We start from the raw sequence: 72089 nt of genomic DNA, 5'->3' as shown, positions 1-72089 counted from the left end.
GTCCTCATGGTCATCTGAGTGGTGCAAATGGAGCCTTCTTGGAACTGCTGAAAGGACTGTGTTGTAGACTGGAGATAGATGATGTCGTATCCCTCCCCCTCTATTGAGAAACGGCTGTTAATTTTTGACATAGATGGCCTCTTTCAAACCAGTGGTCCTCTCTGCCCCAAATGTGGACTTTGCTGTCTTCAAAAGAGTGGCCTTTGTCTTTCTTAGAAGGGAAGGGATATGATATCATCTATCTCCAGTCTACAACACAGTCCTTTCAGAAGTTCCAAGAAGGCTCCACAATCATTTGCACCACTCAGGTGACCTTGAGGACACAGATAAACTTCCAAGTGGTCTCAACAATTCCCTAAAAGAATGCAAATGACCAGCGGTCTGCAAGGAATATAAATCCTTCCATTTCCCACCATCCAGTCAGAGTTGAAGAAGCTTCTTGGATGAGAAGTGAAACATCTTCAAAGAAAAACAAGAAAGTCCAGTTGCCTCTTGAAAAAGCACCTTTGGGACAACCATGACCTGGGTGACTGAGAATCTCCATAGACACTAGGGGTGATATGATAGCAGTCTTCCAATATTTGAGGGATTGTCACAGAGAGGAGGGGGTCAACCTAGTCCCTTTGGTGACAATGGTTCAACACTGCCCAGTATAGGGAAAAGAAGGAAGTGGGGAGCCAAGGAGAACTATCAGGATGTGCGTGGATGCAAACTTCAGTGCACTGCACTGGACACAAGAACTGAAAGCTTGAAGGTGTTTAAGAGGAAGGGACAATCTTGACCACAAAGACAAAGGAGATCTGAGGACTTCAGACCTGGAAGAAACTCAGAGTCATTTCAGTCCCACAAAGAATAACCTTCTGGCTTATATCTACTAATGAATGGTCCTCATGCAACCTTTTTCTTCCTTCTTGTTCCTGGGCTCAGCATCTCAGAATCCAACAGCACAAGGACTAGGTGAAGCTAGGAGAAATGAAGTGCAACTTAAAACATTTAAGCTAACGAGAAGGCATCAAACAATTCAGCGATCCCACCTCTGGGACCCATTGCATCGGTTCTTCTTTATCAGTCCTGCTTCTACTTTGCCATACGTGAACAGCAACGTTCATCCTATTCGAGATCATTTTTGCATTCCACGTTCTTTGATGAGAACAAAGTGAAGGTTCTGCTATCTCACAGCTTACCTACCTTCCAGCCCCATCCTCTGCTAAAGCCAGCTGGCCTATGAATAAAGATGTAAGTCATGGGAAAAAGGTATAGTCCTGAAAGCATTTGCGATGGAGAGGGTGAACCTGAAACAGTTTAGTTTGGTGCTAAAGTGCTGGGCTAGTCATTAGAAGTCTGTGAGTTCTAATCCTTCCATAAGCATGAAAGCCAGCTGAGTGACTTTAGGCCAGTCATTCTTTCTCAGACTAACCCACTCTCAGGGTTGTTGTTGGAAAAACAGGAGGTAGGAGTATTAGATATTGTATGCTGCCTTGAGTTTACAAAAAAGCAAGAACAAGCTAAAAGTCAAATGAAATAAATAAACCTGGAGGGGTGAGGGGGTAAGAAAGACATGTGAGGTTGCCCACAGTAACTCCAGCCATATTTCCCTGTTTCAGGTTAGCAGTATGACCAAAAGCATGCAAATGAAGTGTTTCTTGAGGGATCCCTCACTTGTTGTCTTCTATGTATTGATTCATACAGTACATTAAGCTACTATGTTTCATTTCACTTAGAGTACTGTGCAAACACAGAAAATGGATGTTTTTAATGCCTTTTTTTACATGTCCAATGAATCCAGCTAATCGTGGTTTATTCAACCAACTATTGCTAAACATACCATGGGCATGATTCCTTCCATTTTGGCTGCAAAGCTCTAATAAACCATTTGAAAGAAATAGATTAGCAATGACACCCAAGGGCATCTATCACCATCCTGCTCGCTTTGCTCGTCAGGGCCAGGCCTCCCTTGTGGGCAGGATACGGGATGGGTTTGGCAGCTGTGAGAGCGTGGCTGAGGGGAAAGAAAGACGCAGGCAACAGACTGCAGCAGCTGCCACATGTGGCCTCTCAACCTGATGCAAGTACATTGGTGAGGGAATGTGGGAGGAAGAGGAGCGGTACTTCCTGAGTGCAGAGCCAGTACTCCACTTAGCCCTCCTTGGGTAGGCTACAGCCCATCTGGCTTATCCTCTAGGGAAACTGCAGGGGAACGGTGTGGTGGGGAGAGCATGCTTGCTCTCTGCACCTGATGCTGTGGTCCTGAGCAAAAGCATTCATGCATATTTGGCCAATGGTGGCAGCAGTCAGAGCAAAGGATCTGATCTCTGCTTATCTGTCTGTAGGATTCAACCCAGGAAAGTGCTGGTTTCAACTGGAAATTTCAGCAAGTTATTAAATCTTTTCCACTGAAATTGGAAGTGACCAACATCAGCAGGGATTGTCCCCTGCCCACCTTTTTTTTGTTTTTTGCCTTTTTTTCACACATCTTTTCTCCTGCACTCCCTACATTTTTGAACAAAGGAAAGTTTTATTCAAATCTGCAGAAACCACAGAGTCAGGGGTGGCTGCATCTTTTGGGGTCTTTGATGGGAACACATGTGAACTGTGGATCCGGCAGGTGCTCTTCCTGTTACTGTGGCAGCGGAGGAGGCGGCAGCTGGCTGCAAAGCTGGCAGCTCCCTGGCTTCTGGTTCTCTATTTCTTTTGTTTATTTTTTTTTCAAGTGAGATTCAGCGAGCAATCTGTAACAAGGAAAAAAAAACTCCCTTGTGCAAATCTAATGAAGGAAACAAACGGATTCTGTGCAAGAGATCAGTTTCAAAAACTGAAAAGTCTACGCAGCGTAATTAGAGAATATTATTATGTTACTGCGGTAAATTTCAGTTCATGGGAAACAAGCAATAGACTTTTCTATTCATCATTTTTTTTGACAGAATGAAAAAGAGAGAGAGGGAAAAAGAGAGAGAGGGAAAAAAACAGAGAGAGAAAGAGAGATGCTTAATTCTCTTTTGCACCAAAGAAGTCATCTGGGATGGGTTGAAATAGCCTCAGCATTTCTAGACAATATTCTCCAATTTCTCCTTTCAGTCTTGAATCTTAAATAACACAAAATATAGTCAGATCAGGGACTCTTAAAAAGCAGGACAGAAACAGTATTGATGCCTTCGAACTTTGATGTTGGAAAATACTGTGGATAGCCATGAAAACATCAAATGAATCACAGATTAAATTCAGAGTTCTCACTCAAGGCATATTTTGGATACATTATGCAAGACAAACTCCCTAGTCCATAATACTAGAAATAGTGGGAAAGAAAGAGAAGAAGAACTAGCAGCAAGGTGGATGGTCTCAATTACAGCAGTGATTGGAAGATCTGAAGGACCAGGCTGGTCAGCAGATCATGGAGAAGATCTACCTATATGGCTGCTAAGAGTGGACATTGTGATAATGTCATGGCACATTATCAATATTTTTTTCAAACTAAGCAAAAAATACTGGGTTAGAAAAATTTCCTGTACATGTTTAATTGGGATGGGAAAATACCTTGGCCTAATGTTTAAGGCACCATACTAGAAACCAAAAGTCCAAAAGTTTTAGTCCCACCTTCTTTTAAATATATTCTAAGATACTAAGAATGCAGATGCAGTTTTAATGTCTAGGTGGGGAGATAGTACAATGGTAGGGAGATGAAATTTTTCTATTAAATTTAAAATTGCTCATTTCCCATTAAACATTGCAGTCTCAGCCTGGAATGTCTTAGATGTATATGAGAGTACAATTCCCACCATCTCCAGCCAATCTATCCATGGGGATTATATTAGTATGATGATAATTGGTCATCCTGTCAGCAGATATTTAGCCTGGATTTGGCATTTTTGTTCACTTACTCACATCCTTCCCAACCACCAGCAATAGACAATGATGTACAGATGTTGTTTGATGGTGTGAAAGATCTTGTTGCAGATCATAAGTTGTTCCAATTATTATTATGACTGACCACACAGTCAGCTAGATGTTTATACTGGATTGATATTTTTATCTATCCATTGAATCCTTCCAAAGACCTGAGACAGGCAGATATTATTATGTTACGATTATTATTATTAACTTTCAAAATATTATGCAACACAAAACAATATACAATAGTTAAAACATATAACTAATGACCATGAGCAGGTTTTAAGAAAGATAAAATGCCAAATGAATCAAAGTATTTTCAGCATAGTGAAAACTATATCAGATAAGAGACAACTGCCATATGCTGATTAGGATTTCTTCCTCACAACTAACTCAAACGATTCTGTTCCTCTTTGTGACAAAAAAAAATACACCCTATATCAGTAAGATTTTGCTATCTCCATTGCCATCCCAATTTCCACTAAGCCTCACCTACAGGCAAATAATGGTATCCTCACATTCTAACAGTTGTCCCTATACCTTTTATCAGTGGGGGAACCTTCCACCAATCATAATGCAAGTTTTGACAGATACAGGACAGATAGCCTTCAACTTATAGTGGCAATTGGAACCAGAATTTATGTTGCTAAGCAAGGTAATTGTGAGACACCAAGTTTTAAAATCTTTTTCGCTAGGGTTGTTAAGCAAATCTGGCTTTCTCCATTGACTTTGGTTGTTGGAAGCCTGCTGGGAAGGCCAGAAATGTCAATCACATAACCCCAGGACACTACAACAGTTGTTACTTGCCAGTTGCCAAAGACAAATTTTGACCATGGACTGCAACAGTCATAAATACAAAGAGCAGTTGTAAGTCCCTTTTTTCAGTGTTATTGTGACTTCAATGGTCACTAAACAAGTGGTTATAAATCAAGGACTATTTGTAATTAAGCCTCTGAGTTTAGTAATTGATTGCAACTTGCCTCCAACCTCTCGGGAGACTCTCCCTACTTCAGGATCAGCTTCTCAAACTGAGGGAGACAGCAGGCAAAGAAAGACGAGGTGCTTTATTTTCTGAGGTAATCCCTGATTTGGACACCTGGACAGCTCAAATAGCTGAAATTCATATGAAGGCTGACAGGAAGAGGGCGCGTGAACCCACTCCCTCTTTCTGTTTCACTATGTACTCCAACTGGGCCTGTCAACTGTTATTCTGGCTGCTTTTGACATGGGTTTAGATCTCTTCCAGAAGCTCAAAGATTACTGACAGTAACTGACAGGCTTGGAGTGCTTATGATTATGTATATAAAGCTGTGAAATAGCAGAAAGAAAAAGTCAATTCTGTCTTTTCTCATTCTGCTTCACCATATAGCTCTGAGACTGCAGCTACAAGCAAGCAGTTCTTAGAGCTAATCAAGATCTGAATTCAGAGACTTAAATGGAAGACAACTCAGTTCAAAAGAACTAGTCTCTCTTCCTATGTAAACCAGAATGACCTTGGAGGGGAAGGAAGGGGTTGAGCTCACACTGTTTAAAGAGGCCAATATGTGTTGAGTTTTCCCAAACCAAGTCACCTAAAGTGCATCAATAAAATAACTAGGGAAGCAAACTAAGTTGTTTACCAGCAAACTCTAAGAAAACTTCTTTTGTTTGGTGGCTATGTAAGGGGAAAAAACATTGTTTTAACAACAGAACAATAAGCTATGTCTATAAATTGCCCCAGATATAAGTAGAAGACCAATTAAAGGTATTATCATGGGGACAAGAAGGGAAAAAAGTCGCTATGGCATATCTGCATCATAATTGAATGGCAAAACAGAAAGGGTCTTGGAGAATTCTCAATATAACAATTTTTCTCCAGATTTTTAAATACAGGAGATTTCCCTCACACACACACATACCCATTAAGTATCTGCAGAAACATAGACCTTCCGGTTAAAATGTCATTTCGTTTGTTGTTAAGTGAGACTTGTTGAGGCTTCAGCTGCTATTGGAAAGCAAAGAATTTGTTACACCAAACCACTGAATCATTTCTCTTCCTCACTCACACCTCCTAATAATTAGAAAATGTTTTGTAAGGGTTGTGAAAACCTCTTGAAAGAGGTAGAAGATAAAAATCAATCTTAAAGTTCTCACCTTTGCAGTGGTTGTTCACTAATTTGAGGTGGGAAAGTATATGTGGGTGGTGGGAAGCCTTGTTTGGGTCAAGGGGGGCTTAAGATAGGGGAGAGAAAAAAAGAATGTAAGACAAGTTCTCATGGATAACATGGTAACATGGGAGAAATAGAGTGCCACAAAAGTTTGCTAATCCGCATAAGTGTCGAATAGTAGTATCTTTCAGTCTTTCAATGAAGTCAGTTGTCACTGTTAGAGCAGCCAAGAATCTGGTGAAAAAAACAAAAACAATCCTTGCCCAACAATTTAAAAGAAAAAAATTGTTTTGGTTTCTTTTTTTTTCTTTATTAGTTTATAATATATTAGTACAAAAATACAAAAGAAAATAGTAGTAAAATAAGGGAGGAAAAAGGGAAGGGAAAAGTGTGGGGCAAAGCGAAAAAAGAAAGAAAAGGTGTTGACTTCCAACTCCCTTTGGTGAAGTGGAATAAGATAATAACATCAAACCTCAACTTTTCACTTTTACATAATAATATAAATTAGCCATTTCTATAACAATGTTTGCTTTGTTTTTGTTTTTGTGCATTGTTGCATTCAAATAATATTTCAACAAGGATGAATGTTCTTCCCTAAATTTTACCCACCAGGCATATAAAGATTGTAGCTTATAAAGAATTCCCAGCCAAGCATGATTATCCCACAGAAGAAAAGCGGGGGGGGGGGATAGTGAAATATATGCATCACTCCATCTAAGCCTTATTTACACCCATCTTGATATGAGAATACATTTCATTTTTTATTTTTTGTTATTTTTGAAATTTAAAGTTCTTTATTATACATGGCACTCACTTTTTTGTCTTTCTGATCTCTAAACCGTCCCTTTTTCTGCCTGCTCTTTTCTTCTAGATTTGAAGTGTTATTCTTGTGTCCTTCCCTCTTTTTTTAGATATAAGCACACATTAATAAACCAACTTTTTTAAATATTAGAAAATATCACAGTTCCAAAGATTAAACAGATTGGCAAACGTAGAGCGAACCTCACCTAAATACTATACACACATATCGCACAATCTTGATAGTCTTCTAACAAAATCTACTGATTCTAGTTGTCCCTACAAGTTCCAGCTTGCTGTAGGATTTCCAGCTTTTTCCTCTGAGTTGCTGTTTGTGTCCCCCAGCAGGAACATCACCCTTCTGAGATGTAGCACTACTTCACTGCACTACAATTAAGCTAGAACCATTCTTAGATACTTGACATTTCTAATCAAAGCTCTACTATCTTGGGTGTTAATTAGTTCAGTGCTCTGAAGGATAGAACATTTTTATATGTTGGCTGAAATTTATATTTAGTAAAATGTTTCACTGTTTTGAGGAGACTTCAGCATGCTGCCAATGTAACCAATGATTTGAGTGGAATTTAGCAGACTATAGTACAACCCTATGGAAGAAGTCAGACTCAGAATAGGTTTAAAATATTTCATTTCAACTCTCCATGATAATTCTCAGCAGCATACCTATTTCAGCCTCTGAAATGTTCAAGAACCACAAATGCCGAAGTGGAATATTTTCTCACAAGTAGGACATTGGGGGAAGTGGCTGAGATCAGGAGTCCCCAACCCCAGGCTGTGGTCCACTACCAGAGCCTGAGCTATTGGAACTGGGGTGTGGAAGTGCCAGCCAGGCAGGTGCACCCACATCCCCACTTCCATGAGTGGTGGGCGCACGTGCATACATTTCTCTGGCTAATGGAGATGTGTGCATGTGTGCACTTGCCCGTTGCTCGTGTAGAACCATTCCCTCTCTCCCTCCCCACTGGTCCACAAAGCTGGAAAGGTTGGTGAAGTGTAATGGGTTAACACACACAAGACGACGCCAGGCAATGAATTCAGCTCTTTATTTGTAGAGAAGAACCAGCAACAGAATGGGCTGCCTGTGCCCTTTATATACTCTGGCTGCTGAGCTGACAGCCAATCAATTTAACCAGCTGAAAGCTGAGCCACGCCTTGCGGCAGTTATGTACAGTCCCTTCTAGCTGTCATCTGTTAAGCTATTGCTTAATACAATACACAGCACCCTTTCCCTCTTAAGAATGAACAATACAACAATATAATACAACTATATATACATTTTTCCAGACAATAAGTTGGTTCTTATGGTGGCACATAGTCTTTGAGATAAGCCGGTGGCCTGTGATTCCTAGCAGATCTTCTCAGAGGCTCGCCCCTGTCCTGAGCCGATGAGTCAGTGGGTGCCTTTGCTCTGTCCTCACCCAGTGTACCACCCCCAGTTCCCAGCTCATTGTGAGCTCCCTGTGCCTGTTGTTGCCCAGGTTGAACAGTTCTTTCTGGCCACAGATCCAGTTCCCCCCTTGCGTTTGGCTGGTGATCATACGGAATCGTGGGTGGTACTGACAAGTGTCCCTCATGTTGGTTGCTGGCTGGCAGTCTTTCAGAAACTCGTGACCTGATCTGATCAATGTGTCTTCTTATTTGTCGATCCCCCTCCACCCCTATAATGTAAGACAACGGCCTCATTCTGTCAACCACCACCCCCGGGATCCATACATGTCCAGGCCCATAATTCCTTGCCCATACCAAGTCGCCTGTGTGTAGTTCCCTAGGGGGGTTGGATCGATCCGACTCCGCAGCCACTCTGTCGGGGTGCAGTCTGTCTAGCTTGGTGATAAGCCTTCTGCCCCAACAAAGTTCCGCTGGGCTCTTTCCAGTAGCCGTGCATGGTCTGGTGTGTTGGTTAAGTAGGAATTGGGCTAACCTTTGGTGCCAGTCAAACCTTTGGCGCTGATAATTCATTTTAATGCGTCTTTGGTTGTGCACACCATGCGTTCTGCCAATCCGTTGGTGGCCGGGTGGAAGGGTGCTGATGTGACGTGTCTAATTGCGTAGCTCCTCGTGAAAGCCTGGAATTCAGAGGAGGTGAATTGAGAGCCATTATCCGATACTAACACATCCAGGAGGCCATGTGTGGCAAAAAGTCCTCTGAGCGCTTGGTTTGTCCTTGCTGTGGTCATGCTAGTTACTGGAACTACCTCCAACCACTTGGAATGGCTATCTACGACCACTAAAAACAACTGTCCCTGGAATGGCGCTGTGTAGTCAATGTGGACGCAGGACCATGGGGTGTGTGTGGCCTCCCACTTGTGAACAGGCGCATGTGGCATCTCAGGTCTGGACCTTTGACACGCATAGCACCATTTACTTGCTCCTCTATGGCCTTATCTCGGGCTGGCCACCTTCTTCCTTACTATTCCTGGATGCCCCTCATGTAGAGATTGGATGTCTCTGTCCCTTAGCTTTTCTGGAATTACCACTCAGCTGCCCCACAATAGGCAACCCTTGTGCATGGACATCTCATGCCTGCGAATAATATACGCCTGGAATTCTGGCCCCAGGCTTTTCTCCTGCCACCCAGTTGCTACCCATATTAAAACTCTGCTTAGGATCTTGTCTGCTGCTGTCTCAGCAGCGATATCTTTTGCCTTGAGTGGGCATTCTGGCAGGTCCTGAATGGTCAGTAGTTGAGCTGCCGGTGCCAGATCCGGATCCACTTGCGTTAGTGGCAACCCACTTAGTCCATCAGCGTGACCCATCTCCTTCCCTGGCCTGTACACCAGTTTACAGATATAGGCCGATAGGAAAATGGACCACCTGAGCATTCTTGGGGATAAGATCTGGGGAGTTTGCCTATCTGATGTGAACAACCCCAGTAGCGGCTTGTGATCTGTGAATATTGTGAATTCTCGGCTGTAGAGGTAATCATGAAACTTTTTAACCCCAGCCACTATTGCCAAGGCTTCTTTATCAATTTGAGCATAATTCCTTTCAGCCCCTGACAGTGTCCTGGAGTAGTAGGAAATGGGTCTTTGGACCCCATCCCCTTCCAAATGACTCAGAACTGCGCCCACTCCATATGGGGAAGCATCACATGCTATGCAAATGGGCTTAGATTCTATAAAGTGAGTCACAGTTGAATCGCTGGACAACAGTTTCTTTAAACTCCTGAAGCTATTTTCATGTATAGCGGTCCAGTTCCACACTGCCTGCTTATCCAGCAACCTGTGAAGGGGCTAAGCAATAGCTGCTTTATTTGAGAGGAATGAATGATAGAAATTTAGTAGCCCCAGGAATGCTTGCAGTTCTGTCTTATTCTTGGGGGTGGGGGCCATCTTGATGGCCCTTACCTTGGACTCTGCAGGATGGATTCCCCTGGCATCAATTCTGAAACCCAGGAATTCAGTGGCCTTTACGCCAATGCTGCATTTGTCTTTCTTTAACTTAAACCCTGCAGCACGAAATCTTCCTAACACTGTCTCCAATCGGTCAGCCAATACTTCTTCCGTGTTCCCTGTGATGAGTACATCGTCAAAGTATGGACATACTCCTGGAATCCCTTTCAGAGTCCTCTCCATCACCTCCTGAAAAATTCCTGGAGCCACAGTCACTCCGAACTGTAAACGGTTAGCTTTATACGCTCCACGGTGAGTTAAAATAGTTTGTGCGTCGGCCGTCTCCCTGGTAACCGGGAGCTGCTGGTACACCTGCGCAAGATCTAATTTAGCGAAAATGGTGCCGCCTTGTAGGGAAGCGAGGACATGGCTGACTGTTGGGACCAGGTAAGCATGCGGATTGAGTGCTTGATTGATTGTGCACTTGTAATCCGCGCAAATCCTAACCTCCCCATTTCATTTGAGGGGGGTGATTACTGGGGTTTCCCACTCACCCCCTTCTACAGCCTCTAACACCCCTTGTTCCACTAGTTTGTCCAGTTCGCTCTCAATTTTATGCTTGAGAGCGAAGGGAACGTCCCAGTGTATTTGCCCAGTTGATCATTGAACACGTCTGCAAACTTTTTGCAGATGGTTTCGATGCTCTTGGCCTGGGTGTTGTGGATCCCTCCAATCACAATACCCAAGGCCTTGAACCAATCTAACCACACTAAATTAGTCCTTTGGCCTTCAACTACATCCAAATGCCCCTGGAACCCCTTGAACCCCACATACAATGTGGCTTCCCCCTTAATTTTAATTGGAGTGTTTTAGAAATCTGCTAATTTGATATCGGAAGGCCTCAACTTGACCCACCGCTGACTCCGGTTGCACACGTGTTCAAAAGTCTCATTTAAAATTACTGAGACCGCTGAACCAGAGTCCAATTTGATTTTTGGGGTGAGTGGCCGGTGAACCCCGGTGTTATATATTTTGAAATTGCCAATGGATGACTGCTGGGGCCCCCAGGTACCTGATCTTCGTCCTCGGACTGGATCTCGTGCAGGCCGTCTCTGGGGCAATTTCGGCAGACTGTTGCAATGTGGCCTGTTTTTCCGCAGGCCCGACATTTGGCTGTAAGGAATTTGCAGGCCGCTCTGGTGTGATTTCCCCCGCAGCCTGCACACTTGGGGTGGGTCGTGCTGCATCCGCAGTAGGTGCATTTGTGTTGTGTCATTGGTGTTGTTGGTTTCTTCTGGGTCCTTTTGCTGTTGTTGTGCCCTTGCCGTTGTTGTGGCATCTGGTATTTGTGAACCACATCAATGTTGGTTGTCTCGTCCCAATGTCCACTCCCGTCATACATAGCGTTTGCTGGGTGCATGGCCCCTCTGGTAGTGCTGGGTCTAGGGTCGCTCTGATCTGCACCGTCGTCCAAGTTTCTGGCCAAAACCTCATCCTGGACCTCCTGGAAGGTCAGGTTCGGCTTGGCGCAAAGTTTCTGCCGCAACCGCTTGTCCCGGAGGCCAAAAATGACCTGGTCGTGAAGCCTCTCATCTAAATTCATGAATTTACAGAGGCGGGTGGCTTGTCGCACCCCCGCGATAAAATCTACCACTGATTCGCCCGGCCGCTGATCCCTTTTTTCAAAATGGAATCGCCAGGTCAGCTCAGACATTCTTCTGTTGAAATGCCTGTTCAGTTTTTCCACGAGGTCGTTGTATGTAACGGCTTCAATGGCTGTTGGCATGCACAGTCCAACAGCCAGATCGTGAACAGCTGGGCCGCTTGTGCACATTAGAGCTGCTACCTTCATACTGTCCTCCATGATTCTGTTCACCCGTAGGTAGAACTCAACCTGACTCAGGTGTGATTCCCATCGCTCGGGATACCTTGGGTCAAATGGCTGGATCTGGCTGAACTGTGCCATGTTGTGTCTGGTCCTGCAGATCCTGCTTCAGATAACCCTTAAACTTGGTAGCTGGGGAAGATGCCTCTTCCCCCAGTGAGTAATGTGGGCCCTTTGTTAAATTAGCTCTTTCTGAAGCAGGATCCCACCTTCGTCACCAGTGAAGTGTAGTGGGTTAACACACACAAGACAACGCCAGGCAGTGAATTCAGCTCTTTATTTGTAGAGAAGAACCAGCAACAGAATGGGCTGCCTGTGCCCTTTATATACTCTGGCTGTTGAGCTGACAGCCAATCAATTTAACCAGGCTTTCCCGCTGAAAGCTGAGCCACGCCTAGTGGCAGTTATGTACAGCCTCTTCTAGCTGTCATCTGTTAAGCTATTACTTAATACAGGAGTCTTCAAACTCGGCTCTTTTATGACTCGTAGACTTCAACTCCCAGAATTCCTCAGCCAGCATGCCTGGCTGAGGAATTCTGGGAGTTGAAGTCCATGAGTCATAAAAGGGCCGAGTTTGAAGACCCCTGGCTTAATACAATACACAGCAGTTGGGGAACTCTGGCCTAGCTTAATACCAAAAAGTTTTTAGCATTAATATGCCACTGTCATAAGACTAGAATTTGAGGGGTTTTTTTAAAAAAAAGTTTTGGCAATAAATTCAAGAACTTAATCCAGACCTTTAACTTTGTATTTTCCCTACCATAAGTTATGAAATGGTCATTGGTTTAGAGGAGTTTCAGCTTTAATCAGTTTGTCTCCACCAAACACTTTCTGAAAGTGCTAACTAGAATCCTCTCAAGTGAGGTTAGTGACATTCATGGAAACTTAGTATATCAGAACTTATTTGCAAGAGGAAACTCCATATATAAAAGAAGCACATTCACTCAAAGGAGACATTATTCTTGGTCCCTCACAGTGACAGATTATTTACACCCTTTCCTCTATGTCAGTGTTTCTCAACCTTGGCATTTTTAGGATATGTGAACTTCAACTTCCAGAATTCCGCAGCCAGTAAGACTGAAGTCCACCTATCTTGAAATTGCTAAGATTGAGGAACACTGGTCTATGGAAATCAAAAAAGGCTAGTGTTTATTTAAATAATAAAAAGGGATTCTAATTAGGGATTCTGGGAAAACAGCTTAGCATGATGGTGTTACCTCTAAATAGCTCCTGAAATTTACTAGAAGCTGAGGAAGTTCAAGAAAGAAAGCAGAGTACTTTTGCTTCAGAAATACGTCCTACTTTTATGGAAATAGTTAAACCTCTAGCTAGGAGATAGCAATTGGAATGGAATGGAATCTAAATCTAAGATTTTTTTATTTCTCTGTAAAATGTAAGAAAATACATGAAACTATATTTTTTAATTTTTATTTTAGATTTGTCATTCCACCTTTATTATTTTTTATAAATAACTCAAGGCAGCAAACAATACTCCTTTTTCCTCCAACTTTCCCCACAACAACAACCCTGTGAAGTGACCTGGGCTCAAGTCACCCAGCCAGTTTCATGCCTAAGGAAGGATTAGAATTTACAGTTTTCCTGGTTTTTAGGCTGCTGTCTTAACCAGTAGACCAAACTAGACCAAATGTTGTTAACCTTTTATTCAATTGTCAGGACTGTTTATGCAGCTATAATTTTTCTGTAAAATTGTTTAAAAATTCCTCCATTGTTTGAATAATGAAACCCTCCATTTCTAGAAAACCAGTGCCATCTTGTGGCTTGCCTGATATTTTATTATCTTTTTTCCTTTTTTAATTCCTCAAGAAGTGGCTGACCTGAGTTGGTCACTTTGTATCAGATTCTCTTCACCCTTAATGTTTGTATTTCAGTGTTTAAAGTTAATAAGAGATTGTTACATTTTATCTCTTTTCTTTTTATAAAAAGGTTAATTTTGTTCATTCTTTATGAGATTGGTCTATCACTCCCAATAGAAGGGCAGTATTTTTTCAATTTCTTTTTATCTCCTAATTAACATAAACGACCTAGTTCTGCTGCATGCTGCTTATCAAATGAGCAACAGATAAAATGACACCACCACCCCTCCCAGAAGATAGACTGTGGCAGCAGAAATGAAAAATCAGAATTCAGAACCAGAGGAGATCTGAGACCTTCAACTTCCCATTCCAAGCCAACCAAGCATTCCACTAAGGCAGGGGTAGGCTGCCAGCTGGCTCAGGAATTCTGGGAGTTGAAGTCCATGAGTCGTAAAAGAGCCAAGGTTGCCTACCCCTGCACTAAAGCTTGGTTGGAATTCCTCTATTGAGAAATTGTGTTGCTTAAGTATAATGTGTCCTATACCAAGGATAATATAGGAAAGACTTGTGAACTGGTTTTCTGAATTTGTTGCTTCTTTGTTCCCATATAGTGCTTTTCTCTTCTGCAAGATATCATTGAGACAGACTAAAAAATATTGCAGTGATTGATTACTAGCATAATACAACTGAAAGTAGTGAATCAGCACTTGTCAAATAAGGATAGAATTTTTTCCCCCGTGGAAAATGAATGTGGTAGTAGAAGATCTCCTAGAGAGAGAATTTGGCTTCCTATTTCCTTTGCAATTAAAACCTCTTATGCCTTTATTGTCCACATTGCTATTCATTCCTAAAAGGTCTGATGAGTGTAATGGGTAGAGAATGACTTGGCTGTAATAGAATGTGCATTTTAATCCCACTGTTATTAGGTTTCTTACTTCTCAATCTAGATGCCTTGTTTCAGGTATTAACTGACTGTTTTTTCCAGTTTACAAAGAAGGCTTATAATATCTAATCTAGACCAATATTAATAATAAAGTAAAATAGTCAGAGCCGTGTATATTGAAAATCATATTGTATTAAAATTATATCTACTCATTTACATTGAAGAAAAGACTTTAAAATAAGTGCTTTACAATATAAACTAAAAACAATAGAAATTTATGTTTAAAGCCAAAACATTCCACTGAGTTTTTCTAGAGAAGATTCTGAGCAGCCGTTAGTTGAAATAGCAGTGTTTATACACAATATTACCATATATTAGAATGACTTAGCTATTACGTGATAATATTAAATCTATTTGGATAATAGTTTGTTTCCTAGGTAAGAGAAAGGCTTGTTCTTTCGGAAGTATTAAAATGAAAGGAGATTAAGCAAACTTGAGTAAAAAATTACCAGCACAGTAATGCAAATCTTCCGACTGGCCTGAGTAATTTCTCTAGCCTTATAGAAACTTCTTTTTTTTTCTTAAGAATTCATTGAAGGAAAAAAAAAACTACATTTTGAAAGCTGATTCTGAACAAAGTTTCTTAGCATGTATTGGATTTTCCCCCTTTCCTGTTGAGAGATTTTTTTACTGTTCGTTGTATTTCAATATCCCTTCAATATTCCTCTACTTTTTTTGACCAGAAGAAACTCTGACATTTCATTGAAAATGTGACTCTCATTGAAATTTGGTGGGATGTCTTCATTTCCTCACACCCACCTTTCTATCTTCTTCATCAGTTCTGGGGTTTATCTTGAAGGACAGAAGATAATCAAATTGTCTTCTGCTTGGTGTGATTTTATAGCTAACAGTCTACTATTATCCCATATGAAGCAGCTTTTGGATTGGAACACTACTATTATAGAGGATAACTTCATTCCTAGAATAATAACAAATCAGTACTCAATATTCAACAAAAGCTGAAGGCATTCCCAGCAAATTTGACAAGTATCCTTGACACATGACTTCAAATATCTATTGAATACAAATAGCTATTACAGTGCATGTATCAAAGAATGTCACGTATAAGAAATTCTAAATTCTTCGTCTACAAATCTTTATCTAATGGTCATATAATGATATACCTTCATTTTTTTCATGAATGTCCAAAACATGATTATGCCAGCCCTACAACACTATCCCAAAGCTTATTTTTAATACTAAAGATGGCAATGAGTTACATGTTCAGCACTTTGGCTTCATAATGATTTAGATTTCAGTTCAGTCACAGGTTTCCACATTTTAAAAATTCCCTTATTGTTGGCATTCCTTGCATTTTAACCATATGAGTTCTAGATGTTTGCTAAATTGTAATTTCTTCTTGTAAGAAAATGAGGCCTGCCTTCAGTTTTGTCATTATACTTTTCTATATGTCATCATTATGTGCTTCTGGAGTGCTGCTGAAAGACATTGTGGAATGATTTGGGAGCTTTTTTTCTATATTGCAATTCTGAGACAAGAAGGTTAGAAATAGAATATGATGTCATTTGGAGATTTAGTAGAATTCTGAATAAGGCAGTTTGACAGCTTAATAGAAGTCTAGTATGGAAGAAATCTTTGTTTTCCTTAAAAAAACATGCGGCAAAATTATGCAGTAATGTTTGCTGGAGTTTAGGCAACACTACAGTATAATACAATAAACTCTTTGCCGCAAGACTTGTTTAACTAGACAAAAGATGACTAGACCAAATGTTAATACATTGCTATTAAAATGTTGAAAAGCAGAGAATCACTGAAAAATGAACCAGTTTTTCTAAAAGTTTATAATTTAAGGAGATCCTTATTTTTAAAAAGATCTTATTATGCTTCTATATAAGTAATTATAATCTGTTTAACCTTCCTAGTTCTGGTCAAAGAATGCTGAACACTTTAGTTCTATAAGTGAACTTCATAAAAATACCCATTCATACATCATGATCAGATGTGTTTTGTTTTTTGAGAAAACGCAGTATTTAACTATACTTCAAAATCTGGCTGATTTTGCAGTACAGATGCACATTGAGTCTCTCAGAAAATAACGGAGTAATTTTGCTTTCATATCAGCCCTATTCTGTGTTCACCCCGAATTATGTGAGAGGAGAACTCATATTTGTCATGGCTCCTGTGCCCACACATGTTACATTCGAAAGGGTCACGGAAACCATGACATCCCATATGGATAGTGAACATAACATAATCCAAGAAAAGAACACGACAATGATCACATCGATAGAATCCAACGGGTTCACCTTCTTTGTTGAAGACTTTCAAGACATCACAAGGACAAATGGTTGGTTGTCTGAACATGTCATATGCTCTAGGAATTTCCTTGAAAGTCAGGAGTCCATTCCTGGCCTGCAAAGGAGGAGGAACCATTTGACTTTGAAGGTAGGCATGATTCTGGTTCTCTTCTTGATTGTTATCTGAATCTGCAGAATGTTGACCACTATTGCTTGGAGAAAGGCCTTGTTCAGTAGGTATCTTGTCCCTCGGTTGGGTGTCACTTTTTTCCATTTTTTGTGGGTTATTATTAGGCATTTCAGTGTGAGTGAATGTAAGGGGGTACAGGCTGCTGATAACAGGCACCATCTCTGAAGTTGGAGCAGCTGAGGTCTGCACAAGTGGGCGCACTGGTTCTGCACCAAGATAGCCAATGGCATTGTTGAAGGCTTGCTCTGCCATGCATCCTGGCAGCATAGCCTCTCTCTCCTTTTCATATAAAAAGCCATGGCTGTAATTCATTTCAAAGTTGGGATGTTTTTCTCCTATGAAAGAAAATAATACTTGAGGAGTTAGAAAAAAGGTTTCAAAAACAGCAATATTTGCAATGGATGAAGGAGGCCACATCTTTGAATCTCAGATGTGCAGAATGTACATTTAATAAACAAACAAATACTTTCTCCATATTTTCTAGCTTGGTTCAAGTACTGGAAAATTACCTTTAAAGTAATACAAAAAAGGAAAAATTCTTCGGCAGGTAAATGCTGTACAATATAGAAACCTGTATTTCAGAAATAAAATCATGGAATCAGAGTTAACAGTTTCATCAAAACTGCTGACACAGCCAACTTTTTAACCTGCAGCAGACAATACTTTCATATTAAAACTTTGTAAGCTACACAATAGAAACTAGAAAAAAACCTTGAGATATTTATCACTGGCAGAACTATGAGTCAAGGACCTCCAGTATTTGGTGGATAGGAGTGAAACCATACGCTCACGTTTCTTTAATAATGTGCTTGAGAGTGCTGACAGCTTATTGCCAATCTCAAGACCCATCTGATAGTTCAAAGGAATTTTAAAAAATCCCCACAACATGACATTTCATTATGACTCATAATACCTATTCTAGAAAACATGAATCAAATAATATTCTTAAGCTAGGTTCTCAAGGGGCATCCTGAATATATGTCAATACATTTGCCATCCCTCCAAGTTGCTGAGATATGAGCAAAAGGATGCTGATATACTAAGTTGCTTGGAACTGAGTGATCATTTCTGTGGTAAAACTGAGAATTGTTTGCACTTGTTGAATATTGGCCAATATGTGCCTGAATGTACCATTCTTATCTTTACCATTAGAAGGAAATGCCCCAAATGGTACTAAGGCTGCTGCTATAGTCTATCGTGTCCTTATCAAAAATGTACTATGCAAAATCATTGAATGACCAAAGCCATGTTGGGCAGTGGAGGTCAATTTTTATGGGGCCATCTGTGATGAACATGGTATATGGAAAATTCCAAATGAAAATGAAATGAAAAATGAAAAATAAATTGTGTTTTTATGAAAATAAGACAAATGATATAATGTTTTATATATAATATAAAAGTAGTCTGAGTTGAATTGGTAAATACTTGCAGGGAAGTAAAGATATATATGTAATTATGAATAAAAAGGCTGCAGAAATGTCTGAACTAGAGTCATTTAAGTTGCTATGAGTATGTATGAGAACAGGAATTTATAGATTGGTGTTAATTGCATCTTATGCTCCACTGAATGGTAATAACCGAAAAACTACAGAGGAGTTTTAGGGAGAACTGTGCAACCTTTAAAATAAATGTGATTCAGAGGAAAATATTATTCTCTGAGGTGATATGATTGAATGGGTGAAAAGAAGATGATAAAAGAATACAGAAAAAGGATTGGGATGAATGAGAACAATGATTAAAATTTGCTTAGAAGTTCTGTTTGTTTCTAATACATAATTAAGCATAAATTTATTCATACATACTTATGTCAAAAAAATATTAGCCTAAAATCATAATTTATTTAATTCTATATAATGAGAAATTGAGAAAATTAGTGAAAGATACAAGAATAATGAAAGGCTCCAAATGAGTAACAGACCATTTTTTGTTAGTTCATAAATGGTTCTTTAAAAAAAAGACATAGGAAAGAAAGAAGTAAAAAATCTTAGAGCTGAAGTAAAAACCTGAGGGAAAAGAAAATGCAAATTATGTAAGGAAAAAAAAGAGAAGAAGATAGATTAAATTCCCAGCAGAATGAACATAAGTTAACAAGGGAAAAGAACATGAATACCGCTTAGAACAGAATGAAAAGAATTATGTTAGAGACTATCACAGAAATATCTAGAGTTACTCTAATGATCACTGTGGAAAAAATGTTGGGTGGGATGATGGTGGAAAAGGTTGCGGAGGAGGGAAAAATGCATGTAATGGGGATGCCACTGCACTCAAATAAGACACAGCAGAAATAACTGGACCTTGCTTACTTGCCCCAGGAACAGGCATCACCCAAAAGTTTCAAAGATACTTCATTAATCTCAAGAGATGTAGCATAAAAGGCATAGACATAATAAAAAAAACACTATCCTGATTTTAAGATAATCTATTCTGCTATTTTGCCAGGCTATACCAGGAAAAGAGTTTATTTATTCATATGAGCTTAAATGGACTGCAGAAGATGGTAGAGGGCAGGAAGGCCTGGAGGAACGTTGTCCATAGGGTCGCGATGGGTCGGACACGACTTCGCAGTTAACAACAATTCATATCCCACATTTCTTATATTCACAAATAACTCAAGGCAGCAAACATATTTAACATATTTTCCTCCTCCTATTTTACCCAGTGCAACAACCCTGTGAGATGAGTTGGGCAGAGATAGAATGACTAGCCCAAAGTCACTCAGCTGGTTTTCATGGTTAAGACAGAACTTGAGCTCACAGTCTCTTGCTTTCTGGGCAGGTGTCTTTTTTAATATATATATATAGACAATGGCTAAAATGATGATGATGTTTATCAACATCAAATAGATCTAACATTGAACATACAAAAAAATCCACCCTAGCTGGATGCTGGAAAGAAAATAATATTAAAAAAATCTTAGAAATTTTTCTCCCCTTACATGATGGGTCTAGAAATAATTATAAGGTTTCTCGTGTTTTTTTAACAAGAAAAATATATGAACAAATATTTCAGAGGAGGCAATCTCTCAGCATCTAATCAATATATATATTGTTTTTGTTGTGTTTATATATATAAAAGAACAGTCAACAGATTAACCCAAACATTACATAATCTTCAAATCCCTCTGTTAATTGTTTAATTTATAGAAAGTCCACAAACAGCTCCAGTCTCTTATAAAGCTGTCTAATCCATTGTCTTTAATCAATTTATTTAAAACTGCCTTCTGAACTCACTTTTGTTTCTCTTTATTCAGTTTAATGCCTAATGCCCAGAATTGGAGCAGAACTCCAAGCTAATAAGTGTACATTATTTCCCATCACATAGGTGTAATGCCTTTGTTAATGCAATCCAAAACAGCATTAGTCTAATTATGTGTTTCATCATAATTTTTGCTCATGTTCAGCTGGTAGTGTATTAAAAACTCTAAATCATTCTCAGAGGCATGGTGGTCAAGTCTGATTTCCCCAATCATGGATCTATATATTTGATGTTTTCTCTGATGCATCATCTGTTAGATACAACTAAATGTTCAAGTCTGTCAGTGTTATTTAATTTGTGGGGCTCTTTTTCTCTAATTTTTTTAGCCAATCACCACTTACTGGCATCTACCAATTTAAAAAGTTTCCATTCCATCCAACAGGTCATTTATAATAATATTTAATAGCAGGTGGCCAAGGTCAGAGCTCACTCAGTATGTTTATTCCAAAGAATAATCATTTAGTATTCTTTGTGTGAGCCTTTCATCTAAATCCTCTGCACTGCAGAACTGCAGAATCTCTAGCTCACACTTATCCATCTTGGGTGCAAGAATGTAATGAGAGGTTTTGCTTTTGCTAAAGACGGTGCTCAATGTCTGTATCACCTAACAGTATCAGTTTTCCCTTTAATATTCCATTTTCTACCAAGCTAAGGGATTACTCTGTCATGAAAAAGGGACAGACTGACATTTGTTCTCGACAACCAATTCTGAGTCCTAATAATCACAGCATTGTTTCTATATCTTCCAAAACATACGTCTTTATAATCTCTTCTAGTATCTTTCCCAATGCAGGTATTAGTTTGTGTGTTTCATATTACCTGATGGTCTGACTGTTTTCCAAAAGAATCAGCTTGTACATTTAGCAAATTATTACAGAAAATTGCGTGACACACATATGACCAGCACAAAGAAAAGCCCCCCCCAAAAGATACAAGTCCCAAATAACAGAAGTTGCAAAATAGTAGTACAAAAATGAATATTGCACTCCCATTAAACAGCAACAGGTCTAGGCACCCAAGTGGGAAGGAGAATAACAGATAAAGAGTGGAGTCAAATGAGAGTGAAACTGCAGCTTTAACTTCTGAAGATGGAATCAGCAGAACAGTTAAGTTCTTAGAAAAAAAATAATGATTACAGAGATTAGAATGAAGCAGGAAATTGTTTTTCCTGTGACATTCTAGGGAAGTAAAGGTTGGACGTTAAAGAAACAGAATAGAAAAAGTACTGATACTTTTGAATTATGGTATTGGACAAGATTCCTGACAATACCATGGATAGCAAAAAAAACAAAACAAAACAAAAAGGCAGGCACTGAACAAATCAACTAAGAGTTCTTATGCAAAGCACAATTTACCAATCTCAAACAAGCATACTTTGGAAACATTATAGATCTCTGGAGAAGTCTATTGTGCTAGGAAAGGTGGAAAGAAAGAGAAGGAAATGAAAGAGTGAGTACAAGTAGCAGGATGGATTGACTCAATTTTGGTCACCACGATGTAAACAAGATGTCGAGACTCTAGAAAGAGTACAGAGAAGAGCAACAAAGATGATTGGGGGACTGGAGGCTAAAACATATAGGGAACGGTTGCTGGAATTGGGTATGTGTAGTTTACCAAAGAGAAGGGTGAGGGGGTGACATGATAGCAGTGTTCCAATATCTCAGGGGCTGCCACAAAGAAGAGGGAGTCAAGCTATTCTCCAAAGCACCTGAAAGCAGGACAAGAAGCAACGGATGGAAACTAGTCAAGGAGAGAAGCAACCTAGAACTAAGGAGAAACTTCCTGACAGTTAGAACAACTAACCAGTGGAACAACCTGCCTCCAGAAGTGGTGAATGCTCCAACACTGGAAGATTTTAGGAAGAGACTGGACAGCCATTTGTCTGAAATGGTATAGGGTGTCCTGCCTGAGCAGGGGGTTGGACTAGATGACCTCCAAGGTCCCTTCCAACTTCTTCTTCTTCTTCTTCTTCTTCTTCTTCTTCTTCTTCTTCTTCTTCTTCTTCTTCTTCTTCTTCTTCTTCTTCTTATTATTATTATTATTATTATTATTATTATTATTATTATTATTATTATTATTATTATTATTATTATTATTACAGGAGCAATGGATGCACTGACAGAAGACTTGAGAGTTCAAAATAGAGACAGATAGTCTTGGAGAAAACCAAGAACCTGATACCAACTTGGTGGCACATAATCAATCCTATGTGGAACTTTTCACAGTTTTCTTCGATTTGATGGACAGCTTGGGGGGGGGGGGCTAGCTGATATATGGAGGTAGAAAAACAGTAATTCAAAGGATCCATTTCAAGACTGGACCTGATTTAGATTTCAAAGAACTTGGCTACTGAGGTTTATACCATATAGATATTATCAAACATTTTTTAGGATTATAATCTTGTGAGTTTGGTTTATAAAAGAAAACCAAATTCTTTTAGATGGAGACTAAATGAAATGTTGCTACAGAAAGAAGCAGTAGCAAAGGATTGTAAAAAGAAATTAAAATAAGTTTTTGAAAATAATGTAGGTAAAGGCACTAATTTAAGAATAGTTTGACATGTTGGTAAAATTTTTATTATATTATTTAATACAACATAATAGTGAACTTAAAAAGAAGAGCCAAGAGAAAACATAAGCTATTTTGGATGAAACAAAGAGGGGGAGGGAGGGGAAACAAGTAAACCAGGAAAATGACTAGCATGTAAAATATAAAAAGAAGAAGAAAATAACCTAGAGTCACTTGGTTGAGTTAGAAACTGAATGAGTGAATGAATGAATGAAATGATAAGAAAGAGATACAGCTCTAATGGACAATGCATCCATACAAAAAACATCCCATAAATAGTATTCCAATTTATATAAAGGAGATATCTTACTAAAGAAAATAGATGAATATCTAAAGAAATAAAGTTTATCAAGGGTTGCAGAGGAGCAAAAACTACATTATGAATGGACCTCTAACAATAAGAGTTGCTGAAGTTGCTGAAGATATTAAAAAAGTTAAACCAGGAAAGGTGCTTGGACCAAATGGATTGCCAGGTTCTTATGTTTTGAGGATGAACTTTGACAACCTTTACAAAACACAATGAATTTTATCTTACTGGGAGGGAAAATCCCGGAGATTTGGAAAAGGACCAATATAAACACCAATGTAGATTTTTACATAAAGGACAGTTAAAGGATAATGTTACAAATTTGTTGGATACTTTGGAATATTTAGAGCAACATAATGAAAAACAAGCCACACTGATTTTCTTAAGATCTAGAGAAGGCTTCTGACAATTTGAATTGGGCCTCTTTGTTCAAGGTTTTGAAAGATATGCATTTATACATGACATAAGCATGAATAATTGTTAATGAAAACAGTGGAACTAACAAAACCATGTGAAATACAAAAAAAGAACAAGACAAGGATTCCCACTGTCTCTTCTCTTATTTATTTAGGTTCCTGAAATACTAAATAGAGATAGAAGATAAGATGAGAGAACTCTGGGAATGAAGATTTGAAAAGAGATTTAAAAGTTAAGGGCTTTTGTAGATAATTTGGTGTTGGTTCTGGAAGATCCTCTAAAGAGAACTGAAATATTAATGGACAAATTAAAATTATTTGGTGCACTAGCAGGTTTTAAGAAGGTAAAATATTTGGATGTCATTAGGTCAAATATGATTGCATGTTATTTCAAAATAGTTATGTTAAGACATGGAATGAAATTAAATGATACATTAAGATGTGGGAAGCTAAAATTGTTGCTGGAAAAAAATTCTATGATAACAATGAATGTTTTGCTTAGAATGATGTTTTCATTTCAGACAGTACCTGTTTTGATAACTCATGCACCATTTAAACAGTGTCAGAAGGATATGTGTAAATTTGTGCATGGAGAAAAAAAATAAGTTGCATACAGTATAAAGTATTATAAGATGCAAAGGAGAGAAGAGGATTGGCAGACCTGATTTGAGATTGTATTTCATAGCTCGCTTTTGGTCTGGATGAGAAACAGAAGTATACGACCTAAGATGTGAGTGGCATGGATATTTGTGACACAATAAAGTCAAGGTTAATAGGGATTTTAAAAACTATTATATTGGATGCACAATATTAAGAATATGGAATATGGACATTCAGGTTGTGCCTGAAAACACCTTTGTGACTGTCAGCACAAGAGGCATTTTATAAAGAGATAATAGGCAAATGCAAATGGCTAACTTATCACAAGATACCAGAATCTGGACAAGAGAAATATAATATAAAATCAAGAAAAGAACTGGTGGCAGAGGGATATAGTTTTCAATAGTTTCCTTATTTACAATTATTAAAAAGATTTAAAGTAAATAAAAGAGTTTAGGATTTTGAAGATTGTAAGACTGACTTTGAAATAGAATTAAGTACATGTAATTGCTAAAATGTATAACATTTTTATTGAAACTTGAAACAGAAGAAAACAGATGAACACATGCATGATAAAGTAGCCTCAATTTTTTGGTTATAATATGCAGCTGTAACAATGGAAAATATATGGATGAAAGGACTGATATTAACATTAATCTTAAAGAGAATTTTTATAAAATGATGTACCATTAGTATATATCACCAGAAAAATTGTCTAGAATGTTTAAAGGCATTCCAAATCTATGCTGGAAATATAAACAACAAGAACAGATATTTTACATTTTGATGGACCTGTAAAAAAAAGCTACAAAAATTCTGGATTCAGATATACATATTAATTCACAGGATTTTAAACATTAATGTACAATTGAGACCAGAGGTTCTTCTTTCAGGATTAATGGAGAAACGCTTGGGAAAAAAAGTCATGGAACTTTGTTTTGGTACGTTAGAATTGCAGCAAGATTACAGTATTGTATGCACATAAATAAAAAGATTTGACATCAGCCACAATGGAGGAATGGATGGAGAAGATGATGGAAGTAGCTGAGATGAACAAATTCATTTATCTGATCAGAGAAAAGACAATATTTGTTTATTGCTAACTGGAAACCCCTTACAGACTTCCTTGTATGAAAGAGAAAAAAACTTGTGATTTATGATTTTGATGATTAGACAGAATAAATCATAGAAAGAAGACAGCTATGTTGTAATCATAAAGTAAGAGGAAAATTCATACTGTTATACTTATAACTGCTGTGAAGAAAATCAGAAGCTACTTTTTGTATGGTTTATCTTCATACTTTTCTATTTTTCTCTTTGTTTTCTTTTATTTTTAGTTTTGTCTTTGATTTGTTTTCTTCTTTTCTTTTTCTCACTTTATATTAATTTATATTAGTCTATCTTATTTTATAAAAACTCTAGCATAATTATATCAAGTAGGAAGTTGGCTTTGTAGTCTTTACAGATATCTTATCTTGTTTTTATACTCACTGTGAATCAAAAGTTTGATGTTTGTAAATACCAGCACATGCTGATAGGTGCAGTGGGAAAAATAGAGAACAGGTTTAAAATGATCTTCCTTTCATAGAAGTTACTTAGATCACCAGATTAAGGTAAAGGTAAAGGTTCCCCCACATATGTGTGCTAGTCGTTTCCAACTCTAGGGGCTGGTGCTCATCTCTGTTTCAAAGCCGAAGAGCCAGCACTTGTCTGAGGACATCTCCGTGGTCATGTGGCTGGCATGACTAGATGCCAAAGGCGCACAGAACGCTGTTACCTTCCCACCGTAGTGGTCCCTATTTTTCTACTTGCATTTTTACATGCTTTCGAACTGCTAGGTTGGCAGAAGCTGGGACGAGTAACAGGCACTCACTCTGTTACGCGGCACTCGGGATTCGACCCGCCAAACTACCGACCTTCTGATCAACAAGCTCAGCGTCCTAACCCACTGAGCCACCGCGTCCCTTTGAGCCACCGTGTCCCTTATCACCAGATTTTTGGCATTTCTGCTCAATAGACAAGATGACTAACAATGTCTAGGCCACTATATGTTCTTCTTTATCAATTGGATCTGAACAGCATGATAATTTTGCACATAATATAAAAGAAAATGATGCAATAAAAGAAAAATAATGCAATCAGATGTACATTAAAATGCATTCAATAAAAAGCTAGGAATCATGTTGCTTCAGCATTCAGGTGACAGCAGGCCAGCTAGAGGGGTACACAATACAGGTAGATCTCAACTTACAGCTCAAAATTTATGGTGGTGAGATATTTGTTAAGCGAGTTTTGCCATTTTTTGCCCCATTTTGCAACATTTCTTGTCTCACTTGTAAAGAGAATCACTGCAGCTGATAAGTAAGCAACACAGCTGTTAAGTGAATCTGGCTTCCACATTGCCTTCACTTGTCAGAAGGTCGCAAAAGGTGATCACATGACCTTGGGACACAGCAATGGTCATAAACAGGAACTAGTTGCCAAGCATCTGAATTTTGATCACATGATCATGGGCACGCTGCAAAGATCCAAACTGAAAAACGATCATACGTCACTGTTTTCCGTGCCATTTTAACATTGAACACTCACTAAACGAACTGTTGAAAATCAAGGATCATCTTTAGTACCTTATAGGCTCTGTACTTGTAACCTGCCACAGTAAAACACACATTATCACTGATTTAAAATACAGCATTCCTGCACCCATCCCTCTATACTTATCATTCTTCAAGATTAGGGTGGTTCTCTGTATTTTATTTTCACAGCAGGAAGCTCATAGCAGATCAAGGGTTTGTACCTCCAAATGCTTTGATTTATTGACCTCTGCTGGAGGAAGAGTTATTGATTACGTATAGAACATTAAAATCTGTAATGTTGAGTCAAACTTTGTATCTCCTCAGTTCTCCAAGCACAACAAAAATAATCTGCTTTTTTTTGCAACTATCACATTTTGGATTCATCTCCAATATTTGCAATGAAGCTTGCACAGCAGAAAATCTGTGTCACTGCAAATACACTCTGATCAACACATTCTTACACAGAACCATATCTGAAGTTTAATATATGGCACCACCAAACAGTTTTGCATAGCTTTTGATGTAAATAACGGAGGGAGGTCTTTGCGGTTAAGGTGAACAATTGTTCCCCCTTCATTTTTGCGAAGTCAGAGGAAAAATATTAGGTCAACTTTTTTTTTAGTTCAATGACAAAGACAGAAACAGTAAAAAGGAATTATAGTTGTAAGATCTTTAGATAAATATATAGTATTATAGAGCTCTTTATATAATTGTGGTGGGCTTAATTTGGGCGTGGGGAGCAGGGAAGAAAAGGTTTGGACATATATGTATCTTAAGAAACAATGTTTCCTTCTATTCTGAATGGAAATAGAATGATACACAAAATCAGAGTTCTAAGGGCTAGTGTGTAAAGATTTATATTATGTCATTTAGATCAAACTCTGGAAGAGGTATGCCTGTGATTTAGTGGGTTTTTATGAATCTTCAAAAGTTAAATGAAGTTGCTACCAAAAACTACCCAAACAAATGGCCAAAGCCTTTAACACTGTACTAAAATCCACACTGAGAATATTTAATAGGCTCCTATCAAGTTGGGTAAAAAGCTGAGAAGTCAAGTAACCACCATTTTTTCCATTTGAGAAATATATTTGATTTGAAATGGCCTGTATAATTAAAAATATTTTTTCTCTCTTATACTCTGGTTAGTATGAAATGTATATTCAATTTATTTCATATTTGATATTATAAAGTTCTTAGGAAATATTACAAATCCTAGAAATTAAAAAGATATAATATATATATATCTTCAGTAAGGGTTTTTTTTTTGCCTTTTTTCTCTTTTTCAACAAATTATTTCAGATATAGTTCAACAAATCACACCCCCATTAATATTCTCCCAATACAATTATCAGATGCCTAAAATATCTTGCATTATAATAAACATATTTTTAAAAGCCAGTATTAATGACAATGATATTATTTTATTATAAACAATCATGCTAATCAATAAGTTTTAATTGTACAAACAACTGATGTGACCTAACAATCATAATATTTATTTTAAAAAATTCCCTACTGAATCAATATTCAGTTTATCTAATTAGTAAATAGTAGAAAATGATTCTCAATCAACAAACAGAATGTCTCTGCAGTAACTTTACTTTTAACACTGCTTCATCTTGCTCTCTGACAATGGTAAAGAATGAGACATTTTACTTTTGTGGCAGTTTATTCTATATTTCAAAAAATTTATTGCTCAGCTTTTGAAAATTCACAAATACTTATCAATGAAAGGCAGTCGGCTAAAACCAATTTTGCTAAAAATATTTATTATAATGTCTATTTCATGGAGGAAGAATTAATGCCCCCCCCCCAATATAAGAGAAAGGAGACAGAACTATTTGCTTTGAAGTAGCTGCATATACTTTGGTACCAGGATCTTTTGTATTGCAGCTGCCTTGATTAGTTGACATACTGTGAAATCAGTGACAATTCTCAGTCTAATGCTTTGTGGTCTGAAAGAGTCATATATCATCCAGAAACCTCTGCTCTGTATATTTCAGGGGCTGGTCTGCATGTGCCACAGATACATATAAATCCATTCATGTCATTGTAAAGAGGGAAGAAGGAAATACAGTAATGGCTCTTCCTTATTTGATATATTACAGTTGTCTAACAAATGCAAGTTTATGAATTTATTCGTAAGAAGAAGAACCATGTCATATTTCCACTGCTTTCAATGACTATACGCAAAAGAGAGTCCATTAAAAACATCCTTACCAATAAATTTCTGTGGCATGGAACGTTTTCGTTTGGCAACATTGCTTGCTAAGCGGTCCAGGACAAGGGCCCGCTCAGTCCCCATTTCACTTCTGATGTGCCTTCTCTCTGAACTTTCTAGATTGGGAAAATCAAACAGAAAAATTAGAATGAAGTCCTTAAAAGCAAGTTTTAAAGGAAGACCTACACGCCCACAACTATTAATTTAGCAGAGCTGCATGGGATTAATTGTGTGGGTTTTTTTTTCTTTTCTTCTGCCTCTCTTATTCTCATACCTCCGTTTCACTAATGTGGTCAGCAGAGCTGGAGCAAAACAGAAGACACATCCAAATTTTGCAGTTCTCAGGTTCACAAAGCCTCACAGAATTAACATCTAGATTATACACTTCCTCTTGTTAATGAACAAGACCTGGTAATTTATGAAACACAGAGGAAGATATTGTCCCACCCAAATTTCCATCTGATTTTTGAGAGCAATAACAAGACACCTATGGCCCCTGAAGATGTAAGAGGCACGGGCGCATGGTGAATATTCAAACCCTTGAAATGCCGATCCACTGATGAAATCTTACTATCGCCACCTATGAAATATCAATTATTACCATAATTGTAACAGTAATATTCAAGATTGCAGTATATTATCACTAGGCTATATGTAGAAACTTAATAAGAATAGACTGCTCGAAGACTATTCCATGTACAAGGGATCGTGGTAATAATGATTATAGCAGTAATATAAGCAAAAAATAAACTCGCACAACAAAATTTCATGGTGGCTGGGTTAATAACACATGCTAATTTCTATCTACAATGCATTATTCTCTTAATTTCAATGAAATAGTATATCATATTTTGTTTTATTAGGGTTTAGAGCACCATGAGGACAAAACAACAGAATGTAGGGGGTTTCTTGGTTAGGAAATGTTCTTATCACATTTTATTACAATGAGCCGCTCCACAACCAAACCAAGGAGGTAGGTTTGTAAATGGAATAATTGCCATAATAAAACTGCCCCATTTTTCCATTTTCTTAATATTTTGTGAGTCTTAGTGAATGTTTCCATTGCAGCTATATTCCAACTCCTTTCAGTGCAGTAGCACATGGCAACCCCCTCCTCCTCCAAGGATAACACTCAGTTCATTTCATTCAGTTATATGTCTTCATACAAAATGTATAAAACTGAAACCTTGTAGCATTGGCGTAAACATGTCAATTTGCTTTGGTAGGCATAGGGGCCGGCTGCAGTCATGTAAGAAGTGACTTTCATATGCAGATGAAAAAGTAAAACTATTGAAATTGTGTTTTAGTCAATTTTAGACTTCCTGCATAGATAATTGGTGTTTGCAGGAATTTGATGGCACTGGTCATTTTGACAGTCCAATGGAATGGGGGGTTGGCCTTGTGATGAGCTGTCTAAGAAACCCTAGGGAACAGGTGCCAGGCCACCCCCACACTCTCAGATACTTTTACCTCCTAACATTTGATGTTTTGCTCCTTTATTAACTTTATAAACAGGACATAATTTTAGCTGAGAAATATAGTACACTGACATTAGCAAGAATTTTGTAATCTGAGTTGATCATAATTTTGAAAAGCCATTGTCCAAGCAAGTTTCCAGTCTCTTGAGATTGGCTTCAGTCCCAAACTATTTATTAAATTCTAGAATTTGCCTACACTTAAGATGAAATGTTCTTATTTTGATCTTGACTGAATACATATAATTTTTGCAATAAGGTGATTTTTCCAAATGGGCTTTCTTTTTTTTTCCTCTCCAAAAATATTCCTATTGCCCATTTTTTTTGAAGCAAAACCTTGTATTATAGTCTTTTAATTTATCTAATATTTTTTTTAAAGTTCTGAATAAAAAGCTTCCTCTCCCTCTATATTGCAATCCTTTATAAATTAAATAAAATGTCCCCTAAAAACAAAGATACATCTTGGAGAAGAAAAGCTTAAATACATTTTTCTAGATTTTTTTTAACCACAGTATATTTTTATGAAATGATTTGTAAAAAAAAATATGTAAAACAGACAATATCTGGGAGCACCTTTAAAAAAGTATGGTACATACATTGGATTTATCAATCAGTCTTGCCAGATTACCTATATCTAATTTTTCATTAGTGGATTATAGCAAGGCTGCATCTGTAATATATTTTGTAATATATTTCAGCAATGGGGTAGGTGAAGTACCTCATGCTGTTCTGATTAGCAGCTACTTACTGTAAGTATAACCATAATAAGTAAATACATAGAACAATCAACAATCATGCTCTAACATCAACAGATCTGCTTCAAGATGAACTGATCAAACTGAACTCGAGTGGAGTGTAACGAGGTTCAGTCCTGTATTTCAATGATTTTTGGTTGAGGAAAGAATTAATGCTTATCAGATCTGCTGATAAAGCTCTACAACAGCTTCTCAAAGTATTTGTCAAAAAATTTGAGGAGTTGTAAGATCATGGATTGGGGGAGATTCCTGAGAGAATGTCTTCTCAGCAGTTCCTCATGAGCAGGCTTACCACTTCAATGAAAACTTTTGCAAAGCAAAAAAATAATATTATACTTCCAGAGCCTATATAAAGATTAATGTTTTTTTGTTTTCTTTGTAGTTTCACTTTTTCCCCCCACCCACCTCCATTACATTTGACTTTTTAAGGAAGAATAATCATGCCTTGAGCAGGACCATCAATTCCCATCTTAGAATTATGAATGAGGAAGAGAGGCAGCTATCAGATTACAGGGAAGAGAAAGTTCAAGAATAGGGGACAAGATTTTAAAGTATCAGAGTCTAAAGGAAATAGATGATCATGCAATGACTTTATGGTACTGCGACTATATGGAGGAAAAGTACCAAACCCAGTTTAAAGGCTGTAGTGGTTTGCAAGCTTTAGTATTTAAGAGCAGGTGATTTAAAGGAAGAAGTTCATGATTGTAAAAGCTCAGGGGAAAAACCCATCCATTTCTATTCTTTTTTTTGGACTTTCTTGAGTTAAAAGTAGGGAGAGAGTAAGTTACAATAACATAATCACCTGATCCACACACCAATTAAAATCAGTGTGGGAATTAAGTTTTTGCCTATATTTGTATTTTGTCTCATAAATTAATAATATAAAAATGTGTTATTTTATTTGAAAATAAATATTGCTTGGTTTGGGCTTCAGAAATAAGCAAATTTATCCTGGACATTTAAAAGAAACAGTTTTAAATCTCCAATGATTTCTAAGTTGTGAAGTTCTAGCATATTTTTTTTTGATACGTGAGTTATTTTATAAATAAGTAGTATTTTTATTTCTTGCCCAATCCTAACCCAAATGAAATAATTAGTTTTATTCATGTACTGGGTTATGCAAACCGATTCATCATGCTAGATCACTGTATTTGAGAACCTCTGTCTAGAAGACTGAAACAAAATTTCAATCTTTACAAAGTCCTGTTAGGGAACAAGAATCAAGTGCATCAAAGAGACTGGAAATGTGGCTTAGCAACAATATTTATTTAAAAAAAAACCCAGACATTAGTCAATAGCATCTGGCTGCAGAAACATTAAGTCCAATTTTAGGCTACATCAACAAAGGTATAGTTTCCAAAACTATAATGTAGTACTTCCACTTTATTCCACATTAGGCATCCCTCATTTTAAGATCTGTATTTAGTTTTGAGTGTTATCTCTGCACTTTAAAAAGATAGAAAAATCTGGAGGGGGGGTAACTTGGGAATTAGAAACTACATCCTCTTCACAGCAATTGAAAGAATTGAAAATATTTAGCCTTGAGAAATAAAAAGTGAGTGTAGCTAAAAAAAAAAGTTCCATTAAAAGTCTAAGCAGGTGTTACACAGGAGATGGGGAGAGCAGTAAGTCTCCTGTTTGTTTTGATATGAAATTTATTTGCATTCCTGCCGTAGATGAATTGCACTTGGTGCCCAAACTCTATCATCATTTTATAATATAAAATAGTTATGCATTTCAGTCCAGTCTCTCTTTTTTAAATTAGAAAAATAAAACAAGAAGTTTGCAAAACAAAAGCAATACATTGCAATGCAGAAAAGAATCTCATAAGTCTTTTTTGTTTAATTATTTGAATGACTGTTGATACTCTTAACATTCTTTCATCAGACCTGAAATAACACTTACCAATTATATTTAATGCAATACTAAGGTAATCTGTAGTTGTGGTTTTCAAACTATGTTCTTCTGAGTGCAATAGGTTTATCAGTAGTTTCTTAATGAGAAGATTTATAAAAGCAGACAAACTTGCTAAAAAGTAGTGTCCTTAAGATATTTTCCTTCGTTTGAAAGATAGGATCAAATGCTAAACATGCTCGAGGTCACTCATTCACAGCAAAAGCACACTCAGAAACCACTTCATTCTAATATGTTAGGACTTAAAACACAGAAAATCTTGGAATACCATCCATTCAGAATTTCAGCTCCTTAGGTTAAGCATTGTAAGAAGAGTTTACTGGGAGGAGTTCAAAGACCTGTCAAACTAGAGATTTTGTTCTTCACAGATGCCAGATTGATGGCTCAAAAACTCATTGCTGTTTATGCCAAGAGTAGCTAAGATGACTATGATCTGCCCCACTGGAAGAGGTTTATCAAGAAAGAAAGAAGTGCTTTAAAAGCTTCAAACACAGAGACATAATACCGTACCATAATATTGTGCCTATTGCTCTGTAAGTTCTCCCTTGACATGTTTAGTCAACTCAGTTTTAAACTCAGAGGTATTTGAATTGGCTGTGATAGTAATCATAAAAATGGGACCAAGGCAGATTACTTTATTTGCCAACTTGCACTTTACACAGCAAGTGCTATTTATTTATTTATTTATTTATTTATTTATTGTATTGTATTTGTATACCGCCCTTCTCCCGAAGGACTCAGGGCGGTGAACAGGGCACATATAAAAAATACAAAATACAAAAATTAAAAAAGAATTAAATAGTAGCCCAGCTAAAACAATCAATAACAATATAAAAATCCCCATTAAAACCCCAGCATATCCCCCATCAAGCCAGGCCGGCTTGTTCAAATAGATGGGTCTTCAGACCGCATCGGAAGGAGCGAAGGTCAGGTGCCATCTATTGAAGGCATAGGGCCATCAAAACACGCATTTCCTAAATCGTGCTTTGGAAAATTTGTCAGAACTGGTGAGGGGGAAGAATATGATTAATCACCACTGTGGCTTTTTGTTTCTTTCTTAGGACATTATCTTGACCAAAAAAAAGACAGTCCCACTATACAGCACACTATATATCATTCTCTTTGGTGTAGCAGCTAAGACATCAGGCTAGGCCAGGGGTAGGCAACTCGGCTCTTTTATGACTCATGAACTTCAACTCCCAGAATTCCTGAGTCAGCTATGAGTCATAAAAGAGCCAAGGTTGCCTACCCCTGGGGTAGGCACTTAAAGTATGTGAGTTCCAGTCCTGCTTTAAGCATGAAGCCAGCTGGGCCAGTCATTCTCCCAGTTACCACATGTCATGACTGACTTCAAAGCACCAAAAAACTAACAACAACCCCCCAACCCCACCCCCCAAAGTATGCAACTTCATTCCTATTTTCAATTCAAGGACTGGGGTTGTGGGAGAATAATGCACATAAATTTTCAGAAATGCCTAATCCTACGTTCAATTTTGTTTTGTAGTTGAGATTCTTTTGTGTATTTCTAAACTTCATAATACTATCCCAGCATTGAAGCAAACAATTGATGCCTTTGATAAAATAGCAGGATACCCTATAATTTGTTCCAAAATCAGAATTAATGCCTATAGGTGAAAATTTGGTTAGCCATTCATTTAAAGAACATCAATTCTAAATTTTTACCATATCCATTGGATATCTAGGTATGTGTATATCAAAGGATATAACTCAGTAGTATCATATAATATAAATAAAATACAAAGAGAGGTTTCTTCAGATATCAATAGTGGGAGCCATTAAACCTTGCCCTTTGGGGAAAGGTAAATGAATATTTTTCACAAATTATTTTATATTGCTTTATATAGTATTAAATATATACTGACCAACAATCAGTGTTAATTTTCCAATTTGGGCAATTTTGGAATTCTTTTCAAATTTTGGAATATTGGTTGGAATGGACAATATTAGGATCTAAGTATACTAAAAACGAAAAATCTCTTGAAACAATTGCATCAGTTAGAAAAGTATGGGATGTTCACTTTTCCTTAATTTCAAAATATTCAAAAATCCACACCAAAATCCAAACATCTTTTGGGTGACCTTTTCTGTGTATGTTTCCAGTCCTCCAAAACAGTAGATACATTTTCCAAATATGAATGTATTTTTTTGCCCATTTTTCATCTCATGCACACTTTGTATATAGTTTTTTTTAATTGTAGAGTGCATTGCAATGGCTAAAAGACTTTTAGTTTTTGGGAAGTTATTTCACTAAATCTTACTTCACAAGTGTTCTCTGTTGTACTTGAAGCTCAACATACAAACAGTTCAAGACGTTAACTGATTACTTAATTAGTTCTGAATAATGTACAATCTCACAGTACATATTTCCATGTGGCTTGCATATTAGGGGGAAAATGCTCAGATCACATGGAAAATATTAATTTACTGGAGTTGTCTTCAAGCAGTATAATTTCAATAAGCTCCACACTAAAGAATATGCACACAAGTTCATCTAAAAAAATCAGCTCTATTTAAGCTGATTTAATGTAAATGCAACTAGACAAAAATACTTCTTGACTTAAAACTAGAGATGGATAAATCTGTCACTTGTGTTGTAATGTATTGGCCATTTCTGTTTAAAATCACTTGCTTAATGTCTGATCACTTGCTTAATGTCTGACCTACTTTTTCTGTGCTATGTAATGGCTGCTGTTACTGAGCCAGACTTGCTGTCTCCAAGCTGATAATTAGGTTTGGGGCATGAAACTGTTACTTTAAGCCTATTGGTCATCACCTAGAGGCCAACCATATAAATAGCTGTGTAGCAGCCATTAGCTTGCTTGTGTTCTGAGTTAATCAACTTGTTAGCTGTTTCAACACCTCATCTTGCTTAATGCCTAAACAACCAAAGATATAACAGTGGTGACGAAGGCGGGATGTGCTGCTTCATCACAAGAGTCTGAAATCACTAGGGAGTGAGGCCAGCACAAAGCTGGCAGGGACCGCATTTCCCCCCCTCGGTCTGCCAGCAAGACACGCTGGAGACCATCAGGCCCTAAGGATCTGTCCTAGGGCCTATGCAGAAGCCAGCAACACAAGGCAACGCGAGCAACAAGAAACGCAAGCAACTTACCATGGCAAAAGTGGGGAAACTCAAAGAGTTCAACATCACACACCCCGAGAGATGGGCGTCCTACATTTCCCGCGTCGAAAATTACCTCTGGGCCAACCAGGTCAGCGAAGATGGGCTGAAGGCCGCAACCCTCCTCTGCATGTGCAGCCCAGCCACCTTTGACATTGCCGAGAACCTGGTCATACTGATGCCGCTTGAGTCCGTCACCTACGTGGACTTGAAGAAAAATCTCCGAGACCAAATTATCCGTCATAGCATGGAGGCATGCTTTTGAGCAGCGGGAGCATCAGCCCAGCGAGACAGCCACAGAATTCATCACCACTCTTCATCAAGCATCCCGACTCTGCAATGTTGCAGATCTGGAGGAGAGACTAAGAGACTGCTTAGTCTGTGGACTCCGGAACAGAGAGCTCCCAACAAAAACTGTTTGCCAAGGAGACCCTCTCACTACAAGAGGCCTTGAAGGAGGTCATGGTGAACAAAGCCACCAGAGGGGCCGTTAAAGCCCTGCGGCCCTCCAAAAGCACTTCAAGCACTGAAGCCATCCACCATGAGGACGCCGAACGGATGGAGGACACCAACTCTGACTATGAGGTCAACAAGCTACAGAAGCACAAGGAGAAGGGACCATGGCCAGTTGACAAGGCTGTTCAATTCCTTAGATGCATGGGCTGTGGAGGCCACCATCAATGCACGGAATGCCAATTCCAAACAGCAACGTGCTGGGCATGTGGCAAACCAGGCCACATCACTGCCATCTGCTGAGGTCACCCGAGGGACCATCAGCAGGAAGACTCATTGAGCAGAGGTACCGGGGCCATGGGGCAACACCGAATAGGGTTCTGCTCCAGCTGGAGGAGCATGTTACACATTGGTGCCTACTGCCCACTTAAACAGAAGCTTCGACTTCAGGTCAAGCTTCAGGGAGTTCCATGCAAAATGGAACTGGAAACAGGCTCAGCCATGTCCATCATCTTCATAGGAACTTTCCAGCACATATGCAACTGCAGCAACAGAGGGGTCAAACTTCGGCCATCTAACCTTCTGCTCATAGACTTCCAAAACTCCCAAGTGGTGGTCAAGGTGAAGGCACACTTCTGGTGAATTTCAAGGGGTTTACAGGCCCACTAGATGTTGTAGTGGTGGAAGGCCAATGCACGAGCCGCATAGGGCTTGATTGGTTTGATGCATTGGGCATCCAAGTAATTGGCATTCACCAATCACAGGCGGCAGACTTGTCTTCAGTCTGCCAAGAGTTCGTGGATGGTTTCAATTCAAGCCTAGGAGAGTACAAGGGCCCTCTGATAGCTCTCAAGCTTGATCCCCTGGTAACACCAATCCGGGTCAAGCCTTGTCAAGTGCCTTTCACTTTAAAGCCCAAAATCGATGCAGAGCTGGACAAGCTGGTCAGTCAGGGGTTATTGCAGCCCGTAGATAGTGGGGTGTGGGAGTACATAGTAACACCACTTAAGGCCAATGGAGAAGTATGCATATGTGCTGTCTATAAGTGCACCATTAACCAGGCACTTCAACAGCATGCATACCCAGTGCTAGTTCTCAATCATATTTTGGTGTCTTTGCAAGGTGGCCGCATATTTGCCAAATTAGATTTGGTGCAGGCCTATCAACAGCTGCCGGTGGACGAGGCCATGGCAGACGCCCAAACCATTGTTACCCATTGGGGGAGCCTTCAAAGTCAAGCGCATACAGTTTGGGGTGAGTATAGCCCCAGGGATTTTCCAGGGAGTAATGGAGCTCACGCTCAAGGGCATTCCGGGGGTCTGCCCCTACTTCGATGATGTACTTATTGCCAGGGAGTCTACAGAAGTTCTGGCTGAATGGCTTAGAGCCATCCTTCAGCAGTTCCACACAGTGGGACTTAAATTAAAAAAAGAAAAGTGCAAGATTGGGGGAGAGTCAACTGAGTTCCTTGGGTTCCGCATTGATGCCGACGGCATTCATCCTGTGGATTGAAAGCTGAAAGCAATTTAGCAGGCCCCAAGCCCTAGGTCCAAAGGGGAGCTTCAAGCCTTCTTGGGCCTTCTTAATTTTTATCACGCATTCCTCCCACATAAGGCCACAGTGGCAGAGCTGTTACACCAGCTCTTAGACAAAAAGGCTCAGTGGCAGTGGACCAATGTCCACGAAAGTAGTTTCCAGGCAGTCAAACCACTGCTCTCCTCAGTGCTTACTCATTTTAACAAAAAGCTGCCAGTCTGCATCATGTGTGATGCATCCCCATTTGTTTGCTGATGGGAAACAGTCTCCCATCGCTTATTATTTGAGGACCCTGTCATCTGCAGATTGACAAGGAGGCCTTGGCCGTTGTGGCCGGGATTAAAAAGTTCCATGATTATTTATATGGCCGCCATTTCACGGTCTTTACAGACCACAAGCCACTTCTAGGGTTGTTCACTACGAACAGGCAGACACCTCAGATTCTGTCTCCTCGAATGCTGAGATGGTCTATATTCCTTTCAGCCTACAGTTACAGGCTGATTCACAAACCGGGCAAAGAAATGGGCCATGCAGACGGCCTTAGCAGATTACCCTTGCCACACATGTAGCCAGATCCAACTCCAGCTGCATGCATCCTAGCTATACAGGACTTGCCAGAGTTTCCTCTCCTTGCTGGAGACGTAGCTGCTGAGACAGCAGCTGACAAAACACTTAGCTGCATGCTAACTTGGGTTCACACAGGATGGGTAGACAAATGTCCAGGGCCAGAATTTCAAAGTTTCTTCATGAGGAAAGATGAGCTTTCAGCTCATAAAGGGTGCATTCTTTGGGGAAGTAAAGTCATAGTCCCCAGCTTGTTAAGGCCCAATGTTCTTGAGTCTCTGCATAAAAGCCATCTGGGAATAGTCCGAATGAAGGCACAGGCGAGGAGCTACCTTTGGTGGCCATGGCTAGATAAAGCTATCGAGGCCCAAGTACATGGTTGCTATTCATACCAACAATCCAGACTGGAAATGCCGCAGGCTCCTGTCCACCGATGGGAGGACACTCACACATCGTAGTCAAGAATCCACATTGACTTTGAAGGACCCTTTCAGAGACAGTTGTTTTTAATAGTGGTCGACAGCCACTCTAAATGGTTAGAGGTTGTACCAATTCCCACTATGACTACTGCTAGGACCATCCAGGTACTGCACAGAATATTTGCAACACATGGGCTTCCAGATGTCTTAGTCTCAGACAATGGGGCTCAGTTCACCGCTTCAGAATTCCAGGCCTTTCTCAGGGCAAATCTCATAAGGCACACCACGTCAGCTCCCTTTCACTCGTCGTCGAACGGTCAAGCAGAACATATGGTCCGCACAACCAAGGAATCCCTGAAACAAATTGTCACAGGGGATTGGCATCACAGACTGGCCGATTTTCTACTCTGCCAGCACACAACACCCTGCACCACCATGGGCAAGAGCCCAACCGAGCTTTGTTGGGCCAGGCGTTTAATCACCAAACTGGACAGGCTGCACCCCGAAAGAGTCACCTCAGACACTGCACAGCCAAAGACACCAAGAAGTTTACAAGTGGGTGACTGGGTTTGGACCTGGAATTATGGGCAAGGGGCTTTGTGAGTGGCAGCAAAGGTTGTTAAGGTGTCAGGACCACTCTCCTACGAGGTGGTCCTGGAAGATGGGAGAGTTATTCACCAGCACATTGATCAGCTACCTCAGTGGCTAGCAGATCAGTTGCTGGCTCAGGATTCCCAAAAGGGCCGAACACAGGGCCCGCATGACAGTGGTCCAACAGGGCAGCTTGCATGCTCTGAAAGAACTCTTGCTCATGGTGATGGGGGAATGGCCGTAGAAGAGTCTCCTCTGGACACACAGACTGTATCCGCTGATCAGGACGGGGAAACTGCACTGAGAGACAGCCCTGCAGACTTCGCTGCACAATTAGACTTTGGTTTGGGCCGACTGGGACTGGCCAGCCAAAGGGACTCAAGTCACTCCAACTCCACTGAACCTCAGAGCCCTGGTCTACCCAGCCTGGCAGGCAAGCAGGTAGACCGGGAGATCCCTGTAACCCCTAGACATTCTAAACGGTCAAGAAGGCTGCCTAATTATCTGAAAGATTATGTCAAACAATTGAGAGTTTGAGCTATCTAGGGGGAAGGGGTGTAATGTATTGGCCATTTCTGTTTAAAATCACTTGCTTAATGTCTGATCACTTGCTTAATGTCTGACCTACTTTTTCTGTGTTATGTAACGGCTGGTGTTACTGAGCCAGACTTGCTTTTCTCCAGGCTGATAATTAGGTTTGGGGCATGAAACTGTTACTTTAAGCCTATTGGTTGCCACCTAGAGACCAACCGTATAAATAGCTGTGCAGAAGCCATTAGCTTGCTTCTCTTCTGGGTTAATAAACTTGTTTGCTGTTTCAACACCTCGTCTCGCTTAATGCCTAAAGAACCGAAGATACAACATGTGGATTCTTGGTTTCCCGTTTTTCCAAGTCAAATGTCCATGTTTCAATTTCACATACAATATAAAATTTATCACATTATCAAAAGGTCATTATAAAATTGTACATGGAATACTTAATATTTTTTAAACTATACATAAATTTGATAATGATTTTATGTGCATTTTTCTAATAGATGCATTTTGCATGTATTTTTTCCAACTATATACATTTTTGCAAATGTGTTTTGCAAAAAAAAATGTTTTAATTTGAAATGCTGTACTGTGAAAAGTAAAAAATTGAAGTGTTTCAACTCAAGTAGTGCTTCAAAATGTAAAATAATGCTGCAAGTATAAAACAAATATTTAAAATTAACAGAAAATGTGATTTAAATTAGTTGATAAAAATAAATCAGTTAAACTGTTTACAACAAAATATATTTCTGATATATTATAAAAAATAAATGTGTGAACCATTTTTTCAAATCTTAATATATTTAAATTTAATCAATCAAGCCAATTAAAGCTAATATCTCTAATACTTTCATATGACATTATGTTAAATGTTGTCTATAGAACTACTATGTGATGTTAAATGATATTCAAACTTAAATTACTATCAAAGGATAGTAAGAATAGAAAGAATTAGTAGCTAAAAACGTCATCGTAAGTTTAAGTAACTAATCTCATCAGAAGTATTTTTCTGATCTTTATTCCATTTCTCTCTATATCCCTTGATTCTCTATTTGATTATTATTACAGTGGTGAGTCTTTTGGAGAGACAGTTCACACTGTTCCAACATGTGACTTTTGTCATTCCAGGCCTATAGTTTCACATTTTTCAGAGCAAGAGAGCTGGTTAACAAAAACCTCAGAAATGCTAAGCGTGACCTGAATGAACGGCACTGTTTCCTGTAACACCAAATGATGTGGTCAGCAAGGGAATGGAACACGGAAAAAGAGAACCTGTTAATGGTCTGATATGAATCTCCAATCAAGCATGGGAGCCACATTTGAATTCAATGTTACATGCACGTCCCTACCTTCCCCCAATGCTTTCAGCCCTGTGGTCACAAAAGTTAAAATTATCATCAGTAACAAATTCCAGAGGAGCAGTCAAACAAAGGTTAGTTATTGTTAGGTAATTATGTACGTATGTGTGTGTGTGTGTGTGTGTGTGTAAAATTCCCATGTTCTCTCTTCCAAAAGACCAGCTAACTTTGATATAGCCATATAGCTACCATGAATATGGGCAGCCTCAATTTTTTTTACCTGTGTCATTTATGATTTAAAAAATGACTAGGTTTCTTTTTAGTGATATTGATAATTCCACCTGTTCTATTATTTTTGACACAAACATGATCAGAGATTTCAAAGTACCCTATTTGCCAAATTTCAAACATGAATTTTGGAGTACTGCATTGAACAAAGGCCTGTGATTTTTAAATCCATATTTCTGCATTTTTTTAAAAAAATGTAAGATATCATAAATTAGAAAATTATAAAATATTAACAAATGCTAAATACAATTGTAAATCAACCATTATTATTAATTCAGCAATGAAAAAGTGTATATGAAGGAGATGAGTGATTAATAAGTTTGATAAATAAATAGATAAATAAATAAGTAAATAAATAAACAAACAAATAACCATATCCTCAGCCAAAAATTCCCACTGTAGAAGTAGCAAGCCATTTGAATTGAGATGCCATTTACCTATCATTTAAGACAGACTTTTTTTTTTAAAAAAAATGCCATTCCTTTGACGGTACAATTGAGAGAAGCCAGCAGTAAAATCACGTTGCAGTCATGTGATGCCTCACTTCATGACCTTGGATGGTTCACTTAATTACCATGGCAGAAGTGAGATTTGCACTGAAATATGTCTATTGCAGTGACATATTTTACTTAACAACCACATCATTTAGCAACTGTATTGCTGGGCTGATCGTGGACTACCTCTATGATATTTAAATTCCCATATTATATTCATTTAATCACACAGTTCCATTGTTTTTCCTTACAGCAAAAGGGAAATAAGATTCCCAACAAGACTATTCCAAAACAGCAATTAAGAATTCCCAACTGCTGACTTCCGGTTTTGCCTGGTAGCGACCAGTTGCAGCCTTGTGGATTCTCTGCACCCCTGCGGCTAATTTCACCCTGCCAGGGGATCCTAAATGGGTCTAAATCGCCCCGGAGAGGCAACAAAGAAAGAAAGGTGCTCCAGCAATTCTGGAATGGCAGTGGCTGTTCCATTCAACTTGGGGAAAGCCTTCTAACCTGACAAGAGAAAGGCTGGCCATATTGCATCAACCAGCCCAAGCTACTTGCAACCGAAGTCCAAAAGCATTAACCAGCACAACTGTGAACAGTGTGCTTGAAAGTGGGTGAGGAATTTGATGTTCTCTTTTCTTTTTTACATTTAATTTCCCAGACAAGATCCCCAAGAAGCAAAATACCTTCGAAAGGGAAGGAGGGGGATTTCCGCCCCACCCTTATACTAATGGAAGTGGCGAATTAATCTTTTTATGGAGGATCAAAATATATGGAAGTGAAATAAATAAAAAACCTGAAACTTAAAACTTAAACTTGGATGAATCTAAAATTGTTTTAATGCTTAAGACTCTCATTTCAGAGATTATTTTGGAAATTGAAAAACAAATAGTTGCAAATAGTTTTGAACTATTTGGATTACAAATATCTACCTAATTGGGACTCTAAAGCTATTTACAGAGAAAAGAAAGGAAAGGGAAAACTCAAATTCTTGGCTATCATGGATCAGAGACATGTAGAAAGAACATATCAAGAAAACATAAAAACGTCACAGGAGGAGATATATAGTATACTGCAACTAATTCAAACAACAATGACTTTAAACCATGAAGAAATCCAAAACAACTTTGAAAATATAAATCAGTCTATTTCCATGCTAACTCTATAACAAAAAAAATTCCCAGAAAACAACAACAGAGAAGGAGCAGATAAAACAGGTAAATGGATATAGAAGTGAGAATAGAGAAATAAAAATGGAACTTAACAAAACAAGGAAGCATGATTTAATCCTATTGGAAATAAATTCACAAGAATTGGAAAAAACAACTTATACCTTAAGACCACAAAATAAACCTGAGGAAAAGAAAACAGATCAGATAAAATGGACTGCAGAAATGTCAGGAACATTGGAGAGAAAGGAAATAATAAGAGAAGCGGAGAGAAAGAAAAAGAAAAAGGTTTTCAACAAACATGGGAAGACAGAAGTCCCGTACAAAGACAGTTCTCCTGATTTACTTTTTATATCTACAGCAACATTTACGAACATACAGAAAAACTTTCTGATTCATCAAAATACATTGATTAAGACAGACACTGGGCAAAAGAAAAAGACTAAAGTGAAAACTAAGAAAATAGATGATGGGACTTACCAGGGAGAATACTTAAAGAAGAAACATTTGTTTGAATATGATTAAAGAAATAGAAAAGTTTTGGAATATACATGTCACTTTAAGAGGGATGAATTCTCTAAATATAATATAGTATGCTTTTTCCCTTTTTTGTTCTCTTTCTTGATATGAGTAATATAAAAAAGTTGAAATGACTTAGATAAAGGAAATGTTTTAGATATTTAAATGTGATTGAATTTAATAAAAAATGTTTTGAATAAGAGTTAAAGGACTAGATGACTAGATGTATTAAATGGAATGTTTAAAGATCAAACATATTTTTAATTATGGTTAAAAAGAATAAGAAATTTAGGAAATAAATACATATTACCTTAGGAGGGATATATATTTTAAGTAGTATGTTATTTTTATGCTTCTTTACTCTTGCTTTTCTTTCTTTTTTTTTTTACTATTTTATCTATTTCTTAAGAAATGTAAAAGTGTGAGATGGTTCATTTGGAAAAATAGAGTTAAATTCTTAAATGTAATTAATTTTTGAGTAAATCTTAACCAGTAAGAATATCTAGAATTTGGTGGGAGAAACAAATTAAAATAAGGACTGTAACAGGATCTATGATAAGGCAACCTGAAAGATTGGATAGAAAAGAAATATTATATTGATGTGATTATTATTTTTAGGACTATTGGGGAAAAAATTATATATCTAATTGTTATCTATCAAAACAATAAGAATTGTATTAACTCAATGTTTGCAAAAGAGGATATTTTGGGAAAAGAGGAAATCAAGTAAAACTATTATGTAGATTATGGATTATAGAAATCAATTGTTAGTGATTGTTTTACAAATGTAATTATTAAGTGATTTATGTTTTTAAAAAATCAATAAAATATATTACAAAAAAAAAAGAATTCCCAACTGCTCACCAGCTTCACTGAGGCTAGCATTCTGGAGGTATGTTCGACATCTTTCTTTGTGTTCCTCTAATGAACTTCTCTGCTTATAACTCCGTCCACAGAATTCACACTTGAATGGTTTCTCCACTAGAAATGAGTATTTGGTTTATAGATATTATGTAATAAATATATCATTTTAACATATCAAGCACTTCAAATCATAATCCGTTAATCCCCAGAATGGTCCTGCTAAGTTAAATAACCAATCAGTTTTAAGACTGAAATAGCGAAAGGTGCTCTAAACTGGGAATGATTGATTTCCTAATCTAAATATATTTGATTAACAGAAGGAAGAAGGTTTTTTTCCCTTTCTCTGGATAATGCTACACAAGAAAGATATTTTAATCTTTAAAAAGCCATGGTCTCATGAATGCCTGTGGAGGAATTGGATTGGGGGTGAGAAATGATATCACATGCATTTTCAATTACTTAATTGACAACATTTGTACAATGACATCATGACACACAAGCCCTCCTTTTGATTTGAAGAAGTTGGTTCTGTCTGAACCTTTGTGTTTCCATACTGTCAGCAGTGGAAATCTCAGCTCACTTATACAATATATGATTCATCAGTGATGTACTGGAAACCACTGCAAAGTTAGATATTTGCTTTGCTTTACTGCAGCTCCGTTTCCATGCTAATGAGTCCTCTTACTTAATACCTCCTCATCGTTCCTGAACTTTAGGTTCCATTAAGGAGATGCCAGCATGACGTCTTTGCAGCTACATCTCAGCTGTCCAGACATAAAGTGCAGAGCATTAGATTGCTGTGTCAGTGTCCTCCACATTAGATAAACTAGCAGTGAGAGGGACTACTGGAATGCCTTCCTTCCTTCCTTCCTTCCTTCCTTCCTTCCTTCCTTCCTTCCTTCCTTCCTTCCTTCCTTCCCTCCCTCCCTCCCTCCCTCCCTCCCTCCCTCCCCTCCTTCTTTCTTCCTTGTGGAAGAGGGCTGCAAGGGCCTCAGAAGCTGGAAGAGCGGTTGCAGCACAATCTATGGCTCCGATTTTCACTTATTTTTAGCATTGCAAGCCACAAATCCTGAAAATAATAACAAATTATCTTTAGATATATCTGATAATTTTCTTTCAAGAAAAAAACAATAGCAATGAAGAAGTGCCACCAGTATTCTCAATCTTTCTTTGGGGTATTGACTAGTTTTCTTTGTAATTCTTTTTTTCTTATCTTTTATGCCTTCATAATATAATATAAAATAAAGTCGTCTCTCCCCAGATCTTTTATATTATTTATTTATTTATTTACTGTATACTTCCTATTTCTTAACTGTCCATTTCCCTTAAAATTGTTGTTCCTTACTTGCAACAATAAAATTGATCAATCTAATGTTATTAATAGATCCTTATAGAGGATGTGCTTTCAAAATGATTTTGCATGGTTAATATGGAGAATTTGATCATTGTTAAAGAAACTGAACGAATTTCCGCTTCTCAGCTTACAATATGGACCTGCAGTTCTTAGATCAAAAATAAAAACTGCCTAGTGTGTATGCAATATGGTCTATATATCTCCTTCCAGTATATGTATTTTTAGCTGAGAAATATGCAGGAATTGGATGGTTCTATTGTGAAATTGGATATATATATATGATATTGATGTAGATTAGGTAAGAACTTACTTTTTCATTTATGGTTATAAAACATGTTGTTGTTGTTGTTATTTTATATTATTTTATATTATTATTATTATTGAAATTAAAATACTGCTGATAAAAACAGAAATAAAGGAACTAAATCAATCTGGAGAGAAATAAACTTACCAGAATGTGTCCTTAAGTGTCCTGTGAGTGCATCTCTTCTTTGACAGGCGTAGCTACAAAGGTGACATTTGAATGGCTTTTCCCCAGTGTGAAGTTTAACATGGCGGAGAAGATTTCCCTTCTGAGTAAATGAGGCTCCACATTGATTACAATGGAAAGGGCGCTCACCTTAAAAACAGCATGTGTGGTGGAATGATTATTAGAGCACTATAGTCTTAGCTAAAAATAAACTCAAATTATCCTGCCATAAGAACTATGGGGTTGATTTATCTTGTCAGAGCAGAGGCCTGAGCTAGTAGAAGGCTTAATGCAATAAAGGCTTGGTTGAGAAGAGGAAAAAATCTGTTTCTGATTGTATAGCACAGTTTCCCGCAGAAGCCAATGAATGGCTTTCTTTCTTATGCATTCTTTTAGAATGCATAAGAGTAACAACTTCAAGGTATTCTCCCCCCTCCCCCAACATACAAACATATGTATGCCCCCTAAATTGGGCCGTCCTATCTTGCTTGATCACGATCTGGACTCTGCCCAACTTAGTGTATTGCAATGGCTACTGGAACAGCCTCAGATCAAGTATTTTCAAATGAGATCTTGCTTCTGAATGAATGGTAATTACCAGTATGACTACGCTTGTGAACCACCAGAACGTTGAGGCTGACACAGCCCAGTCCACAAATGTCACACTTCAGTTTTGCAGTATTTGATTTAACAAGGTCATATGGTTCAGAATGCCTCTCCAGTTCCATATGGTCATAGTCTCCGTACTCCGGCTTGCAGTTATAAAGGATCCTGGGTTCTTCTCCAGTTTCTACCGGCTCAGACTTCAAAATTCCATCTTGTTTTTCATCATAGTCACTTTTGACCTTAAGCACGCTGTCCTCTGGAAATAACATCATCATGGTCCCAAAATAAAGCATAAATATAAAAGTCCACAGAAGGAAGACGACTACTACTACTACTACTACTACTACTACTAATAATAATAATAATAATAATAATAACTGTTTAAAATAATAATAACTGTTTAAAATTATGTTGAATAGTAATTTCCTTTGTCCATATTTTTCAACTTCTTTGATAAGATTAATCAGTCATATGCACAATGAAATGTACTATAGATCAATAAAATCCTACCATTACATTTGATATTTTCTGAGAGAGGAAAGAGAGGAGGGAAGAGGAGGGGAGGGGTGGGGAGAGGAGAGTGGTTGCCTCCTTCCTAGGGGTGAGGGAAACTGACTGGCCCAAAGTCAGCCAGCTGGCTTTGTGCTTAAGGTAGGGCTAGAGCTCACTATCTCACCATTTCTACCCTGGTGCCTTAACCAGCATGTTTGACTGGCTCTCTCAATTCTGATGTCAAAACTGAATAGAACTTTATACTGAACATTCAGATTGAGACAGAAATGTTTTTTTATGTTCTGATTTAGAAAACATTCATTTAAATTGTTTAATGATCCTTACCTGCAGATATTATTCTCCTTCCAGATTTTCATTGCTCAGCAGTACAAACTGACATTCCATTTAGCAAATATAAATGTGGTAAATTGATTCCGAATGAAGGGGAACTTTATTTTCAGTTTCCTAAAAACTGCCTCTATTGTGTAGTGGGTCCGACGCAAGGAAGAGATGCCAGCCGGTGTGTGAGTTCAGCTCTTTATTGGAGGGGGGGTAGTGAACTGGGAGATGAGGGTTACCTGGCCTCCTTAAATACCTAGCCAGGTAAGTGGACAGCCAATGGGGTTGGCCCTAGGTTTCCTGCCAAAACTGGGTTTCCTGCCAAAAACGTTCAGGCCAACGCCCCCTGGTGGCTGTTGCTATGCAGGTGCCTGCATACATAACACCCCTCCCCCCTTAGAGAAGAACCACATAACAATGAAACAACTTGCAACTAACTATAACTATGTACACTGTGTGTCAATAAAAAAACAATGCAACTGTGTAGGGGTCATTTGCACACATAGTCCGACAGGTAGGCAGGTGTCCTGTGGGGCCGGGTGGACCGTCTGGGTGTGGCCTGGCCCTGGGCTTGGACAGCTGGTTCCTGGGGCCTCTGTGCTGAGCTGAATAGAGCTGGGTTCAGGAGGCCCTCCTCCTCTGGTTCCTGCTCTGTGTTGTTTCCGGTTGGGCTGGCCTCTCCTGGGGTGTGGCCCTCCAGTTGGGTGTATGTCGTGTGCTCAGGGACCCTTCCTCTGAGCTGGTCGATGTGTCGCCTTATGTGTCTGTCCTCCTCCACCCCCAGGATGTAGGAGAGGGGTCCAGTTATCTCAGTCACTGTCCCTGGAACCCATGGATGCCCTACCCCATAGTTCCTTGCCCAGACCAGGTCCCCCACATTGAGAACTCTGTGTGCTGGTGATGATGGCGATGAAGATGATGATGGTGGTGGTGGTGGTGGTGGCCTAACCATCTCGGCTGCTACCCGGTCTGGGTGTAAACGGTCCAGCTTGGTGATGAGACGCCGTCCCCATCGCAGTTCTGCTGGGCTCTTCCCAGTAGCAACGCATGGTGTAGTGTGCTGGGCGAGTAGGAATTTCACCAGTCTGTGGTGCCAGTCCCCACTAATGATGCGCCGGTGTGCGTCTTTAGTCGTCCTTACCATCCGTTCAGCTTACCCGTTGATCGATGGATGGAAGGGTGCGGAGGTGGCGTGACTAATCCAGTTCGCCTTCAAGAATGCCTGGAAATCATTAGCGGTAAACTGAGGCCCGTTGTCCAACACAACTACGTCGGGAAGGCCGTGTGTGGCAAAGAGAGCTCTGAGCACCTGGATTGTCCTCCCCGAGGTCATGTTGGGCACTGGGACTACCTCCAACCACTTGGAGTGGCTGTCCACCACTACTAAGAATAGTTGGCCCTGGAATGGCCCTGCATAGTCAATGTGGATGCGGGACCAGGGTGTGTGTGTGGCCTCCCACCCGTGCACGGATGCGTGTGGCATTTCCGGCCTGGATCTCTGGCACATGTAACAGGCCTTGACCCGTTCCTCAATGTCCTTGTCCAGCCCCGGCCACCAGAGGTAGCTTCTGGCCAGAGCCTTCATCCTAACCACCCCCGGGTGTCCCTCGTGTAAGGAGTCCAATACCCTGCCCCGTACTGTGGTGGGAATGATGACCCTGCTCCCCCAGAGGAGGCAGCTCCTGTCCAGAGGAGGCAGCCTCATTGCACCTGGTGAAATAGGCCTGGAACTCAGGCCCCGGGGACTTGTCCTGCCACCCTGTACAAACCCATGAGTGTACCCTGCTCATGATGTTGTCTGTGGCTGTGTGGCTGGCAATGTCCTTGGCATGAACTGGGCACTCTGGTAGTTCCTGCAGGGCTAGGATCTGTGTGGCTGGGGCTGGGGCTGGCTCAGAGGTGTCTAAGGGTAGCCTACTTAGACCGTCTGCGTGGCCCATCTCCTTCCCTGGCTTGTGCACCAGCTTGTAATTGTAGGCTGCAAGGAAGATGGACCACTGGAGCATTCTGGGGGACAGAATTTGGGGAGTCTGCCTGTCCGTTGTGAACAGGCCCAGGAGTGGTTTGTGGTCCGTGTAGACAGTGAACTCCCTGCCATACAGATAATCATGGAATTTCTTGATTCCTGCCATGATTGCCAGGGCTTCTTTGTCAATTTGGGCGTAGTTTCTTTCTGCTCCAGACAGCATCCTGGAATGGTAGGCTATAGGGATTTGTGCCCCATTGGGCTCAAGGTGACTGAGTACTGCGCCCAAACCGTAAGGGGATGCATCACATGCGATGCAAATGGGTTTGGACTTGATGAAATGGGTTACTGTGGACTTATCCGACAGTAATGCTTTCAGGGCCCTGAAGCTCTGGTTGTGGGCGGCAGTCCAGACCCATGCTGCCTGCTTGTCTAGTAGCCTGTGGAGTGGCTCTGCAATGGCTGCCTTGTATGGGAGGAATGCATAGTAGAAATTCAACAGGCCCAGGAATGCCTGTAGCTCTGCCTTGTTCCTGGGTGTGGGTGCTAGTTTGATGGCCCTCACTTTGGATTCTGTGGGGTGGATTCCCCTGGCATCTACTCTGAACCCCAAGAATTCTGTGGAGGGAACCCCTATGCTGCATTTCTCCCTCTTAAGTTTGAGTCCAGTTGTGTGTAGCCTGGACAGTACCTCCCTGAGCCTACCTGCTAGTTCCTCTGCTGATGCTCCTGCAATGAGGATGTCATCAAAATAGGGGCAGACTCCTGGAATGCCCTTGAGTGTCTTCTCCATGACTTCCTGGAAGATGCCAGGAGCGACGCTAACTCCAAACTGCAGCCTGTTCACCCGGAACACCCCCCTGTGTGTTACTATGGTTTGAATGTCAGCTGTTGCCTGGGTAACTGTGAGTTGCTGGTACGCCTGCGCAAGATCGAGCCTTGCAAAGATGGCGCCGCCTTGGAGGGAAGCGAGAACGTGGCTGACCGTGGGGACCGGGTAAGCGTGCGGGTTCAGGGCGTGGTTCACCGAACACTTGTAGTCGGTGCAGATCTTATTTCCCCATTAGATTTTAAGGGGGGTGACGATGGGGGTTTCCCACTCCCCCCATCTATGGGCTCTAAGATTCCCTGGGCCACCAGCTTATCTAATTCGCGCTCTATTTTAGTTTTGAGCACGAAGGAGACTCACCGCGGCCGGACCCTAACGGGGGGAATGTTCGAGTTAAGCTTGAATGATATGGGGGGGCTGTGTACCTGCCCAGCGACCCGTTGAAGATGTCTGCGAATTCCTTGCAGACGGCCTCGATGGAGTCCCCCTGGATCCGGTGGATCCCGGTGACTGTGATTCCCAGGGCCTCGAACCAGTCTAGGCCGACCAGGCTGGCTCTTCGGCCCTCTACCACTACAACCGCCAGGTGCTCTTTGCGACCCTTAAACCCCACCGAGATGGTGGCCTCCCCCTTTACCTTGACCGGTGAATTCTGGAAATCGGTCAGGGTTAAATTGTAGGCCGTAATTTAATCTGCTGCTTGCTCCGGCTATTTATGTAGTTAAGGATCTCGTCTGAGATGATCGAGACCGCTGATCCGGAGTCAAGCTCCATGCTGCAAGGAACGCCTTGCAAGCAGATTGTTAGTCTAATTTTGGGTTTGAGCAGCCAGCGGCTACCCGTGTTGTTAACGGCTAGCCGGCTCTCAACATAACCAATTCGTGTTTTGGACGGGGCCCCAGTACCTTTGAACGGCGATTCCTCCGGTTGCAGCTCGTGGATCTCCTCTCGGGGGTGGCGGCTACGGCAGACCGTGGCTATGTGGCCTGTTTTCTTGCAGGCCCGACACGTGGCTGACTGGAACTTGCGGAGGCTGTGCACGTGGTTCCCACCACACCCTGCGCACTTCTGAGGGTTGGCGGCATTGCTGGGAGGCCTGGGCTTGTCTGGGCGTCTGGCTCGCTGGTCAGGGGTCGACTTCCACTGGAGGAGGTCGATGCTCTGGTCGTCCTCCTCTGTGGCAAGTTGCCGGTGGATGCTGGTCGCCTGGCTGCCGGTCCGGGTTTCCTGGCATGCTTGGACGGCCCCGCAGGCCGCCTCGTGGGCTAGGATGGCGTCCTCGGCTTCCTGGAGCGAAACCTCCTCTCTCTCAAACAGGCGCTCTTGGAGCCGCCTGTCTCATAGGCCACAGATCAGCCGGTCCCACAGCCGCTCATCCAAGTTCGAGAACCTGCAGGCGACAGCAGCTTTTCTTAGGGCAACGAGGAATTCAGCACCGGTCTCGTTGGGGCACTGGTCCCTCTTTTCGAATTACGACCGCGCGGCCACTTTGGAGCACTGGGGCTTGAAGTGGGCATTGAGCCTGGCCACGAGGTCCCGGTATGTGACATTGTTGATGGCCTCCTGGGCGAATAGGTTCGCGGTGATCTCCAGCAGCGCTGGCCCTCCGATGCAGAGCAGGGCAGCCACCTTCGCACCGTCCTCTGATATTTGATTGAACTGCATGTACAGTTCGGCGTGAGCCAGGTAATGGGCCCAGGTCTCGGGGCGGCGAGTATTGAATTCGCGGGGTTGTCCGGCTCTTGCCATGGCGGTGCTGTTGCGGTCCAGGTCGCGGATGCGGTGCTCGGCGTGGTCCGGTTGGCTGGCGGTCGTGGGGGGAGAAGGAAGGAAAAATACCTTTTCCTCTAGCTCGTGGAGCATTTCCCCAGTGACTTCAACTCTTGGTTGGCAGCGATCCCACCTTCATCGCCACTATTGTGTAGTGGGTCCGACGCAAAGAAGAGACGCCAGCCGGTGTGTGAGTTCAGCTCTTTATTGGAGGGGGTAGTGAACTGGGAGATGAGGGTTACCTGGCCTCCTGAAATACCTAGCCAGGTAAGCAGACAGCCAATGGGGTTGGCCCTAGGTTTCCCGCCGAAACTGGGTTTCCTGCCAAAACCGTTCAGGCCAACGCCCCCTGGTGGCTGTTGCTATGCAGGTGCCTGCATACATAACAGCCTCTCTCCAGCATAAGCATTGTGATAATGGATTTCAAGTAACAGGAGTGCATTCTGAGTACTCATTCCCCTTGACATCAATTACATTACAAAACAGATTTGCTGGCATCCAAAATAAGTTGGAACTTGGAAGAGGTAATATTAGCTCAAATGCTAACTTCTTTCAAGAGTTTCTTTTTTTTAGAAGTGATGGCCACTGCTTTGGAAGCATTTGTGGCAAGTCACTAAAATAGTTTGGATATGATTATATTTTCAGTTCATGTTTGTAAGTGGAGAGAACTGTGTACAAATCAATGTTCATTCTCTTTTCAACTCATGAATAACAGTGTCTCAAAAGAAAAGGAATTGTTCATATTCTTCTCCATACGGTACTATATATTCTATAGCTGTATATCTATAACTGTAAACTCTACACAGTTTGAAGGCAAGTGATACGAAAGAGGGTTAATTATAAATATACTGTACATATACAAAAAGTTTCCAGTCATCAGAGCTTCTGTTGCAAAGCAAATTGTAATTATGGTATTTCAGCAATGTTGTACGTCCTTTTCCTATTTCTATACCATTATTTATTGGTCTGAGACCATAAACCAAAAAGTCAATCAATCAACAACGTATATCTGGGTGAATTGGATAATGTGGAGTTAGATAGAAATAGAAGGTAAGTACTATGGCTAGACATTGAAAAATCCAGGCATTAGAGGTCTCCAAATTTAAGACATGGCTGGCACAGGAATTCTGGGAGTTGAAGTCCACAAGTCTTAAAGGTGTTAAGTTGGAGACCCCTGGATTAGACAATAGGAGATTGCAGGATGGGAAGAATAAGCAGTACAACTGCAGTTGTTGGTTTAGAACTGTCCATATGGATTGTGAAAGAAGCTGATACATCCCAATTCAAAGAAAAAAGTTGAGTATTCTGTGTTTTCAGAAACACCATGAAGTAGCACATAAATAACATCCTTTTTGAGACCTTTTGGAAGCATTGCTAAAATGTATTCTCTTACTGGATTAATAATAATAATAATAAATGGAAGTCCCCAAAACAAGAATAATTTCAATATTCTAAAATTCCTAAAATGATAGCTATAAATCTGCCTTACTCTTTTAACCATCCTAAGTGGATATGAACTACAATGTTTCTCACAACTTTTGTACTGCAGATTCTGAATAAGAAGAAGCCTTCCTGAAGAACATTTCCCTAGCTAACTAAGGCTGTGAAGGAATCTGTAGCAGTGGGATGTAGTCAGTTAAGGAGAAAAAGAGGCCTTCAGCTTTTGCAGTTCAGTACCAAGGAGAAGTTTTGCAAGAGAAAGAGGGAGTCAGAAAAGGGGAATGTCTTTTAGAAAACTCATGAAAACTCATGTTGCTTTACTTATTAGCAATGCCTACAAAGGTGTTTCCATACTTCTCAGTGCTGAATTCTGGAAACAATCAGATGCCACAAATCATGCCAATCCTTTTCACATGAGCCTTGGTGGAGCAGTGGGCTAATGCCTCCTTAAGTAACACCAGCTGCCTGCAATTAGTGAAGGTTCGAGTCCCACCAGGCTCAAGGTTGACTCAGCCTTCCATCCTTCCGAGGTAGGTAAAATGAGGACCCAGATTGTTGGGGGCAATTAAGCTGACTTTGTAATAATGCTGCTTGGGGGTGGTGAAAGCCCTAATAAGCAGGCATATACATAGAATGAAGGCTATTGCTAAAGCACATTGATTTGTGCTTCTTAGATTGTAAGCCGCCCTGAGTCTTCGGAGAAGGGCGGGATATAAAAGGGATTAAAATAAAATAAAAATTAAAAATAAAAATTGCCACTGTTCCAAAAAGTCAGGGTTTTTTTGTTGTTGTTATTGTTGCACAAAAGAGAACCAGTCTTCTATTTGGGGAGTTTCTTTTTTCTTTTTCTGGGAACTCCACTGCATATATATAAAACTCATTCTGATATTTTATTTTTTTGGAGATTCCTCCATGGTAAAAAATATACCTGCTGTTTGCCTTTCTTCTAAGCCACCTGCTTTTATATAAGCATCTCAGCCTTTGATTGCTTCTGGTAGGAAACTGAAAGGATGCACCTGAATCTTCCTCCTGACTTTTTTTTTATCATGCTCCAGCTGTGAAAAGCCCCCCCCAAAGAAAACCTCGAGCTTTTTCATTTAAAAAGTCAGTGGAAAACATATTAAAACATATTAAGAATATAGGTAAGAACTGATAAAAGTATGGTAATTCTAGAGTAACATCCTTAAATTTCAGTAGTAGTTATTGTCAGCAGAATATACACAGAATGGCAAACTAAACTACAGCATCCTCTATAGGTTTGGTCAGATGGTTTACTGGCTTATTGAATTCAATGAAATGTACTGAATTCTTTCCAGTTTTCATCTATTGATGATGGAAAACATGTGCTGACTGGCAGATAAACCAAAACTGAGAAAACAGCAGTTTGATCACAAGCAACACAATTTAAATAATATTGTAAACCTCCCAAAGATATCACGCGGTAAGATGGGTGGCCAGTAAATTGGATAGATAAATAAATAAATAGTCTGACCAGCAAAAGATAAGTCTTGCATTGCCTGAGAGCTTACTTCTAGATGATAAAAAAAAAAAACCTGCGCAGGTCAGTATGCTTGCTTGGTTAAAAAAAAAAAGTCTGATCTGGAAGCTTTCCTTAAATCCCACCACATTCAACCCATTACAGTTTATTAGATTTTTACTTTACTTTCTGTAATCATGGTACTCAGTGCTATCTCCTCTTTTTTCCCCTTCATCATAACCCCCAGAAAGAGGGAGTGAGGGAATTTCCAGGGCTGAGGACAGACTGAAACCAGAATTTTCCCAATACCATCCAACATCTTAACTATGACAGTATAATGGCTTTTTTTTACTGCCTATTGAAAATTGAAACAACTCATCAATAGATGAAAACTGGAAAGAATTCAGTACATTTCATTGAATTCAATAAGCCAGTAAACCATCTGACCAAACCTATAGAGGATGCTGTAGTTTAGTTTGCCATTCTGTGTATATTTAGCTGACAATAACTACTACTGAAATTTAAGGATGTTACTCTAGAATTACCAGGGCTTTTTTTGTCATAGAACACTCAGAACGGAGTTCCGGCACCTTTTTTGAATGGAACCTTGTAGGTTAGGCAAGGCAGGTTGTATGACATGTGTGAGTTCCGGAACCTTTTTCTTTTACAAAAAAAGCACTGAGAATTACCATACTTTTATCAGTTCTTACCTATATTCTTAATATATTATTCCTTCTCACTTCCCTTCCCATATTCAAGGTGCTGGTTATCACCTATAAAGCCCTACATGGCCTGGGTCCGGGTTATTTGAGGGAACACCTGCTGCCGGCATCAAACGCCCTTCGCCCAGTGCGCTCCCACGGGGAGGGTCTGCTCAGGGTTCCGCCGGTAAGAGATTGCCGGCGGGTGACACCCAGGGATAGGGCCTTCTCAGTGGGAGCGCCTGCCCTCTGGAACCAGCTGCCGGTGGAGCTGAGGACTGCCCCCGACCTCCGATCATTCTGCCGGGGCCTGAAGACCTGGCTCTTTGAGCTCTCGGGCCCAGGCTGAGGAGAAAATTTTTAACTGGGGTTTTTAAGAGTACAGGGTTAATTTAATATTTTTTAATTTGGTTTTTAACTTTTGTATGTTTGATTTTTAATTGCCTGTAAACCGCCCTGAGTCCTCAGGGAAAGGGCGGTATATAAATGTAATAAAATAAAATAAATAAATATAAAATTACTCACTGGGAAGAAAAGTGGCTTTTTCTGTCACCTCACCTCATATATACAACTAAAACTGCTTTCCAGTATAGAAGAAGAAACTTCTTGAAAGCTTAAAATAAAATACAATTGGGATAAAACTAGATGCCTGAACTAGAATCATTATCCATATTGTGAAATGGGTTTCACAGGACAGCCAAGAAAAGAAACATTCCACAAGCTAAATTCAACTTCTCCAAAAATTCAGTCTTGCTTTGGAAAATCAGATTTATTTTATCTATCTATCTATCCCAGCAATCCTCACAACAGTGTTGTAAGACAGTGAAAATCAGTACATTGTAGGTTAGGAAAAGAAAGGAGGCAATTTCCGAAAATATGCCTGATTAACATTATTTACTTAGTGACATAAATAAAATCGCACTGAATTCAGTCATCTTGTTCCCACCTAGGAATATTTTCTTTTTTGTTCATTTGAAAAGGAATTTTTTGTCCTCATGTCTAAGGAAGCCTTATTTTACCCACACTAGTTGGCAGGGTCCTAAGATTTCAAATGAAACAGCTTCCAACTTGCAAACTCTTATACTATTCTGATTTATACTTAATAAGAATGCACCCAAATAGCAGGAATTCAGTCATCATAATGGGACAAAATAATGTCACTCCTGATTTATTATAACAATTCCAAAATAAGAACACCTCATGCTTGTAGATGTTTGGTTTGGTACACAACCCTGCCTGCATCAGTATATAAGGCATATAATAGTAATGTGTAGGTCACCTTTCCTAAATATCCTATTAAAATGTGTTAGAAGTGTGTTGACAGCAGTCAATTTGCTTTAAGAGTTTGATGCAGCAAAACATCATTGCAGCCCCCCCTTCCCATGCACTCTCTCCAACCTCTTACATAACTATAACAAATTTGATTACATTGCCTCCAGGCAAAAGTAGTTAAAATTATTTAATTTTGACAGTGGTTTACTTGTTTCAATTTAATTTCTGAACAATACGTTACCAGACTAGGTAACATCAGCAGCAGGTTTTCTTGTCCTATTTTCCTTAGCTGATAAATGTCTTGTGTCTTATTAATATTTAGGATACATCCACATTACAATAAAAACGTAGTGAGATTCTTTGGGGCCATTCCCAGAAACACATGATGCAGATGGTAACAAAAATCAAATTAATGTATCAGAGGAAATTTGCGTACTTTTTTGAATGCTTGAGAAAAAGCAGCCCTCTAACAGTCTATGTGAATGATGTTTGGAGTACTAACAGAGAATTTATTGTGTAGGACTATCTCAGATGGCCTTAAAATTATCACACCTTTTACCTAACCTGACATTTCCACTGAACAGCACAGACATTACTTAAATTCTTTTGAGTATTGCAGGTAGATAGGTCCTCTTAACCACAGAATTTTAAGGCTACTGAAAATGTAGACAAGGATCACCAGTCAGGTTGCAAAGTTTTCCAAAGTGTTGTAAAAAGCAGTTGTTTACCCAGCTATACATTTGTTGCAATGGTGGGATTCAAATATGTGAACAACTGGTTCTCTGTGTGGATGCCACTTCCGGAAGTCCGTTCTGGGCCTGGGCAACAAAAAATTAGCTATCAGTTCTGCTGAATTGGTGTGAACTGGCTGATTCCCACCATTGATTTCTTCCTGCCTGACTCAATCTCTTACTTCTTTCAGAACTCAGGATTAATACCAGGTTTTAATATCAGAACCATTTTTTTTATTTCCGGAACTCACAAATGCAGCATCAAATATAGTTTCATGAGGAACCACACAAGGATAGCAATATACCGGTATGTGTTTGGAAAGACAAATCTGTCTGCTACTTTCTATACCTTTTTATTCACAACTTCATTCCATTTGATTTCTGCACCAATTTACAATTTCAGTTTAAATTTTGAAAAAAAGAAGGCATGAAAATGTATTCCCCTCTTAATAGGTTTTATCATATGGATGGATGGATGGATGGATGGATGGATGGATGGATAAATAAATAAATAGATAGATAGATGATAGATAGATAGATAGATAGATAGATAGATAGATAGATAGATAGATATAAATATAGATGAAATTAAGGGAGATTTTAAATAATTAAGTAGTTAAATAGATCTAATTTAAAACTAAGCTCAAATCATCTTTGTTTTCCTTCCTAATCAATGCACTTTTGTACTCATTGTTACATTAAACTATCATAAAACACAGAGAAGTGCAAAAATGAAAGGATAGTTACTTTATGCTGTTTTATTAAGTGTGAATCAGGATGAATCATATTACAAAGTGAGCAAAATATTTCTTACCATTTCTTCAGCATTAGAGTTTTTAAGTGGTTAATTTTGCCAGTCCTTTGGTTTTTCACTAACTGTCAGAATAGCTAAAACAGTATTATGGCTGTTTTACCCACCTACCCACCTAACAACAATAAAAAAAAAACCCTTTAAGACACCTACAAGAGGACCTTCAGGACTAAATGAGTTTTCAGCCTGTGGATCATGCTGGTTCTCTTTCTCTGGAGATCTACAAACAGATGTTCTAGTGAATCCTGTATTTACTGGATAACTAAGGTAACTTCCACCTGTACCATTCTGTGATGTTAAATTGCTACAGTATGTATCCTTCATTCTTCATAATTTTTGCAAATTTGCAAAATTTGCAAATTTCACCAAATTGCTACTACAAAGGCTTTCCCATACTGCATTGCAGAGATAAAAGTGGTCTTAAATTATACAATTACACAATAATGGCTGACTCGTGCTATGTTTATAAACAAAGGCAGAAATGAAGCCACATGTACAGTCTGTCACAGGATCAAATGTCTAAGTGACTGGAGTCTACCCTGACCTAAAAGCAGGCACTATACCTGATCCTTCAAAGCAAGTAAAGAAAAATCTGAATTAGAAAAATTCATCTCTTATCACAAAATCTATTTTAAAAAATGAATAGTCCTGATGAAAAATGTCTATCAACTTCAGAGAAGAATGTGTACCTTTTAGCATTTACCATTAAGAAAAATTGGTTACAAAAGAATGGAGAAAGAATATTGATGTTGATCTCAGTGTCTTGTTTCCCTGAAGAATTTATAGACATAAAAGCTAACTTAGAAACTTGTTAACTTAGGAAGGTAACATGTAGCTTGGCTTCTGTGGATGGTTCACAACAAGGAGCCAGTTATCTATTATTTCTTTTACACTATTCCATTCTTAATATCCATTGTTTTAAACCTTATATTTCACTCATTTATACTATGGTTCTGGTAAACTGTAAGTGGGAAGAAATTGCAGAGGTATAGTTTTCATAAAAAGGAAGTGCCTTGTGGATCTGAGTTTGGGGGGGTTGGGGGGGCCTCTTTTTTTCAGTCCACTGAAACACTGGGGTAGGAAGGGATTAGTTTTGAAGTTGTCTTCTTTTTCATTTAAATAATTCAGTTTTGGGGTGATGCCTCAATGAACTCAAACAGACAGTAAACACCTGGTGGAAATTTCACAAGTTAAAAATAGCAACAAAACTTTCTGAATTCCCTACGGAGCATGAATGTAGAGTACAAATTGGTTCACCTCTAAGAAGGGAAGGGAAGGGCCATTCTTATGAAATGACATGGAAAACTATTAAGATTTTTAAATATTGTAACTTATGCTTCCAATATAGAAGCATCCAGGTATTTGAAGCAACTTTATCTCAGGAAGTTGATGGTGATTGATACTGTTATTTTCCTGTATCAAAAAACCCATTCCAAATAAACTAGCTTCATAACAAATTCCTGAATAGTGAAAGGCATTTTGGGATTGTAGAGTTCCAGGTCAGATACTTAATTTATGTATTTATGGAACTCATTTATGTGATGTGAGAAGTCAAAATGAACTTAATATGGCCACTGTATAAATGAAGGGTAATGTTGAAGGACAATATATACCCCATACTGGATTTGTCATTGAGCAATCACTGATTAAGCATAAGTAAATCATAACTGCATGCAAATGAAGGCATGCAAATCTATAATAAAGAATATTCTAGATGGACGAGGGAAGGGCGGCATAGCTTATTTACGGAGCATATCTTTATTGAATAAGGTTTCAGTTTTAATCTCCAGCATTTCCATGTTTAAAGATACAGGTCAGAAAAATCTTCTGCCTGAGAGACTGAAGATCTAATGTCACTGGACATGAAGAGATACGTTGACATGCTTCATATTCTTTGAGTCTAAATACAGGTAGTCCTTGCTTAATGACTAGTCATTTAACAACCATTCAAAGTTATGACAGTCTTCCCCCCCATCCTCAAAATTGTGACTGCTATAACCCACCCACCCCCACTCCTTTGTCATGTTCAGGCATTTGGCAACCAGCCCACAATCACTTGTAGCATTCCACAATTACCTGCCCATGATTTATGACACTTTTTGCTAGTTTATGACAAAAAATTCCATTCAGGAGAATGGATTCACTTCATGATCATGTGATTCACTTAATGACCATGTGATTTGCTTTAGCAATCACGTTAACTCACCTTACAACTGTCATAATAATGATCATAAAATTGAGTCAGGTCACGTAGAGACTGCAATGATTTCCAATCAAAATTCCAGATTCAATAATGGTTGTTACATGAAGATTACCTATAGTCTACATATACAAGGACAGCTGTGCAAAATCATATAGTTATGCGCTCATATATATGATTTTTGCACCATGTTTGTTTATGTATATGCAGGGCTTTTTTGTCATAGAACGCTCAGAATGGAGTTCCGGCACCTTTTTTGGATGGAACCTTGTAGGGTAGGCAAGGCGGGTTGTATGACATGTGTGAGTTCCGGCACCTTTTTCTTTTACAAAAAAGCACTGTGTATATGTATAAGTGCTGCCCTCTGTATATATCTTTGTATATTATCCCTGGCTCTGTGTCTATATATCTCTTTGTTTCCTGTGGCTAAACATATGCTTAACAATTAAATATCTTTAGAAAAGATGACCTGCCTTGAAGGTTCACTGAGATTTGTTTTAAATGCTATATATACTGAAAGAAGAAGAAAATACAGGAGTACTTCCCTTGATTTCTTAGATACAGAATTATGTTTTATTAAAATAAGAGAAAAAGAAACAATAAAACCTGACTTTGAGTTTCAAACCATGGCCACAATCAAAGGAAGGCCATGCCATTGTAGTGAGCCAGGTTCCATGCACTATTTAAGGTTTTGAATCCTTTCTATAATCGCTTGTCGAGTGAACCTCTGATGAAAAAATATCAGCTGGGTGTGCTACATCACCCACACCTGCACCCTGCTTTTATTTTTTATTTTTTTTTAAAAAAATAGCTTTATTAATTTTTTCAGCTGCACCCCACTTTCTAACTCAGCAGGAAGGTACACAAGATCTAATTTTCCGACTAGAAAAACACAGCATTTCCTTTCCTAGCACAACCACATGTCTTCTAAGGCAAGGGTGGCTGGAACCTCAGCTACAAGCTTGAATGTACTTTGGGCTGATTTTCCCATTTCTTTGTTCCTCTTTCCTGCCTGTAAAACACCGCCCTCACCACACCAGTTAACTTAAAAGCCTGTAGTAGGACCACTTACGCTGCACTTATTTTTCCTGTTTTGCATGCACCCTATCTATGATTTCAAATTCCCATGTAGAAAAGACATATCTTTTAAGAAGTTGTTTGAAACTCCAACAGAAGTATTTTGACCCTTTTGAATGAAGACACAAAAACTGTCTTCATTTTTTTATGAGAAAAACTGACTTCTATTCCTATTGCTGTTTATCTCTTCCCCATAGTTTTGCTATCCTTTTTGTTGCTTTCTTTCTTTTAAAAAAGCTATTTCAGATGCCCAGACTTTCTCAATCTTATCAAAAATGTTCCTGCAAAGGTCTATGGAAGTCCTATGCAATATCAAATGATGCTTGCAATACTCCTTGACACAAACTTCAGTGTCACTTATTGCTAGAGACAGTGAGTGGTTTAAGAAATGTATTTCTATGCACAGGCAAGATATTCCCATAAATCTCTTACTTCAGGGAATGGAGTTCACAAAAACATGGAGCTATCCTTACTTCTCTGACTGGCAGATGTTACAAGATGCTATTTATCTGTCAGCAAAGCAGAAACACGGTCTATACAAACAGGTGTTAATATGAGGAGGATTTGCATACAAGAGTCTCAGTTGCAACTTCTGTGCAAAGGATTAGGACTTTTAAAGAAGCGATTGGACAGCCATTTGTCTGAAATGGTACAGGGTTCCCTGCTTGAGCAGGGGGTTGGAATAGAAGACACCCAAGGATCCTTCCAACTCTGTTATTCTGCTATTTTGAATGCAGTATGATCATGCTGAAAATTGAAAGAGGATTGTGCATGTAGAAAGTTTTTTTTGCTTGAGGAAGACAAAACAAAATCTCTTACTCCATGATGGATGGACAGCACTTTCTAAGGACAGCATTTTTTTTGGAGGTATAGTATTGAATGGGCAGCATGCTAGAAATGGCCTGTTAAAAACCTATATTGAACAGTGCCAACAATAGCGATGACCAATCCCTTTCCTGTTTTTATTTTTCATTCTTCACCATATGCCCTGCTAAGGGGGTTTCAGAAGACTCTGGCCAAAATTCTTAATTTAGAATTAGCAATACAAAATTAACCTTAAGCCTGCTGGTTGCTTACAGGAATGGCTATGAACAATAGTGGTATGGAAAAGTTAAGACTGATGTGAAAATCTAGACTTCAAGAATTTAGGAAAAGTAGCAAAAATATACCATCTTTGCAAAGATGACATGTTTTTGATATTCTTCCTAGATTCTTGAAGTTTGGTTGGCCAGAGCACAAAGGACTAGATAGGAAGGGAAGTTGGATTTTGGAACTTCCAGAATCAGTTTTGATTAAATGGCTATTAAGTCTCGAAAAATAAATAAAATAAATATGGTTGTAATGGGGGAGAGACCAGTATAGTAGCAAATGAAAAAAATACATATTTGAAAATGATCATCCTTAGTTTGCACAACACACTAAGCAAGATAAAAAGGAGCTTCATTAGCATGTGCTTTGACATATTATAAGAACCCAGGTGTTGCCATTTAATGTTATATAATCAAGACACACTTTAAGCCATGATATGTTTCATACGTTATACAAACATGCAATAGCAGTGTGGAACAGAGGAATGTTGGAGTGACTTAAACACCTTTAAGTGGTGTTTAAATACCTTTAAGTGGGTATAATGAGGTAGGGAGAAATTTCCAGTAGCAGCAGCCAGGAATTTGTCTTCTCTGGAAAAGAAACATAAAAAGCAGTGGCTGTGCCAAAAACATGATAAGTTCAGACCTGGCTGACTTCTTTTTTGTTTGTTGGTTTGTTTGAATGGGCTACTTTTGTTCAGTGTTAATAGAATAGAATATATTAAACATATAAAATTAGTCCTTCTCCCTCCTCCCTCCCTCTCTCTTCCCCCCCTTTTTTTGGCTTAAACTTTGAAGTCTCTTCAGTGGAGGGACATAAAGAGGAAGTTCATGACCTTTTCCTTTTTATCTCCCCTGTTGCTTATCACTTTTTTTGATGCATAGACAGTTACTGTTCTGCTAACTCTATAAGAGATAAAGTTAACGTTTCCAGCTAAAGTCTGTTGGTGAAAAAACGAGTCGATTTGCCCTCTGAATTCTTCCAAACTTGTAGCTTTTCTACCTGGAGAGGGCTTTTTCTCTGTCAGGATTCGGTCATACTGTTTTGCTATTACTACCCATTTCAATTTAAAGCTGCAGTTAGTGACAATTTTGCAAGAACAAGTCAGATTGTAATCCAGGAGTCAAGGTTTGACCCTCTTCTGCTTTTGCTATCCATATACTTCCTGCTTCCGATCAACAAATCTTTGTCCTGTGTCTGTTATTCCACAGTATCTACTCATTCCTCACACCCATCCCCAATTCCCCACAAATGTCCTATAGGTCTAAAAGCCCATTAGACCCATTCAGGTTATGGAAGACATTGCTTTATTGATATCTTCACAATGATGCTATTGCAGGTAGTCTTCAACTTACAACTGTTCATTTAGTGATCGTACAAAGTTACAACAGCACTGAAAATTGACCTATGACCATTTTTCACACTTATGACCTTTGTAGCATCCGCATCATGTGATCAAAATTCACACGACTCATCACAGTTGCTGTGTCCCAAGGTCATATATATATATATATATATATATATATATATATATATATATATATATATATATATATATATGTGTGTGTGTGTGTGTGTGTGTGTGTGTGTGTGTGTGTGTGTGTGTGTGTGTGTGTGTGTGTCATATTCTGTTTACCAAGTTATGAATTTTAGTTTGACAATTTCTACTTTACCTTCTCTCTCTCTTCCATTAGTCAAATTATATCCTTTCACATCTTCACTGTTCTGCATGTTTTCTGTTTCACGGTATGTGTTACGACTGCCATCATTCAAAATGTCCCGTAAACCTGGTACAATTTTAATGAAAAGAAGACAAAGACAAATGATGAGGAAGATGATGAATCACTGTTGCATGAATTTTAATGAGGTTTGAAACATTTAGGTCATTCTTTAAGTATTGGGTGCTTTGAGTATTGGATAATATAGCAAAGGATTAGTAATAAGTGCTCAGGTAGGAAGATAAATAAGTTTGTTAAGTTTTATATAATAAAGCTTCCCATAGGGAAGATTGTTGCTGGTCTGCACCATTTTCCAAAATGTCATAAGTAGGTAAGAAGCTTTTTTAAGGAAGGAAATGAGGAAAGTTCAATGGCCCAAACCTGCATGTTCTGTCTGTTCTTGACACAGGCTGAGGTCCAGGCCAGCTGGGGAATCTAGAACAGGAAAACACAAAGAAAGAATTCGGTCTTTGTAAACTCTGTACTGTATTACGTACTTCAGTAGCACAAGCAGGTAGGAATTACATGGGCTCAGAACTCCACAGTATTGTTATTTTGTAAAATGACCTTTCAAGTTAAAGCCTTTTTCCAAAGTAACAGCTCTGAAAGAAATCTATGCAACGATTCTTGTAATACTTGCAGTGGAATTCATGTAATAACTATATTTCCAGGCTTCCAGGTGCAAATAAATTATCAGAAGAGAACATAGAAAATTCACTCTTAAAGTAATGCATATAATTTCTGGGTAGATTCTGATGCAAAATTTAATGAATGTCTCTGCAAGCTGACCCTAGTGCAGATTTGCATTTTTATTGCATGGTCATGGCTACGTTGCGACTTCTTTGACCTCCTCTGTGGAAGCTCCTGAAATTTCCTTAGGATAGGGTTGGACAACCTGTACTCTCATGTATGCACCTTAGTACAAGATCATATTGAAGTTTTGTGCCACTTTTTCTTTCTTCTTTTTGAGAAAAAAAAGATAGGAATGGAAATGAAAGGCATCTGAGAGGTGCACCATTTCCATCCTAACCCTGAATCCAATCCAGGTGTGAAAAAAAGACTTTTAGCCCATCCAGTGCTCCTCAACTGCCCAGCCATTCCCCCCCCCCCACACACACACAACACATGACATATAGGCCAATAACACAGCCTGGTGTTTTTAATAGGCTCTTTTCCTTGCTGGTCTGTTCATCGCAAAACTGATCAACTGCAAAATGATCTACAACTGCCTTTGATGAAGATTAATCAATTTTTCCTCTCTTAAAGGTGATGCTACACAGTCTCCCTTTTTAAGTCAATTTCTTCCTTTCTCTCCACTTTTAATCTCTTTATCAAAGAATCTGAAATCTTAAAATCTTGGTCCTGGCTGTTACATAACTGCAAAATTTAGCTCACTTGAAGCAGCAGGAAAGTGTTAACCGCTTCCCTCGCTTTACCACTAAGGTTTATGGAACATACATGGGGCCTCTGCAACCTCTGAGTATATAAACTTTGATAACTGAAGACCTTTCCAAACCTTTATCAAAACACCACTTTTATTTCCCTGAATACTAAGTACTTTTGGGTGGAGCAAGTTCCAGAATTAGGAACACATTATTAAGATGGAATGGAGTGAATAAAGGGAATTTAACCCAGTTTCTTCCCTCATGTTTCTTCACCACTGGAAGAAAAATGGGCTGTAGCTTAAACTATAACATTTTAATTGTTCCTATCTCCAGATTACTTTTAAAATCTGTATTCATCGTATATCACTTAAAAAATAGGTACCTAATACTGTGGAATTTGAGAAAATATCACTATGATAGTACTTTTTTCCCTCTCCACATCACTTCAGATAGGATATGTATACCAGGACAAATAAGGGAAAATAATTAGAAAAATTCTTCTTACATAATGTTTGAGACTGGAAGGTCAAGTAAAGCCAACCAGGTCTTGAGCTATAAGCCAGAAGTTAATGGCCACTCATCCCTACCATCATTAACAGTTGTTTCTCACATGTAAACTATGGATAGATGCCATCATATTTGAGTGAGAAACCCAGAGAACTTCTTTGCTTAAATATTATTGAAAGCAATGTGCAGATCAGCAGCATAACAAAAAAAGAAGGGGAATATCTCTAAACATGTAGTGGTTTCCTTTTTCTTACAATTATGGGACTGCATTGAGCTCTCTCATCCCATGTGAGAAAATAACGGGTTTCAAAATGACACTTTCAAGGAGAGCCTGAATCTTTTTGAAGTTAAGCAAAGCAACTTCTTATTTATTTTTCTCCTTTTCTTTGATATTGGCAGAATTAAGCTAATCATCATCAAGGTTAGGAATGTGGTGAGCCATTGTCGCCAAAACATTGGATACCTTTCATTTTTTCATATTAAAAAAACATTTATATACTTTCTCACAGGTTTGATGTTTGAGAGAATTGCCTCCCTAAATTGTACATTCCTGCAGAATAAATAGAAAACAGCAGCTGCAGAGTCTACTTTAACAATCTGTCTTGCGAGGACTTCTGAAGCAAGGAGTGCTTGTGAATTGACCACAACAGCTTTCTTTTTCTTTACAAGTAAAGGGGGGAAAAAAGCTAACAATGTTTGATATCAAAAATGAAAGTGATTGTGCTTATTATAGAACAGCTGCAGCTTAAGCACATTAACAAACTCAGTTATTTGAGAATTGAAATTGTATTGAGAGAGAATGTATTGGGAGACAGGTTGTAATAGAAGGGAAAGGAAAAACTGCCCTGAATTTTAGGTCAATAGTTTTTGGATGTGTGTACCCAATGATCAGTATGCATTTCTGCTCCATCCACTCACTTCTGAGGTTTAAATTATAGAGAGTTGGAGAGAGAAGCTAAAATAAAGGCTGAAAACTGTCAGCATTAGCAACTTTCACTCACAGAGTTTTCAAATAGGGACTAGTGACCTCAAACTTTCTCAGGGACAAAAGCAAAAGGGGAAGATAAAGAGACATAAACTTCAGGGAGAGATCCTATTAAGATTTATTCCCAACAGGAAAAAAATGAAAAAACTTGCCTAAGAAATAAACAAAATAAAGGACAACATCTAGGATTTTTACTAATGTCTGCTAATTCATTTGATATGAAGAAAAATAACTTAGTCCTAAGGCCTCACATTTGTAGGTTGTTCAAGGTAACAGTTTAATGATCCATAGTTCATGTCTAGATGTCCATAGAAGGCCTGCATTCACCAATAACATGAACCTTCCCATTACAAGTTACCAATGTCAACTACTGTAAATCCTTTTTTTTACCTTTAAGACCTGGGACAGTCCTTCAAAAACTATAAATTAGCTTTACGTATGAAATAGTCAAATCTTCCAATCATAAACATCTAGATATCCTTGGGCTGCTAATGCCAGGAACCCAATCAGAAAAAGGCTGGTCAAATATTTCATCTTTGTTTAGGGAGAAATTGTATGGCGGCCCATCAAGCAGATTGGTTGTTTAAGAAATGCAAGAATAACTAAAAGACCAATACTGTATTTAAAATGAATAAGGGGCAAATCATACACCTAAACTCCTCCAATCGTCAAAGGCCAAGAAAACCATTCTAACAGAACAGACCTATGATTGCTAATTCTTCATTCACAGGGAGAAGAAGGAAGTGGGGTTGGAGAAACAATAGTAATTAGATCTAGAATCTGGACAACCACCACTAAGGATATAATTAAGTACCCTTCCTTCTTCATGCTACCACTGCCAACTTTTTCTGTTAAAAAAAATTAACATCCTTTTCTATTTAAAATGGAGTCCCAGATGATGTTTTGTTATTCACATTTGTATAGCAGAATATCTCAACTTCTCATTACCCAAGAATTTTAATTTCTGTTTCCTCAGGATAATAAAAATGGATCTAATCTTAGGGCATAATATATATTTGTATATCTTTGCCTGCAAAAAAGAAATAGGAAACAGTTTGATAAAAAAAAGTTTAAAAGCTCCCTCCCTTTGTCTAGAGCATTAGATTTATATATTAGATTTATAATATGATCACTACCTAACAACAGGTCAAAAGATTGCAGGACAGGCTCAGAAATCTTTTTTCCCCAAAATTTTTCTCTTTTTTTCTCTTCCTTTTTTGAAGCAAAGAAACCTTAGTCTTTGCATTAATATTTTGCATTATATTTGCCTATTTTCTTGCTCTGCAACGATCATCTGAATTTTTTCAAATCTAAAATAACATGGGTTGGGATAGGTCAATGAAACAACATTAAAAATATTGAGAAAATCTAAATCTTCAATTTCAAAAAAGAAGTATAATCCATGCTGGACTAAAAAATAAATAAAATTGAAAGAATGCAACTTGAAAATAAATTATTTTGTTTCTGACATTAGGAAGAAAATCAAAGACACTGCCTCGTTTTTACTACGTTGATCCTAAAAGTATATTTTAAATTGAATGCAATCTGAAAAAAGCAGTGTAGTGGTGTTTTACATTTATACAAAGCATATAAATAGCAAAGATATTAAATCCTATTGTTCACTAGTTTGTATATTCCTCTCTCAAACGGAACACATAGACATAAAAAGTTTATTTGTTTTGATGTGTTAGTGGCAACTTATTAGATGCAGACACTTTTTAAAGGTGTAGCACACTTTAAAAACGGTTTTGGCACCATGCAAACATTGTTGCTAGAACCAAATCATGTTGACTGAGAGGAATTCTCCACTGATTTGAAAAAAGCTTTCTTTTAAATAAGCACATGAAATTTCACTTGTGTTACAGATAAATTTTTAGAGCACAAATTCACTTGACAGGTGGGATCTCTTAATATCACTTATGGAATTATAGTAAAGAGTTCAACTTGTTATGCTGAATAAAGAACTTTAGAAGTTCAGAATACTCTTAACATTGGCAGATAACATTTATGACAGATAACTGATTCTAATTATCTTGGTTGCAGCAACATTTTAAACTTCCAGATTAAAATGTTTGAAATATGCAATATTTGTACAATTTTGCATCTGAAATTATACCCTGATATAACAAATAAAGAGGAAAATGGGGATTGTATATTAATAACCAGATCCTATTCAATATAACTTGTGGGAGGAGATTTTACTGATTTTGATAAGAGTTTAACTTATAGAACATTTTTAGGAATTCTTTCTAAATTCCTTCTAAAGGTTCTAATCTATGACAAATATTTTCTATTAAAATAATTCCAAATATATAGTCAACAAAATGCATGTACTGTAAATATATATCTCATGTTTTGAGTAGCTATGAGAACCAGAAAAAAAGGTAAATTTTCTCTTGTAGTTTTTAAAGGGACATTTTAGGATGTTCTTTGCAGGTTTAGAAATACAGCCGGTTTTGTGGGGAGGGAGGCTCTTGGTAATATCTTTGTAAATCTTATCATTCTGTTAGAAATATATTGGTTTGTTCAATATTATTTAAGAAAAATAAAACTGTTGGAAAATCCTAATAACAGAAGCATAGGAAAGGAAAGGAAAGGAAAGGAAAGGAAAGGAAAGGAAAGGAAAGGAAAGGAAAGGAAAGGAAAGGAAAGGAAAGGAAAGGAAAGGAAAGGAAAGTTCTGTAAATTGAGAAGTAAGTAAGTAAGAAATTGGAGAAGAATTTCTTATTCTGACAAAGTGTTTGCACTATTATTTCTCCAAGATGGTACAGTTAAAATCTTGAGTGGGGGGAGGATGCTTAAGTAGGTGATGAAAAGGAAATAAATTTTAAAGCAAAAATGCTTTTTAGAAATTGGTAATTCAGATTTCTAAGTGTGCTGAAAAATAAAAGAAACTTGAGTTTTACTAAAATAAAATCAACAGAATTCCAGTAAATCTCTCACCTTCCATTTTGTTTGATAGCAGCAACTAGTCAGAAAGCTTCTCTCCAGGGTTCAGGGATTCCACTGAACTTCAGAAAGGAAGGAAGATTCCCAAATAGGCAGGTTTCAGATTCAAAAAAAGAGCTGGTTGCATTGCAATAATGAGATGACAAGGACAGGAAATGGTTAGATGTTGTGAAGAAACAGGGCGCCCTCAAGCTGTGAGGAAGGTGGTCCAGTGGGTGTAAATCATATTCCCAAACCATGGTAATTGTAGAGTTGTTGTTATTATTCATTCCAGGCTGAGAACCTACAACTGTTTTCCAAACTACTGCTAAAGAAAACAAAAGCACTTTTTCATGATGCCTAAAAAAAGAATGTTGAATTTGATAGGGCTTAATTCAGTCAGAAAACAATACCTCCAAATCAGAAAGTCCTTTATTTTGTCAGACAGAATAAGAATTTTCTTTCTTTCTTTCTTTCTTTCTTTCTTTCTTTCTTTCTTTCTTTCTTTCTTTCTTTCTTTCTTTCTTTCTTTCTTCTTTCTTTCTTCATTCTCTATCTTAGAATTCGGTAACAATAAAGAGCAAAATTCCTCAGATTGTAATTCATCTTAAAATTGCCACAAGTTTTTCTTATTTTAAATCTAAACATTGGAAAACCTGGCCTATTTTCTCAGAAGTAAATTCCATTTATAGCTACATCACATACAGTTCTG

The 72089-nt window shown here is 38.7% G+C and overlaps 1 protein-coding gene across 1 annotated transcript; it reads right to left on the bottom strand.

Annotated features, from left to right (window-relative positions):
* Window positions 1–16781: 16781 nt before the first annotated feature.
* IKZF3 (IKAROS family zinc finger 3) lies at window positions 16782–71445 on the bottom strand. Its single transcript, XM_083376448.1, has 8 exons — window positions 71393–71445; window positions 65954–66007; window positions 65528–65641; window positions 47653–47916; window positions 47037–47204; window positions 45232–45348; window positions 29213–29329; window positions 16782–17605 (listed from the first exon to the last, which is right to left on the bottom strand). The coding sequence occupies exons 1-8, from the start codon at window positions 71397–71399 to the stop codon at window positions 16896–16898; spliced, it is 1551 nt and encodes a 516-aa protein (XP_083232574.1). The 5' UTR covers window positions 71400–71445; the 3' UTR covers window positions 16782–16895.
* Between the last annotated feature and the right edge of the window lie 644 nt (window positions 71446–72089).

This window comes from Vipera ursinii, assembly GCF_947247035.1.
Source record: "Vipera ursinii genome assembly, chromosome: Z".
NCBI classification, from domain to species: Eukaryota; Metazoa; Chordata; class Lepidosauria; order Squamata; family Viperidae; genus Vipera; species Vipera ursinii.
The sequence above is the reverse complement of the archived record's forward strand: the minus strand, read 5'-3'. Positions and strand labels throughout refer to the sequence as shown.

Excerpts from the sequence above, each read along its gene's own strand:
- IKZF3 (XM_083376448.1), bottom strand. Across the intron at positions 65,642-65,953 it reads AGAACAGACAGAACATGCAG|GTTTACGGGACATTTTGAAT; the intron begins GTTTGGGCCATT and ends AAATTGTACCAG. Across the intron at positions 47,917-65,527 it reads TAATGGAAGAGAGAGAGAAG|AGGACAGCGTGCTTAAGGTC; the intron begins GTAAAGTAGAAA and ends TGTTATTTCCAG.